Genomic DNA, 72,089 nt, shown 5'->3' on the forward strand with positions numbered 1-72,089 from the left:
TCTGCAAAATTAGGGTAATATTTCACAAAAAGCTCATAATCTACTAATACCCTGAAAAGTCGATAAATTCACTTTCCCGAAAAGTAGATAATCTACTTTCCAGAAAGTAGATAAATCAACTTTCCCGGAAAGTAGATATTTCCCATTTTTTATGATACAAATTTCCTGTTTTCTATGGATAATCACTTGCAAAATTAGTAATATTTCTCAAAAATCGGTCAATCTACTTTCCTGAAAAATCGATAATTCATTTTCCCGAAAAGTAGATAATCTACTTTTTCCGGAAAGTAGATAACCATTCTTCCCGGAAAGTAGAGATTTCATTTTTATGATACAAATTTCTCGTTTTCTATGTTAATCTACTTCGCAAAATTAGTAATATATAAAAAAAAGTCGATAATCTACTTCCCAAAAGTCGATAATCTATTTTCCTGAAAGTAGATAATTCATTTTTCCGAAAGTAGATAACCAACTTTCCCGGAAAGTAGATATTCCCAATTTTCTATGATACAAATTTCCCGTTTTCTATGATAATCTATCGCAAAATTAGGTAATATTTCGCCAAAAGTCGTCTATAATCTACTACCCCGAAAAGTCGATAATTCACTTTCCCTGAAAAGTAGATAATCTACTTTCCAGAAAAGTAGAATCAACTTTCTCCCGGAAAGTAGATATTTCCATTTTTTATGATACAAATTTCCTGCTTCTAAGATAATCTACTTCTGCAAAATTAGGTAATATTTCAAAAAAACGACAATTCATTTTCCCGAAAAATCGATAATCTACTTTCTCCCGAAAAGTAGATAATCTACTTTTCCGAAAGTAGATAACCAACTTTCCCGGAAAGTAGATATTCCCCCATTTTTTATGATACAAATTTCCGTTTTCTATGATAATCTACTTCGCAAAAATTAGGTAATATTTAAAAAAAAAAGTCGATAATCTACCCCCAAAAATCGACAATCTATACTTTTCCTGAAAATCGATAATCTACTTTCTGAAAAGTAGATAATCTACTTTTCCGGAAAGTAGATAACCAACTTTCCTGGAAAGTAGATATTTCCCATTTTTATGATACAAATTTCCTGTTTTCATGATAATCTACTGCAAAATTAGTTAATATTTCCCAAAAATCGACAATCTACTTCCTGAAATGATAATCTATTTCCCGAAAAGTAGCAGTAACTACTTTTTCCGGAAAGTAGATAACCAACTTTCCCGGAAAGTAGATATTCCCAATTTTCATGATACAAATTTCCTGTTTCTATGATAATCTACTGCAAAATTAGGTAATATTTCACAAAAAAAAGTCTATAATTTACTACCCCGAAAAAGCGATGCTGACCCATTTCCGAAAGTAGATAATCTACTTCCAGAAAGTAGATAACCAACTTTCCCCGGAAAGTAGATATTTCATTTTTATGATACAAATTTCCCGTTTATGATAATCTACTTCGCAAAATTAGGTAATATTTAAAAAAAGTCGATAATCTACTTCCCAAAAAAGTCGATAATCTACTTTCCTGAAAGAAAATCTACTTTTTCCGAAAGTAGATAACCAACTTCCGGAAAGTAGATATTCCCAATTTTCTATGATACAAATTTCCTGTTTCTATGATAATCTACTTCGCAAAAATTAGGTAATATTTCAAAAATCGACAATCTACTTTCCAGAAAAATCGATAATCTACTTTCCCGAAAGTAGATAATCTACTTTTCCGGAAAAGAAGATAACCAACTTCCCGGAAAGTAGATATTTACCATTTTTATGATACAAATTTCGTTTCTATGTTAATCTACTCGCAAATTAGGTAATATTTCACAAAGTCTATAATCTATCACTCCCGAAAAGTCGATAATCTACTTTCCAAAAGTAGATAATCTATTTTCCAGAGCAGATAACCAACTTCCCGGAGAGTAGATATTTCCCATTTTTATTTTCCTCTGTTTCTATGATAATCTACTTCGCAAAATTAGGTAATATTTCCAAAAATCTACTTCCTTTATAACTTCCGAAAAGTCGATAATCTACTTTCCTCGAAAAGTAGATAATCTACTTTTTCCGAAAGTAGATAACCAACTTTCCGGAAAGTAGATATATTCCATTTTTATGAGATACAAATTTCTATATTTAAAGTTCATAAATCTTTACTACCCTCTAAAGTCGATAATCTACTTTCCCGAAAAGTAGATAATCTACTTTTTCCAGAAAGTAGATAACCAACTTTCCCGGAAAGTAGATATTCATTTTTATGATACAAATTTCCTGTTTCTATGATAATCTACTTCGCAAAATTAGGTAATATTTCCTCAAAATCGACATCTACTTCCCTGAAAAGTCGATAATCTACTTTCCCGAAAGTAGATAATCTACTTTTCCGGAAAGTAGATAACCAACTTTCCGGAAAGTAGATATTTCCATTTTTATGATACAAATTTCCCGTTTCTATGATAATCTACTTCTGCAAAATTAGGTAATATTTCCCAAAATCGACAATCTACTTTCCTAAAAATCGATAATCTACTTTCCTGAAAAGTAGATAATCTACTTTTCCGGAAAGTAGATAACCAACTTTCCCGGAAAGTAGATATTTCCATTTTTATGATACAAATTTCCCGTTTTCGATAATCTACTTCTGCAAAATTAGGTAATATTTAAAAGTCGATAATCTACTTCCAAAGTCGATAATCTACTTTAGTAGATAATCTACTTTTTCGGGAAAGAATCAACTTTCCCAGAAAGTAGATATCCATTTTCTATAGCAGAAAACTTTCCGTTTCCGTTAACAAAATTTCCTGTTTTCGTCAGAATTTCCCGTTTTCTATGATCTAGCTTTTTCTGAAAAATTATATATATATATATATATATATATATATATATATATATATATATATATATATATATATATATATATATATATATATATATATATATATATATATTACGACCCTTGACCTCTAAGGGTCTAACAAAATCACAAATTCAACTTCTCTTTGTATTACAGGTCCAAGGAATAGATCCCACCAAAATCATAACCTCATTACTATGGGGTATATTGAAATACATGCAGTAGTTTTAATTACAGAATATATTATCAAACAAACAATAAAACAAATATATCAGTATGTACAAAAATAAACAAATACAAATTAAATCTGATCAAATAAATGATTCAACCGAGTGACAAAATAATGAACATAAACGTAAAGACTTATTTAGTCTACCTACCTCAAGGTATTGCCAAGTGAGATCATTCAAATCTTTTCGTGTACTTTATTCAGCATAAATTTCATTGTTTATCAGCTCTAAGTAATATTTCATTAGTTGTATTTATTATTACAATCAGTCCTCACTCCATACCTGGTCAGTGAGTTATTTTTATACAAGGGAATTTGTACAGTTACGGAAAAAAATCCAGGAAACTTTTTGATGGTATTCAGTGTTTGATATCTACGTTCATCAACAGTAAAATATGACCCAGAAGTAGATACCAAGATACTGCCAAATATCGAGGGAATTTTAGCCACAAGTGTATATCACAAAAATATGTACACAGTTCAAATTAACATATACAAACATGGCTGGTACAATAAACATATCAAATAAATGGGTAATATTTGCATTTAAAACTCCACACTAACAAAGAAAGCTGTCGTTACGTCTCAACATCCGTGAAGATTACCCAAGTCAGGTTTTCTCCCAGAATGAACTTGAATCGAGAGGCACAATAACTGACAACGGAACTAGACCTAATGCCTTCTGTCAAACCCTTGAGATCTCCTGCCCGTGCTGTCGACACTAGTACTGTACAGCTAGCCTGGCCCATTGTGTCGCCTAAGTCACTCATACTACATCTGGGTCACTCGTACTATATCTAGGTCACTCATACTGTATCCAGGTCACTCATACTGCACCTGGGACACTCGAACAGCACCTGATACTCTCTCGTACTGCTCCTGACACACTGGTTACTGCACCCGAGACACTCGTACAGCACCTGGGCCACTCGTACAGCACCAGGGACATTCGTACAGCACCTGGGACACTCGTACAGCACCTGGGACACTCGTACAGCACCTGGGACACTCGTACAGCACCTGGGACACTCGTACAGCACCTGGGACACTCGTACAGCACCTGGGACACTCGTACAGCACCTGGGACACCCGTACAGCACCTGGGACACCCGTACAGCACCTGGGACACCTGTACAGCACCTGGGACACCTGCACAGCACCTGGGGACACTGTACAGCACCTGGGAGCCACCTGCACAGCACCTTGGGACACTGTACAGCACCTGGGGACACCCGTGCTGTTAACCTGGGACACCTGCACAGCACCCAGACACCTGTACAGCACCTGGGGACACTCTCTGTACAGCACCTGGGACACTGCGGCCAGCACCTGGGACACTGTGGTGTCGGGTCTTTTGCTGCTCTGTGAGGGGTGACAAGCAGCTGTTAGTATGGTGGTCATATAATACACCTAAGAGAGACACACACACATGTACACAACACCCAGAACATGTACACTACAGACAGCACATGTACACAACACACACAGTCCTTCCCTCACTCCTACACAACACACACACACCCTCACTCCTACACAACACACCCTTACGCCTACACAACAAACACACACCCTCACTCCTACACAACACACACACCACTGCCACACAACACACACAGTCCTTCCCTCACTCCTACACAACACACACACACCACCCCACACAACACACCCTTACTCCTACACAACAAACACACACCCTCACCCTACACAACACACACACCCCCACTCCTACACAACACACCCCTACTCCTACACAACACACACACACACCCCCTCACCCTACACACACACACACACCCCTACCCTACACAACACACACACACACCTCACCCACACAACACACACCTCACCCTACACAACACACACACCACCCTACACAACACACCCATTCCCACACACACACACACACACCCCATTCCTTGCCACACAACACACACACACACCCTTACTTCCCACACAACACACACACACAAATTACCCCACACAACACACACACCCCCTCACCCCTACACAACACACACACCCTCACTCCCTACACAACACACCTTACTCCCACACAACACACACACACACACCCCCCTCACTCCACACAACACACACCCCACTCCTACACAACACACACACACCTCACTCTACACAACACACCCCTACTCCTACACAACACACACACACCTCACTCCTACACAACACACACACACCCCTCACCTCTACACACACCCCTACTCCTACACAACACACACACACCCTCACCCCTACACAACACACACACCCCTCACTCCTACACAACACACACACCTCACTCCACACAACACACACACCTCACTCCTACACAACACACCCTCACCCCTACACAACACACACACACACCCCTCACTCCCACACAACACACACACCCTCACTCCCACACAACACACACACCTCACTCCTACACAACACACACACACCTCACTCCCACACAACACACACACCCCACTCCCTAAGCACAACACACACACCCCCACTCCTTGGCCACAACACCACACACACACCCCCACTCACACAACACACACACCCTCACTCCACACAACACACCCTCACTCCTACACCCTCACTCCTACACAACACACACACTCCCTCACTCCTACACAACACACCCTCACTCCTACACAACACACACACACACACCCCCTTACTCCTACACCTCCTACACAAAACACACACCCTCACTCCTACACAACACACACACACCCCCTTGCTCCTACACAACACACACACACACACCCCCTTGCTCCTACACAACACACACACACACACGCACCCTCACTCCTACACGATCCCAGGTCAGTAGATAAACTTTTGATACACGGTTATAATCTGCTTTAGTATTTACATAACTTACCACTGACCTCTGTACGGCACAATTTCTTCCCGTCACGTCAGGTACACCGATTTATTTATGGCAGCCTCAGCATTCCATTACTCTTAGCTGTTTCTCCTGTGTAATTTGATGACGGTTCTTCATTTGGGACACCAAGTTGTAGTTTTCATCATCTCTTGGCAGGTTCATTCCTCTTGTTACCTATGAAATGAATATTCAATTAGCCCCCCAAAAAATAGTATATCTCTTGGGTATTTTGCAGTGTCAATTGAAATCACCCTTCCTTCATTCACTATCATTCATTAAATACACTTATTACCGGACTATTCTTCTTCTATTATAATGTTTCACTTTAAGTTTTGTATATATTTAGTTTACTCTTGTGGCCTCATACAAGTTATAACACAGAGTCTTTGTGCTGAAAATTACAGTAGTCCTCCGTCCTATCCAATCCTTCACACACACACGGCTGCTTCTGCTTCCTAGATGTTCCTTCCTCCTCATTTTAAGTTCATCCTCAGCGTGTCTTCTTCCTCCTATCACACTTTTTATATCTCGTTTCCCATTGTCTTTATTTGTTTCTTTTACCTGCAGTATCACCACCAAAATCACTTCCCCAGCACCACACCACCACCATAATTACTTCCCCAGCACTACACTACCACCATAATCACTTCCCCAGCACCACCACCACCACCATAATCACTTCCCAGCACCACACCACCACCATAATCACTTCCCCAGCACTACACTACTACCATAATTAATTCCCCAGCACTACACTACCACCATAATCACTTCCCCAGCACCACACCACCACCATATTCACTTCCCCAACACTACACCACCACCACCATAATCCCCCCACACCACCACTACAAGGGCGGGGAACACACTGCCACCATCATAAGGGCGGGGATTCTCTTCTTCTCCCTTATACTCTTATTTCGTACTTCTTTCTTTGTCTTAGTTCCTTCATGTGTTCTGTCTAAATATTTCGTTTCAAAGTTACTTCATACCTCTGACCTTTGATAGCATGGCGAGGGTTAGGGCACATGGATACTGTAATTCTGGTATCAAGTCACTTGGACAAAATAAAGGTGGATGCTGAGTGAAAATGAAACGGGCCTGGCGAATTTGTAAAGTTGATCTGCATAAACGAATTCGAGATTGAGCTTGCCAGGAGAGAGTGGAATAAACGCATTGACAACCGAGTACACCAAATGGACGGGACTTACGGAGAGGGAAAACGCATTCCTTCCTAGGGATAACTCACCAGTTATTCACATGTTTTGCGGGCGTGCAGTATAATAAGAATCATCGGCTTCAAACAGACCATCAGGCATTGTGACTATGACACAGCTCCCCCTTTCCCCAAGATTCTTATTATGCGGCAGCGCTCGCTAAACATGTACAGTAGTTACACGGATTCTTTAAATAACTGTTACCCTTTGTCATAGTTTCACAGTACATACAAACATAACACATCAGGACTATTACAGACATCTGGCACAAAAACGCATACAAAACAAGAACACACTGGTTACATACATGGGATAAACGGTAGTTAAAAAAAAAAATCTATCATCACTGACAACATTGAATAGGGAAACAAAATATAGGTAAATACACCAACATAGGAGAATAATGTACTGATATAGGAAAAGTATAAAGATGGGGTTACATACATAACAAAATTTTTTTTACACAATACACACTCTTGAGATACAGCTTCTCATATCAAGAAAGTTTTCATTGAGGAGATTGATCAAATGCTTACTGGACACCACTGAGATTTAACTTAGACTTCTCAAGCTAGGACATAGATAAGCGGACCCTATGGAGCGGAAGGAATGATTTGTTTGACTTTATTCCAAAAAGTCATGTCCTACTCGCGAGAGGCGGCAACATTCGAGGGATCCCTAGCGAGCGGAGACATTCCCAAGAATACAATGCAAAACGAAACGGTCCTTATGGGAACACAACCAAACCAAGAACTGTCTGTACTTATGGCATTAGCCATGTAGCGGAATCGGCGCCATGCTTCATGCCCGATCCTACTAAAACGTCACGATCACTACTCCTATACACAACAACAAGCCTAGCTAGGACTTAACACACAAAACTTGAGAACTCACAACTGGTATCTTTACTCAAACCAGTAACAGATACCCATCAGATGATTGCATAACTGCCAATTCATCTTCCAATCTCTATGTCTTTACTGCAAATTGACAATCCCTCTCTGGAAAAAAAAAATTCAAAAAAATTTTCAAAAAAAAAATGAAGAAAATAAAATTCACAAATACCTACATACTCACAAACATTCCCATTGCACCACATTTCACAACTCACATGGGCAAACAACATACTCACTTTCCACAACTTATTGATGCAAGGCAACAACACATTCTCTCACTTTCCAGTTGTATATCCAAATTGCAACACAAATATCCAAAACATAACTCTTCACCATGCACATCAACAACCAATGCAGTCCAGTTTAAAGGTCTACAACCCTTTAAAGATATCTCGGCATCACTGATGCCAGTGTCTCACATAACTAGTAAGAGAGGCATTCCTTACTCTTCTTCCCTTCTGGGCCTCCCTGCCCATCAGGCCATTCACCTGATGAAACAACTGGTGGTGAGACTTGGGTGTCATTCCTGAGAATGAATATGTCTCCACCCACATACTTCTCAACTCTACACATCAACTTATCGGACACAGGTTCTGAGCTGGCTGCCCTGAACTGTCATCTTGCGACGGCCATCATGCCTGGAGGTCACCACAACTCACTGCAACTACACAACACGGGCACAGTGCACACCTTCAAATACAATCGGATTACTGCCTAACTGACCTTCTAATACACAAAAACACTTGAAACACTGCTCAAATTATTACTCACCCCCCTAGTGATAATACTGGATATGTGAACTTTTACTTTAGGGCGTCACTGATTAATACACGAGGAAAACCTCGCTGTACTCTTTTCCACTTTTCAAGACACACATTCTGTGCACACTCATAGCAAAGGTACTTGTTATTGACAATCTCTGTATGGTGCAACACTGTATGAACTCTTCCCGAATTACACTGTACTCTAGAAAATCAACCAACTTTAAAGAGAACCATAGACATTTCCATTACTGAGAGTCATGCTCACAAAAATAATTGATACTTCTTTACGAGACTGTCCCCTCGGTACTCAACAAGTATTCACTGTCTTTTCAATTGCATGATTTTAACACTGATCACTTCACAATGTACTCTGTTGTACTCACAATTGGGGGTCCTTGCATGTATTTTCAACAATCCATTTTCAAAGATTGCATTCTTTTATAGATGTCCATATCACCACAGAGTCCTCAACCCATCAATGCAAATGCTGAAATTATACATGTATTAGTTCTCAAGTAATCATAAAATACACTTACTGACAATGCCTGTAAGTCTACACTGCTAGAAACTAATGCCCTTTGCACTAAAATTATAAGCTAATAGAAACAACACAAAAATACATTACACTAGGTAATATAACACTAAACTTGTGTTATACCAATAAATTCACTTATCAAAACTGACGTCAACTGAGAACTCAAACACTTCCAAGTGAAACCACAACAATTTCATCCAATAAATGTCACAATTACAAATAACACTACGTTACATAACCTTAGTACAATTATGGCCTTCCGGTGACACTCAGAACTGAACACTGCCCACAACACTCTTATCACGGCAGATGTTCACCGCTCGCTCATTGTCTGTAAATATCAAAGTATTAACTCAAGTGGTCACAACAGTTGCTATGGTATCAGTGTAGGAAGGCACCCAAAAATGTTACCTTGGTATACAACAAACACTTTCCTGAGATTTCACAAAAAGAACAAAAAAACTATAAGTTAGGTAGGTGACCTTTGTTTTTCAGACACTTCAATACTCTTGAGCATTTCATGTTTCCGCACAACAGCATTACAAGTACTGTACACTTTACTTTAAACAATTTCTATTTTTCTTGAGGCAATTGTACTAACCTAACTTCAAGTAAAGTATTTACCTTGAACTGTTATTTCAATTTCTCCGCAAAACCACCCAAAAAAAAATTTGCACGCTTCCTTGACTCTGTTTCCACTAAACAAAATTAGTACCCAATGAAATAATTAAGTTCCTACTTAATTAGCGCAGAATTACATACCATACTGTACACTGGAAAAAATACAGAACAAAATTATTAGCAATCTGAAATATTCATTAGTTACAGTGAAATGGTTATTAGGTAGTTGTACAGAGAAATGGTTATTACAAATCACCCTAAAAAAAAAATACCCACAGTATCACATTTATTCCTCCCAACCTGATACCGTGTAAATTACATCCCACCGCTGCCACCATTATAAGGACGGGGAACACACTGCCACCATCATAAGGGCGGGGATTCTCTTCTTCTCCCTTATACTCTTATTTCGTACTTCTTTCTTTGTCTTAGTTCCTTCATGTATTCTGTCTAAATATTTCGTTTCAAAGTTACTTCATACCTCTGACCTTTGGTAGCATGGCGAGGGTTAGGGCACATGGATACTGTAATTCTGGTATCAAGTCACTTGGACAAAATAAAGGTGGATACTGAGTGAAAATGATACCCCTAATATACTCTAAGAAATGGTTTATTAATATGAAATTAAATTAGGTAAAAGATGTCATTAACATACAACTACAAGCCTCAACTCCTTGGCTTTACTTATCTGCCATCCCAATCAGATACTCTAGCTTCCCACAACATTACTGGTGGTACATTACATTACATACAGCTACAAGACAAACTTACATATGGTACCTTCACTAGACTGTTGTTAGTACATATGCAGGATGCACTCACAACACAACACAACACGTTAATAATGATACTAACAAATTTTATATGGGTTCACTACCCAACATGGAATAATTATTTCCAATTAATTATCCCCAATCGTATACAACAAACACTGTGGACCAAATAACTGTACGGAGTGTCCCAGGGTAGAACACTGGCGTCTCAACAAATGAAGACCGCTGTTATGGTCGGTTGTAGTCTGACATGTGGCGAGAGTCTGGGGTCCAGCCCCACGATGCAGATTGGAGCAGTCAATCCTGCCGAATCAGCGACATCGTCCACTACAGCTAACTGTTAGGTATCCACCGACCCCGGGCAGCCGGTGGGGTGTTCAAATAACCCACACACTGGATCTGGGATAAATTTGGAAGTCGTCAAAGGAAGAGGTGATGATGATTCAATCACAAACAATCTTTCGTCAAGCAACGACAGACGACATTTACGTTATAGTACTTCCCACACTGGATAAATGACAATTTCACTGTTACAACATGAACACAGATATTCACTAAATTGACTAAGTCAAACTGAATGACTATATCGGCAGGGAACACTGGCTTACATACCTGGGATAAATTGCAGAACGTCAAAGGGAGGGCTGTTCCTCCTTCTCACATAGGTTTATATACACCGTGAGTTGCCAGAGGTGGCTACTCACGCAATGACAGAAATTACATTCAAATCAACTGCTACACATTCAAAGATGACCCTCAGTTGACACGGGCCTGGCGAATTTCTAAAGTTGATCTACCTAAACTAATTCGAGATTGAGCTTGCCAGGAGAGAGTGGAATAAACGCATTGACAACCGAGTACCCAAAATGGGCGGGACTTACGGAGAGGGAAAACGCGTTTCTTTCTAGGGATAACTCACCAGTTATCCACATGTTTCGCGGGTGTGCAGTATAATAAGAATCATCAGCTTCAAACAGACCAGCAGTCATTGTGACTATGACACCACCACCATAATCACTTCCCCCACACCACAATCAGTTCCACCAAATCCTCATTTCCTGATAATAATGAGACCTACAAATCTCTTTCTTTTTTTGTGTAATTCGTACCTATGAAAATTATATAATTTTATATACATCAATTAATTATAATTCAATATATTCAAGCCATTTTTTTTTCAAAAATATATTAAGTCGACTCCATCGTTAGAGCTGGCCCAGTGTGTGACAGGTGCAGGTCTTCTGTCCTGCAACTTGTCCACACATTACCCCGAGTCGTCCAGACACCGTTTGTAACACCTGTTGAATTATTAGTATTAGTTTACAATACCTGTTGAATTATTGCATTATATGGTAATTATTGATGAGATACCCGCCGTGGATTTTTTATATTAGATGATTTTAAAAACAATGCAATTTCACTGTTTTGTAGTGGATAATGCCGTAGTTAGGGCAAATGTGCTAAAAATTGGTTATTTAAAAATTAAATATAACCTAACCTAACCTAACCTAAGTTGATAAGGCAAACAAGTGGCAGATGCTTTGTTAGAAGACCTCACCAACCTAACCAAACTTCCTACCCTTGGGGCTCCACCCCCGGATTCCCCCAGCATATTAAACAGAAAGAACTTACTATAATATGATGTAATTTTTACGTTTTTTTTTTTTGGTGAACATGAGTGCGGCTCAAACATACACCGAGCATAGGACAAAATCGATTTATCGCTGCAGAAGACAAAGTAGTGCCACTAATGCGAGCCGAAGGGCCTAAATATCTACCAAACAAAGCATTTTTCCCAAAATCGAATATCATATCAGAACTCCCCAATGAAAATATAGAAAGAAGAGAAACATCAAAACAAGTAATCCGCAGCCTGGTATCTTACCCAATGAAAATATAGAAAGAAGAGAAACATCAAAACAAATAATGTGCAGCCTGGTATCTTACCCAATATTAACCCAATTTATTCATATACCTGTAAGTTTTATCATGTACAGTCAAGTTATGTATATTCCTCACCACCACCACAATCATTTTCCCAGCTCCACCACAATTGTACTAACCACGGTTATACGTGTTAGTTAATGTAAAATCAGATGATTCATATTGCGCTCAATAGGCCTTAAAACATGTAGCTATAACTTCTGTATCGAGTCCCCCACCCCCCCAGTCGAGTCATCAGTTTTCCCACCGCTTCAGTACGCCTGACACCTCACATGACGTTGGGAGATTTGAATTTGAGAGTGACTGTATACGTGTAACATTAAGTTGGATATGTCTTTTTACTTTACCTAACTTTATAGACGGTGTAATTTTACGTTTTTTGTGAACGTAAGAGCAGGGTACGCTTAGTCTCGTGGTGACTGCAGATTTACGTTAATTTCTTACGTGAATTTAATTTATCGGTTAATATTCATTTTCGACGGAAGTGATATAAGAAAAGGTTGTTCCTATTGACAAAATATAACTCATGGTAAACACAAAATTGCTCTAATCGAGTTGTGTCTCAAACTGTAATAATACCAGACCATACAAATTCCTCATTACGTAATGAATATAAAATTACCTATTTTTGTATACATCAAGTAAGAGTTGGCCCCGAGTCTGACAGGTACAGGTCCACTATATTATAACTTGTCCACACACATTACCCCTAGTCGTCCATACACCGTTAACATTACCCGTTGAATTATTATTATTAGATTACATACCTATATAAATTGTTACGGACGGACAGTCAGGTGAAGTATATTCCTCAGCAGCACCACGTAAACACTTCCCCCAGTACCACAGGGCATTAGCACCACCATCTCTTCCCTAGCACCCCCACAATCACTTCTCCAGCACCACTACTTCTTCCTTAACACCCCCACAATCACTTTCACAGTGGCCTAATCACTTTCCAGCACCACATAATTCCTCAGTGTTATACATCAATCGCTTCCTCAGTAGTGATTACACGTGTTGAGGCGAGACAGAGTAGGTCAGTCCAGTGAGCCTCTGTAGCGACGTGGTCCGGTCCGGTCCCTCAAGATGCAGGATAGTTGTGTTGTTGTGAGCTGGCGAGACCGTATCTGCCTCCAGCGGCTTCATTCTCAAGTTTACTGAAGTTTCGAAGCGCCGCACTTCAACTTTTGAATCATTATCCAGACAGTAACACTCTTGAGCCTGAGCAGTATGTATCAAGACAAAATACGTATTGGTTTACACATTTAAAAGATTCTGACAAACTGGACTCACAGCCCCATGACTCCTGATTCGGAGGTTCATTTATGAAATGATTCGAATCTTTTGTGTTTCATGAGACCTTAAATATGGCGTCATGGGTGGGCGGAGCTTAGAAACAAGGTGTTGGATTATGTATTTGCCGTTGTGTTTGTTTGTGGTAACCATTAACACAATGATAATAATTATCATAAAATACCTAAATCAATTATAGAATTAGGTAATGTGTACATGATCTTCACTTTTAAATATATATTCATTGACATATCCGTATTTATTTACCAGCGGCATTTTATAAGTGTCTAGTGTTGGTGATGGAGGTGGTGGAGATGGTAATGGTGGGGGTGATAGGGTGGGGGTGAGTGTAGGTGGTGGTGGAGGTAGGAGGAGGGAATGTCTTGTTGACTATTATACGTCTTTTAAAATGTTAGAATTAACAGAAATGGGAAGCGTTTTGGGGATCTTGTTATGTGACAATGGATGGGTTAGTAATTATAAGAAAAAGAAGTAAATTAGAATAAAGATGCCAATGAAAGAAAATAATTGACTTTTTTTCTTATTTAATATGATAAAACGTATAACATCTTCTAGGAGAGGAATTTTTAAGCGAATACATCGTGATGAAATTAGTGAGTGAAGTCTCATGACCTAGGTGGCGTACAACAGGAGGCGGGAGGAAGGGCAGAGGGGGTCAATGCCACACTACGATGGGTTCTCTTCCCCTGACGACGATAAATAACGCGTGAATCTTGACATCTTAAAACGATCTAGGAGTAATTGTCTTTGATGAAGTTCGCCAGGACTAAGACGCCCGCCATGGTCTCTTCTCCGGTAGGGATGATCTGGTCTTCAGGAAGCAGGAAGCCAAATTCACCTTTGTCGCGGAGTTCAATGGTGTAGGAGTACTTCGCGTCGACTACAGCCTTGGCCCAGTCAGCAGAGCCACCAGAAGCTGGCCCTGAGGAATATGGTGTCAGGTTATAGTGTAGGTTAGGTGAGTGATACAAGGTAAGCTTAGATTAGTATAGGTTAAGCTGAGTTAGCTGAGGATGGACTATACGGTAGGCTTTCTCGTTTACGTCAGGTTACTTAAGCTTAGGTGAGCTGATGCAATGCTAAGCTTGGTTAGATTGGACCCAGTAAATGTTTCTCATCTTAATCTTAGTTGTCCTTAAAATGTAAAGCCATGACTAACGAGATCTAAAACAAGTCGTCGAAATGTCGAAATTTTGATAATTAATTCTGATTATTAAGTGTCCCATATCAATTAGCATAATTATCAAAACGTTATTATGTAAGGTTTAATGACAATTAATTATCAAAATATCAACATTACGACCACAGATCCTGAACAACTAGAGTAGACAGTTCAGTAAGAAGATGAGACCTTACCGCTGAGGGCACAGGACCCGGTCTCATACACCTCCCCGTGGACAGCGGTGACGGCTTCGACGATGGAGTGAGCGAGATCGTCCTGCCCAGGCGAAAAATCCGCTTAATGTTAGATACTATTACTACTGCGAATAATAATAAATAATAATAATAATAATAATAATAATAAAGGACCCTGGAGGTGCATCAACAAAAGATCTATATCCTGTACATGAAAAACTAACTTAACCCGAAGTTTAAGGGTGTTTTAGATTAGGCCTACACTAGATCTGATTAGTTAATATTGCCACTTCTCTTCCCAACGAATTAAATGTTTATCCTCACCAAATCCGTCCAGTCATCCGGGAGGTCGGTAGTCCAGCACCAGGGAGACGACCACAGCTGGGAGTACGAGTGGAAGCTCAGGTAAGCGTCTATATAGTCACTATACTTGATGATCTCGTCGCGAACATTCCTCATCTCCACCTCAGAGAAGGGCTCACTACCCGCGTATTCCTCCGAGCAAGGGTCGTCTGAAGCGCCAACCTCTGGTGTGGGAAAAAAAGGTACTAACAGACCTGAGCAGACTAAATATAAACACGATATCTTTTAATGCTATTGTAAGATGCTAACTTTTGAATTTTGGCTTTTATTTGTAATTTATATGGAAATAAATGTCTTAATTTATCAACTAACCCATCCAGTGAATGTCCCAATTCCTGTTAGCGTCGACACCGTAGCAGTTCTGTGGAGAGTTGGTCTTGGAGCGAGTCTTACGCCACAAGCGGTCCTGTTGAGGGTAGACGAGGGTTGAATTAGTCTACGGTCAGGTGATGTTAATCTAGTGTAAGGCTAATTAGGTTAGGTTAAAGTTACGGCAGGATATTTAGGTTAAGTTAGAATAGCTTAAGTTTGTTCTGTTCAGCTAGTTAAGATAACTTAGATTAAGGTAGCATTAAGTTAGGTTAGTAAGGTTAGGTAAGCTGAAGATTTTTCCGTGGGTCTGTCTGTCATGTCTCTGGATCATCGAGAGACAACAGTGATGATGATCTACAGTTTCCAATTCCGAGGGAAAAGTATGTTTCAGCTTACAATTTTCGGCGTTTTCGGCCAAAAAAAATAGATTAGGTTGAAAATCTCAGTAAGTGTGTTCCTGAGTGTGCCGATTACGAAAATATGGTACACGGTTCGATTGCGGGATAATTGAGTCTTTCAACGCTAATTATTTGCTAACTATGGGTTTCCCGGGTGCGATTTTGGTGGTTTTGTGTTATTCTGGATGTATTTCAGTAGTTAAGTCCCTTAAAGGTGAGACATGTGCCATGACCAGATATTAGGGCCAGGTGTGAGGGCTAGGTGTGTGCCAGGTGTGAGGAGGTGTGAGGGCTAGGTGTGTGCCAGGTGTGAGGGCTAGGTGTGTGCCAGGTGTGAGGGCTAGGTGTGTGCCAGGTGTGAGGGTCAGGTGGCAGGAACACACAGGTACTCACAGTAGTATAGGTGTAGTAATAACCATCTGGGTTGACGATTGGCATGAAGTAGAAGTTGACGTTTGAGAGGAGGTCATCATAGGTCTCCTTCTTGGTCACCAGCTGGTCTATGATGTAGGTTAGTACCGCAGGGGAGATCCACTCACGGCCCTCCAGACCTGCCGGGGGGAAGGTCACGGTACATTACACACACACACAGTCTCAACTTTATCACAACAATAGGGAGAAAAATTGGGCACTTCTAGAAAACCTTCAATCTTAAGAAATGTAAACAGTTGTCGATTTACGTGAAGATTAGACACCCGAGCTTATTTTACCGAATGATTAAACACCTTATCGCTACCTGGGGGTTAGATTAGGTTAGGTCCAGAGTAAACACAAGATACAATGTTTTCTGTGATCCACGAACACCTCCAGACGAAATTATGGTTTACTGCATTAGTTTGACGACCTGTTTGGCTACTTCAGACTCTTACTACAACACACTGAGCCTACTAGGAACCCAAGAGAGAAGGTTCACTGTGAGTTGATCGAGAGGCCAGGGGTGTTACACTCACCTCCCTCCAGGAAAATTATGGGTTTGTTGACACCTTTCCCAAGTTTGAGGAGCTTCATGTCGTGTTGCTGGTAGCTCTTGCCAACGTTTTCCACCGTGCACACATCCGGGTGATCCTTGGCCACCGTGTCCATCCACCCCATGATCTGTAAACAACACATGGCAGAGGAGTGTCTGCTTCATGTTTCTATCATATTTCTACCTCCATTCTCTCTCTCTCTCTCTCTCTCTCTCTTATTCTGTTCCCAGATAAATGCGGCAGAGGTCAAGTTGAGAAAGAAAACAGATGAAGAAACGAAATTAATAAAATATAGCAACACAAACGTACATGTGATAGAAGCTAACAATAAAAAAGATGAAGAAATAGACGAAGATAACAACACACCTCGTCGTACTCGTGGTAGGAAGTCCAGTCCATAGTTCCCGGGGCACTGGCTCGGGCAGCGTCCCGGGCAGCCTTCTCCTGAGCCACCAGTCCCCCCACGTCACTAATCATGGTAGTAAACTTGAGGCCAACTTGTGTGAGAGTTTTCTTCAACACTGGCAGCTGGAAGGCCGGAGCCATGATGTCGACTGGGGAGCCTGGGGGAGGAGGGATGACGGGGGACAGTGACGTAGTTCCCGCCGTAACTTATAACAGCAGCAGTAAACATCATTACACAGGACAGAGGGTGAAGGGGAGGACTGTAAAGTGGACTCACCGACAACTCGAGGCTCCGTCCAGAAATCGTAGAGATCTTGGAGGTGGAGAGCCTTCAGGTAGTGCACCTGCGCCGCCTCCTCTGGGGCCACCCGCAACACCTGCGCCCTGAACAACAACACCACCACAATGAACTTATCGCCCCTATAACAAATTTCAAGATTCCTGAGAGTGGAATTCTAAAGGGTTGGCCCCCCAGTGGTAGCCTACCATCCCCAAAGGTGGAACTTCCTCAATAAAAAATCTGAATTATTGACATTATTGGTGACGGTTGTTGTTCTACACAAAATATCTTTGAAGTTGTCGATAACTTATATTATAGAGGTCTCTGATGTACAAGTATCACCTCTGCCTTAATGTCTTGTTTGAGTCGAAGTAATTCATTATAGTAATTAAATGAAGATGACGAGTTAATACAACTACTGCTGCGGAGGTTGAACTATCAGGGACGGTTAAGAGACACACACAGCTTACCCGTGCAGGTTGGTGTGCAGGCCAGGGAGGGCGGCGCCCACCACTAACACACATGACAACACCACCAGAGTCCTCATGACGCAGAGCACCTCCCCCTTCCGAGTCTCCTTATATCCCCAGCCTTTACACTCCGGTCACACGCTCCGCCCACCATGCCCCACTGTTGTCAATGCCTTAGAACACAGCTCTCGTGAGACTGGGAGCCACGCCACCTGCCATAGTTGAGAGGTGTGAGGAGGGGAGGGGGGTGCTGCTGTATCTTCCCTTAAACACCTGTAGTCCAATAACAAGTTCTCCTGAATGAATAAAATGCCAAAGACTCAGTGTGTATTGTAAAGTAGGAGGAATGGAGGGAAGTTAATCCCAAGAATATTCGTCGTCTGCCTTCATCCACCTTGTATTAGCAGTGAACACCGAACAGATCACAGTATTTACATAGTTCCCCTTTCTTTCCCTTATAGTTAATGTTTGTCACCCTATAAGTGGTTTCAATGTTTGTGTTCTCTGTCCAGCAACGCCAAGTGTCTTGCCTCCAGCCTGTGAACCAACAGACTGTGTATCCTCCCACATGCTGCAGTCCGAAGGTAGTCTCCTGACTCTCACGTTCGTTTAACTGTCAGTGACTTCAGTATACCTGGCCATTTTGATGTTAGAATTTACTCTCTCATTTTCCTACTTTATGTATCTAATCCTCTCCCTCCTTCCTGCCTGTCTCTTTCATTTTCAGTAGATTTCAGTTTCTTTACTCCTTATATTTCCCGCGTCCGTCTCTACACGTTCGGACCTTAACAAGTTCAAACCTTCCTTACCGAGTCCCCAATAAGTGTGGTAGGTATCTTAGACGAAGAACACTGAACACTAAGCTCTAAATACTGAAAACTCGTGAATAAAAAAACGATTAATTTGTGGGGGGGTTTTCTCTCTTGCTTTCCACCATCACCAAGACCCTCCTTTGGCTTCATGGGATACGTCGTGTGTGTGTGTGTCTGTCGCTAGAGATGTCCTTCATGTATGTCTTAAGAGCCATAGAGAATATAAGAAGGAAACAATTAATTGGTTTCTTGTGCTAGGTTATGGAGTCGATTTGTTGTGTTTGTTTACCTGTGCTTTTGTTTACCTGGTCTGTTGTTTTCCTGTACTGCTGAACTGGTGTGATTATCTCAACCAAACTTAACCAGAAAAACTAAACGCCATTCTCGTCTCTCCTATTTAAGTCCTTTGTTGTCTATTAAAAACAAAAGCACATCAAGAGCAGATTTACTAACAATAAATTTTTTTGTCTTTATAAGATTTATTTTTTCATCTTAAGTACATTCAGAATTAATCAAGTGCATTTAGATTCTTTTTAAGGAGACAAAGGATAAAGTGTTATTAAACTTTATTTGTATTAAAGGTTTATAGCATAATTTATTAATGTTTAAGTCATTTTAGTCATTAATCGTCTCCTAAATAACACAACGACGATAAAGGTGTTAATTACAGATGTGGCTTTAATTACAGGTGTGACTTGAATTTCAGGTGTGGTTTTTTATTGGCTGTAAGTGTCCTTGATGAAGTTTGCAACGACCTTAACAACTTCGAATGACTTCTGTTGGGATGATCTGGCCAGCGGGGAGGAGGAGGAAGCCGTACTCGCCAGTGTCACGGAGCTCGATACAGTACGAATACTTCACCTTAGCGACACCATATGTCCAGTCATCTGAACCTTCTGCTGTAGCGGCTGTAGACGAGAGTTGACTGATAATGATGTGATAACGGTATGGGTGTGTATGTGTTAGTTCTGTCAGCTAGACATGAGACAACACACAACCACTAGATAGTAAAGTAACTGTACTCACAGATCACGTTGGTTGAGAAGCCCACCTCGTACTGCGCCCCGTACATGGCGGTGAAGGTCTGTGTAGCGGTCAGGCCTGTGTAGCGGTCAGGCCTGTGTAGCGGTCAGGGCCAGGTCGTCCAAAAGGGATAGATTGTGTATTTCAACCATGACATCTTCTCTCATTATCTAGGAATGAAATAGATTATACTTTTCATATTTTAGTTGAACTTTCGACTCTCAATTTATCATTAGTTTTAACCAATAAGTATAGTAGTATTGTCATCCTCCTCTGGGTGTTTCTGATGGCTGACCAACACAACAATACCCATGACGAGTTTTATATTGTGGTAGATCATCTAACTTGGCTACATTGAACACATAAATCATTATCTTAGTGTGTGTGTTGTGGCCTCGAGCTGTGAGTAAGTATCAGCTGGCACAAACACAGCAACACGTTTGTCTTCTTATGAACTTGACAAACACATTTGAGGAATCGCACTTCACCTTCTCTTGTTATGGTCTCCACCTGAGGTTCCTTATGAGGGACTCACCAAGTCCTTCGAGTCGTGAGGGAGTTCAGCCCCAGGGATACATCCACATCTGGGAGTACGAGTGGAAGGTCAGGTAAGACTTTATGTTGGCGGCACGACTCTCATCTCCACCTCAGAGCACGGCACCTGGCCAGCATACAGTTCGGAGCAGGGATCGTTTGAGGCGCCCACTTCTGTTAGAGAGGTGAAGAAAATAATATATATACTTACTTAACACTCTAAAAGCCCTTGGAGGATCATTATAAGCACCATCATTGTAGTGTTCACGTAGTTACAGGTAATAAGAAGCGGTTACGAACCATTCCAGTGAAGCTTCAGTTTCTGTTAGGGTCAACACCCCGGCAGCCGAAGAATGAGTTACTGGGGGAGCGAGTCTGGCGCCACAGACGGTCCTGGTGACACTTTACACAACTATTAAGCAGATCAACAACATCCTGCAGTGGTTAGTGAGTTTTTCTGGCCCTCGATGGTGTACTACAATCTCGTCCCAGTTGTCAGTTTACACTAACCTTAGGGGGACCCACCACCAGGGGCACCCACCAATTTCGATTCATTCTCCTGGTAAAAATCAATCAATAGATCCTGATAAACTTGTCAATGACTCGTTAATACGTGTCCCTGTATGTGATAAGACTCAACCACAACTCTCTTAAAGAAATACAAAATAAACTACTGTACCTCCATCCTGTACTGTCATATTACAAACAGTTCTCTTAATGATAAACTAACCAAGTGTTGACTGATTTGATGAAGTATTTACATAAGTCAGGCATCTCAACTAATTTAAGACTGCCAAAGTATTTTCCTGTGGACAGTCATGTGTTAGCGTCGTCTTGCTCGCACAACTCTGGCGTTACTCACATTAGTAAAGGTGTAGGAGTATCCGTCAGGGTTGATGATTGGCATAACGTAGTAGTTAGCGTTAGAGAGAAGGTTGTTGTAGTTGTCACTCTTGGTCACCAGGAAGGTCACCACCGCCGGGGGCACACCTGTTGACACGCCAGTACCTCTCCGCCCTGCACCACCAATTCTGTGCCACTTCTTTGGCGTGAAACAATATGACACAAAGGACGATGGATTTTGACAACCCTACTGTGACAACATGAGTCGTATTGATCATTTCGTTGACTGAAGCTATAAAAATAATATTTGCATTAATTCTCCACACCGTGTTTATCTTACCTCCGTCAATGGAGGTGATAGGCTAGTCGTCACCGCCTCTCACAAGGTTCAGGAGTTTCATGGTGCGGCCCTCGTAGCTCTGACACACGTCCTCCACACGGCACAGCTGAGGGTATTCTTTTGCCAAGGTGTCCAGCCACGCCATGATCTGTACGGATAGATCGACGTAAACAATCAGTCATTTTACCATCCTCCTGTCTGAGGGTTGGCGAGTATGGCCCCCCACTCCAAACGTTTCCGGGACCCACATTTCAATCTCAATCATCCATCCTCGTCTCTACTTTTATCTTGCTCTCCTCCATTTAACTTCAACCGTTAATATCTCTACATATGCAAATTCTCCTTAAGGCCAAGACAGAGTAACTGTCTGTGTGTATGTAGCCTCTCCCCACCACGTTGATAGAAACACTGAACAAGTCAATAAGAGCCTCGGTGATGGTGGACGTTGCCGGGCTAAGAAACAAAGTATCGTACTGTCAATGAATTCCTTTCAACTTATACCTCGTGTGATAACGTGAGTAAACCTCTGTCGTGCTATGGACTTCATTCCTCTTTATGAGTATGATTTCAAACTTGTACCTGAAGATGGATGTTTCATAGTTGCTGAAGAGAAGAGTAATAAAGACTTATACGCCTGGCAACGTCGTGTAGATCTTCTCAGCTGACTCCAGTAGCCAAACACGATGACCAGAAAATTAAACACAAGTCTTACCATAACACACATACAGCCACACCATCCTTAGGCCAAATCTCACTTACTTATCCTCGGTGGCTTGTATATAACATTCATGCTTCAGTCTCGCTGTACCATTCCTACTACACCGTCAAGGTAGGTAGGTAAGACTGTGTTACTAAGACGAAGGAAAAGACGAAAACTGAATAAAGGCAAAACGCTAACTTTATCACTCATGGTAAGAGGTCCAGTCTATGATCAGAGGCCCACTGGCTCGGGCAGCGTCTCGGGCAGCCTTCTCCTGAGCCACCAGTCCCCCCACGTCACTGATCATGGTAATAAACTTGAGGCCAACTTGTGTGAGAGTTTTCTTCAACACTGGCAGCTGGAAGGCCGGAGCCATGATGTCGACTGGGGAGCCTGGGGGAGGAGGGATGACTGGGGACAGTGACGTAGTTCCCGCCGTAACTTATAACAGCAGCAGTAAACATTATTACACAGGACAGAGGGTGAAGGGGAGGACTGTACAGTGGACTCACCGACAACTCGAGGCTCCGTCCAGAAGTCGTAGAGATCCTGGAGGTGGAGAGCCTCCAGGTAGTGCACCTGCGCTGCCTCCTCTGGGACCACCCGTAACACCTGCGCCCTGAACAACAACAACAACACCACAATGAACTTAACACATGAACTCTTTTCTTCTATAACAAATGTCAAGAGTAACGTACAGTATATCTCAACCACAGATAATAATAAATAACACCTAAAACAATATATACCAGCAACTGTAACCAAACTCGTCCATAACTCACCCCCGGAGGTCAGGCCAGGCAGCACCACACACCACCACCACAATCTTCATGTTAGGAAGCATACCTCACTTCTCACTCGTCATCATATATATACTCAAACACCTCATCCTCTACCCCCCCCCCCCCTGTCTCTTGGTGTTATTAAATACTCTCAAAATAAAAAGAGACATAATACTAACTAATGATAACGAGTTTTTTTTTGGGGGGGGGGGGGTTCAAGCATGGGAGTTACCTTCAATCATAACACCTGTGTACGTCTCTTGAGTGTTGGTCGGTGCAGGTAAAATATCTATAAATATTAGTCATGTTATTTACCTCACCTTATAGTTCCGGTCCCGCCCAAACTGACGTGACTGATTCATAGAAACTGAATTAATGTACTTTTATCACCTGCATTACCTGTTGTCGTTTAGATTAAATACAGTACAGGTGTTCATACTATCTACACCTGTCTAGCTTTACCTTTTAATCTGGATGTTACCGACGATAAATTCACATGAGAAGGATGTGTGTGCATGTGTATACGTATGTGTATACGTGTGTGTATACGTATGTGTATGCGTGTGTGTATACGTGTATGTACTGTATGCATGTGTGTGTGTGTGAGATCGACATTATACACCAGATAATGAATCAACAACTCACATTATACTACCATGTTAATATTCACACGTACTGAGCGCCCCCTTATTCTGCTCACATTCACAGACTGGTACACCCCCCCCAAAAAAAATCAAATCAACCCAAGCGAGTTTCTCTTGTTTTTATACACTGTAAGAGGAATCATAAACAAAAATATAGCAATTACTTATATTTATTTTTGCTTACGGAATTTATTACAACCTATTCTAAATACCGGAATTAAATGGGTGTTCGTCTATCATAAATTCTCTAAGAAAACATGAGAGGAAAAGATAACATTGGATGATGGAGGCACTATAACCCACCTCGGGCCACCCACTGCTTGGGCCACCCACACCTAGGGCGGCTTTGGCTTTTCTGAAATAAGATAATTTATTAAGCCACATCACTTAAATTAACAGAATAAGTAATAAAGGTAATTTGAATGACTAAATAAAAGACAAAAATTGGCGTTGAATGTAAATGTGTAAAAAAATATTCGATTATGAAAAATTTATTCATTAACAAATATTCGACAAATTTACAAAAAAAAGGAAAAAAATCGATAAATTAAAATAAACATTCGATTAATTCATCCATGCGTTTATCCACCCATGCGTTACTGCGTCAGTCAATCAGTCCATGCCACACCTATCCCCCCACCCCCTCCCCTGTTGTTGGTGGTAGTTGTGGTAGAAAGTAATGGCTCCCCTTCCCCAGTCTCCCTCACTTACCTGCTGTTAAATTCATCCCGTTTTGTTTTTCTCCTTTTCTTTTACACTTCAAGACCATTAAAATCTTCTTGTCAGGTCAGTTGTAATCAAGCGGAGGCGCCAGACAACACCCTCAAGCTTCAGCACCTACTTCTCCTCTGACGGTCTGAGTCTGACTCAACTCGGCCCATACATCTATAGTTTTCCATTTGTCTTTTGTTTGCTCGTTCATGGTGTCTATACTCACCGATTCATACGAGAACTTGTTTGTCCTGTACTGTTTAATGTGACTTGACTATGCTCTATCAATGGTTTCATTTGTTTGTAATTCATGCAGATTTATTTTCTAGATGTTTTCAGCAGGCATTGTAGTGGAATCGTGATAGCATGCTCCTGGGGGTATGTTGTTGTGTTTATTCTTCCCATTACATAAAGACAAAAAAACAATTGACTGTCAGGACATTTATAACTATGAGTAAAAATATAAGGAAAAAAACAAAAGACTATCGGTACATTTCATTATAAATACAAATATAAGGAGAATAAACATTACTGTCCATTTAGTATCTAATACTTTATAATCTTCATGTGTATGTTTTACAGTAGATATTGATCAAGTATAAATATTCCCAGGAAAAGATCTATTTATATATTATTTACATGCTGCAAGTCATAATATATAAATTAACTGATATATAGAGTTTTAATATATGATTCTGGGTGTAAATATAATTGTGTGACGTGTAGTTGTGTTCCCTTATACACACATACACACACCTACACCTACAAGAATGAAGTGTTTATTTACTATGAACATCAAAGCCTCCAAGTCTTCTTTATCATCAAATTTAACCTTCCATTAAAGTGATAAATTAGCAAATAAAACCTAACTTAATCTAATTCTGTCTCAAGATGCTATTGACTCATGTTCACTATAATCTAACTATAACACCCCTCTAATCCCATATACTAGAGTAATAATTCCTAACGTATAAACCTCCATGCTATAAAGATATAATAGAGCTAACTATGTGATCTAACTATAGTCCCAGCTACTAGCACCATTCACATGCTCAACAGGTCAACTAGATTCTCAAAGATTCTAAAAGATTCTCAAAATATTCTCAAAGATTCTCAAAAGATTCTCAAAGATTCTCAAAAGATTCTCAAAAATTCTCAAAGATTCTCAAAGATTCTCAAAAGATTCTCAAAAGATTCTCAAAGATTCTAAAAAGATTCTCAAAGATTCTAAAAAGATTCTCAAAAGATTCTCAAAGATTCTCAAAAGATTATCAAAAATTCTCAAAGATTCTCAAAGATTCTCAAAGATTCTCAAAAATTCTCAAAAGAATCTAAAAAATTATCATGGAGAAATTTATTCACCTAAAGAGTAGAGAAAGGAGAATGGACTCTACCTGGTTCACTAATCTACAGGTAACTGGAGACTAATATGGAGTAAATATATGCATGGAGACCTACCTGACGAAGATTGGAGAAAGAGTGGGAGATCTGGGAGTGTGGCGGAGTGTTGGGGCCAAATACACATCTCTGGTGGGGTTAGGTTAAGTTAAGTTGGGTTGGGTTAAATTGGGTTAGGTTAAGTTGGGTTGGGTTAAATTGGGTTAGGTTAAGTTGGGTTGGGTTAAATTGGGTTAGGTTAAGTTGGGTTGGGTTAAATTGGGTTAGGTTAAGTTGGGTTGGGTTAGCCATATAGTGATACCTCCATATAACGGATTTTTCTCCCCCCCTCCTTATAATCCGTTAAGTAGGGGTTACATTATCGCCATTGCACCGAGACTCTACCGTTGAGAGGAATAAATGACTCACGTTTCTTTGAGTATGTTATTTATCTCTTAATTGGGTCAAGATAAGAGATATTTAGTCACGGTTGAGTCTCAGTTCAATATCGACGCCATTTATGATTCCTATCTTGTGTGTGTGTGTAGTTAAGAGAGGTTATCTCACTCACTCGCTGGTTCAGGTGGAGAATTTATTAACGTTAGAAGCTTTCAGTGTGTGTGTGTTCTTGAAATATCGGCATACAGTTTATCCTTCATTTTTTTAATTATTTCACAGTAAAGCTTGTTGACTTTTTGGTAAATTACATATATACAAATATAAATTCCTATACTAAAAGGTTCCTGTGTTCAATAAATAACATAATTATATACCCCCGTCAACACTACATGTCTGTCTCCATCCTGAAGGAGGGGTTCTCCATACCCATGAAAGTGATGCGGGTGAGGCACAGGTTCTCAGCCGAGGCCGTGGTGGTCGGGGGCGCCGCGGCTTTCCTCTCCGTGCTGGATGCTGTTGTTGTTGTTGTTGTTGTTGTAGCTGCTGCGGTGGTGGTGGTGAAGATGGTTGATGATGACATGTTGATGGTCGTGTTAGAATACGCAGCTGCCGTATAAGCACCTTCGAGGGCGCTGTGAGCGGGTTTAGCAGTGTTGACGCCGGTGGTGATGTTGGGGCTGCTGTTGGATAGTGTATTGGTAATGAGGTCATCCATCCTCTGTAAGACGCCCTTTGGGATGGCTGGAGTGGACGGACAGATTAGCGGAATTGGATTGTCTTCTGCAGGAGCTTTTGTTGTCGTTCCGAGCTCCTGGTTGGCTCGGCCGTTCATCAGCAGCGGGTTGAGACTCTCCTTATCAGGGTCGTTTTCGTTCCCTCTGAAGGAAGAAGCCAGAGTGTTGACACTCCTGATGGCCATGAACTCCTCGTTGGTCTGAGTAAGGCTCTCAGACCACAGCTCCTGGTGGTGGGTCTCCAAGTTACCTAAACCTCCATTGCCGCTTTTTTTCTTCTTCTTGGGCTTCATCGTGTTGGTGGAGGCCTTGGTGCTGCTCTCCCTGGCGCTCTCGAGGAAGTCTGGGGAGCTGGACGAGCCGTATAGGTCCTGGGAGCTGAGGTCACTGTAACTCTTGTACATGTTGACAGTGTAGGTGTGAGTGTCGGCCAGCCTCAGGGTGTGGTCCATCTCCATCTTGGGACGGAGACTTCGGGGTGACTCTGGCAGGAATTTATCTGCCGCCTCGATATTAAACTTGCCATTCCTCGTCCCAGTACACTGATATATGGCAAAAAATATTCCCGCAAACACTATACATACAAGTGACACGCCAACACCACCCAGAGTCAAGTACAAGATCTTATAACCGTCCTCGTGTACGTCAGGTTTTGTCTCGAAAATTAAAGTTCGTTTCGTTTCATAAGATTCAATATAAAAGGAAGCGTTGTGTAGGTCCAGGCGGAGGTTCTTGTGGGAGAGGAGAGTTCTTATGTCTCCTTCACAGTTTGGGTAAGAAATGGGATCTATAGACATGTTCACCATCATCTTGTTGCTCGAGCAGGACAGAGTGTTGATGACGATGTGTTCCTTATTGTACAGCAACAGCGACGACACCGACGTGATGAAGTCAGAGAAGAGGATGTAGGAGTTGGTGAAGTCGACGAGGGGGCAGTTCCCGCGTAGACCGATCAAGAACCACACCCAGCTGTCGTGTAGGTCTAGGAAGGAGGAGTAGGTGGTGAGGACGCCCGTGGTGACAGACTGTGTAGAAGTCGTCTCTGTGACAGCCTCCGTGTGACTCCCTTCAGTCAGGAGATCAAGACCCGTCACGGTAGTTCCCTCAGACGTCAGCCGAGGGTCCACAGTGACGTCCTCCGCCCTCGTGTCCTCGTCCCCGTCAGCCTCTCGCTCTCTGGACGGACTTGTGGGTGTGGGAGTTCTCTCAGTCGTGCTGGTTTCGCTCCCTGGCGGCTGATCACTTAATAAACGATCAGCTGGAGAAGGATCAGTTAGCAACTGATCGGTTATTAACTGATCACTTGATAAATAATCACTGGAAGACTGATCAGTTTGCGACTGATCAATTAACGACTGGTCACTTGATGAATAATCACTCGGTGGCTGATCAGTTAGTGAATGATCAGCTGGAGAAGGATCAGTCAGCGACTCATCACTTGATAAATAATAATCACTGTTTGGCTGATCAGTTAACGGCTGATCACTTGACGAACGATCAACTGACGAATCATCAATAAGCGTAAAGAAGGTGTCCAGAGGCGGGGAGAAGAGGAGGCCGCTGGTGTACCTGGTGGTCTCCTCTGAGTCCAGGTGAGGAGGTAAGTCGCCGCGGGTAGGAGGCCGGTCGTCAGGTGGCGCGGCGCTGGTGGTGGCGTCCGACCACAGTGTCTCAGAGCTGCCGGACTCACGGCCCAGGGCGGGAAAGCTGAGAGGAACACCTGTCAAGACCACCGCTACAGAAGGTGTTGCTATCGTATGAGGAACCCCTGTCGAAGATATCGTACGAGGATCTTGAGTCGATATCGTACGTGGATCCTCTGCTATTATCGTACGTGGATCTTCTATTAATATCGTACGTGAATCCTGTGTTAATATCGTACGTGGATCCTCTATTAATATCGTAAGTGGATCTTCTGTTGCTATCGTACGTGAATCCAGTGTTGATAACGTACGTGGATCCAGTGTTGATATAGTACGAGAAATCCCCGGCATCGAGGACTTGATAGACACAAGGGGTGAGGGCGAGGAGGGCGAGGGAGCGTAGGTGATTGTCGTAGTGCCAAGGTCCAACAACTGTGTGTGTGTGACTCCCTCTGGGGTTCGAATCTGTAAAGAAACAAAAGTACGTTCTATAGTTAACGAATCCAACACCTTCTATTACATATTTTTTTAAGCTACTACTACTACTACTACTACTACTACTGATACGAGTCCACTATATAACAAAATAGTTGGTTTACTCACAGGAGTTAAACTCACAATCTGGACTACAAAATTAACTTACTCACCAAGGGCGTAGCACTCCAGGACTCAGCCGCAAGCTCAGTCTCATGGTTACCTTCGTGAACGCCTCTTTCAGCGTCTGGGTCAAGAGGCTCTTCGTCTGCACCACCCAATTGACTCATGGCAAACTCAGACGCTAGACAGAGATTATGATAATTAGACATATAACTTTGTGACAGTGACAGCTGGAGTATAATGCAGCTCTACTTGTCTGTCTGTTTAGCCGTCCGTCAGTCTGTCAGTCCGTCAGTCAGCCTGTCAGTCCGTCAGTCAGTTAGTCTTGGTGTTTACTAGTGTTTACAATGCACATGTTATTATAAAACTACTAGTATCAAAACATAAAATAGATAGATAGATAGATGACCAGCATTCTCTAGACGCACTTTCTGTAACTCCAAAGTGTTCCTCGCTCAGAAATCTAAGACGTAGAACAGAGGACCTACCTGTAGTAAGCAGAAGCAGCAGGTGTATGACAGGTACCATGATGAAGGGTGAAGGTGGTGAGGTACTCCTGCTGGGGGATTCCTGTAACGTGTGAGTGGTTAAGGAGTCGTCGAGGTACTGCTTAATAACATGGGTTTGTTTACATGGAGGGTAAAGTCATATCTAGTTGAGGATTTCACCACCAGAGGGGATTCAGGTAGACAAGATGGCGGGAGGAAGACCTTAGTGTAAAGTTGTCATAACAGTACGTGTTTTATTAGGCCAATGTGGTTGTAATGGATGTGTATATATTGTCTCTCTTTTCCAGTATATAAACGAGATGGAGATTACACACACACGCACACACACACAGACACAAAGTTCACCAATACTAAACGAGGTAGAGATTCTCTTAACATAGTCTAAAGCCAAACAAACAAGTACAATGTATATCCACCCTTCATTACCTCTCACTTATGACCTATTATTGTATCTAAAGTGAAGGACATATTCGCCTCCCTTCCATAACAATCCTATATGTTGTTATATAAAAAAGTAAAGTCTTATATCATTCACTTCCTTTCATTAAATTATTCTATAACAAAATGAGAAACGATTATCACACATACCTTAATGGTCTCTGGTCTCTAATTGTCTCGTTAACTGTCCTCGATAACGACAATGATCCTCTTGATAATCGTCACAACACAGTTCACGGTGTTTCCAGTCGGATATCACAAGCGGTTCATGACCTGATTTTCGATTATTTTTTCACTCGAGAGATAGAGAAAGAGAGATGGTAGGGGTGGGCACTTGTTTAATGGTAGTGAAGATAAGGTGAAGGAAGGAAGGAAGGATGAAGGAAGGATGAAGGAAGGAGTAACACTTATGTTTCGCCACCGTGAGTAACACACCAAAAGACTCACCCTGAACACTACCTCACAACTCGACCCCCTTGACTGGCCCAACCTGTAGCATAGAGTTGAGCGCCGCTGGTCGGATCGTGGGGGTAACGCAACCCAATCTCTCCACCACCAGGCACCAACAAGTCACTGATACCCGCATCGTGGTATGTGGTGGGTAGGGGGTAGGGGAGAAGGGGATAGGGGGTAAGGGAGAGAGGAGAGGGTGAGGGAGACGAGGAGGGGTACCCGTATTGGTCACCCCGGAGATTTGGATTACGCTAAGCCGTGGACATGTACCCTGGGGCATGTGGCAGAGGTGATAATAGCTATAGGATGTATCAGCTCCTCGTGGTGGTGTATGAGAGGGAGGGGTTGATGGTCCTAGCAGCCGCCAGACACCTCGTCCACTCCCGTAAAAACACTCTGGTAGACAGACGTGTTGTAATCGTCACGACAAACAATTACATCTGTTGTCTGGATTAAGGTTGATTCTGTCAGCGTACTGTCTGCCCCCACCTCCCAAAGAACTGTATACTGTAACAACAAAGAGCTTTTAGTAAACAAATGGAGAGAGAGAGAGAGAGAGAGAGAGAGAGAGAGCCGGGGGGAGAGGGAGGTACAGGTGTGACCCAACACTAAACTAGACACCAATATCCTCCTGTTACTCAATACCATGCACACACACACAGACACACGTTCACGCACATATGATACACACATACAGTCACGTCACTAAAAATAATACTATTAATATATCTTCAGTAAACTCATCATACAGGTTTACAATTGGTTTGGTATGTATATAGACAATGCAGGTATACGGTATACATAGACCGTAGAGGTATCCAGTTTCCAATGCCGTTTATCCATCAGTAACACCTATTTTCCCTTTACCTTTTTATTTGTGAAGTTGGTTAGTGTTATATGACTTCAGGTCGACGTTTGGTGCGTTACGTCACGTTCTTGTTAATCTGCTTTCCTCTGTCCCAGGTAAAGCTTGTCTGCTAATGGCTTTGATTTGTTGTACTCACAGTCGTTCACAGGTGTATTGATTTCATTAGTTAAAATCAGGGACTGTGGGAGAGAGGGGAAGAGGAGGGGGAGGAAGAAGGAGGAGGAGGACGAAGAAAGAGGAGGAGGAGGAAGAAAGAGGAGGAGAAGGAAGAAGGAGGAGGAGGAGGAGGAAGAAAGAGGAAAATGAGGCGGGTGCAGGGATAGGAAGGTGGTGGACGGGATGTGGATTTCGGTGATAGAGCCTGTGATTAGGAGAGGTAAGGTGGATGGATGGAACTAGGTAGGGTTGTTGGTGATGGTAGGTACGACAGGTGGAAGTGGTATTGGGTGGGACTGGTAGGGTGGGAGTTGAGACAGGTTAAACAAGCAGGTGAGTGAGAGCAGGTAACTCAACACTTCAGGATAACTCACTAATCTTCCGAAAGTGTGCTGGATCCACTGTATCTTTATTTACATTCCGAGTGACTGAACACCAAATACACTACGGACCTAAACTAAATGTATAAATGACGTAAATTAATCTTTAACTGATAACTCATATTAGACCAGGGGTTCTCAACCAGGGGGGAATTCCCCCCAGGGGGGGAATTCAGGTTTTCAGGGGGGGGGGGAACTGATTCGGGAGCAAGAGATATGTTCGATGAGAAATCAATCACAGAATTTTGGCCCTTGATGTGCGATTCCTACCCAAAAGTGGCAGAAAGAGCTATCCGTGCATTGCTTCCGTTTGTGTCGACATATCTTTGTGAGTCAGGCTTTTCAACTCTGTTGCAAATTAAAACGAAGCAACGTAGTAGATTAGAGGTAGAAAATGACCTGCGTTGTGCCCTTTCAAGCACTCCTCCGCGTATCCCAGAATTGGCGAAGAAAAAACAATCACAGGTTTCTCATTGACTGTAATCTTCATCTGAATAAAATTAATTACAAATTTACAATATCCTGGTATTCTATTGAACTTTTTGTTTATTGCATTATGCTTCAGTTTGGTCTGTTAAGTAATTCATTATAAAAAAAAAAAAACTATTTTACTTTTATTCAAGTTTTATAAATCCATCAACATTTTCAATTGGCATTTAATTTGTAAAACTCCACTATAAAAATAATCCATGTAAAATTGTAAATGTATATGTACTAATATGGAGAAAATAAAGGATTTTCAGTATTATATGCATATTATTTGGAATGCACTTTTTGAGGCAGACAATCTTGGAAAGGAGGGGGGAATGACATTCTGACATATGGTGAAAGGGGTGCATGGGGCAAACAAGGTTGAGAACCACTGTATTAGAGGATATTAAAGAAGGAATATATTAATGTATATAACTCAATAACACATTATATTCAGACACGTATGTTAGCCTATGTGGTGAGGAACAGTTACATAATGTTTAGGGAGTACATCTCTCTTTTCGTACAGTAATCTACATATAGTTACATTTTAAGTACAGGTATGGTAATTATGATATATGTACAATAACAACAAAAGTGTCAATGTAATTATAGGTTACGACTTAAAATTATAGTTACAGTAAGAGTGAAAACAGTATTTTGTTTTGTCGTCTGTTATAGTGTCAGTCTGTATGTCACCTCCTCTTGTTCCTCTTCCTCTCCTCATCTCTTATTACCTCAAGATATACCATTAACACAAATAAAATCCAGGTGCATTAAAAAAACACTACTACACTTTATAATAACGTTGATTTACATAATAAACCTAAAATGGGACTCTCACTATCATCACAATTTCTTATGTATGTCTGCAGGTAGTGCCGTGGGAGCGCAAGGGGAAACTTAGGGAAGAGAGAATTCTATCAGTGAGTCAGTGAGTCAGGCAGTCAGGCAGTCAGGCAGCCAACAAGAAAATATCGTTCATAAAGCTAAAAATTATCGTATCTGCGGTTGGTTATGTTCTGTAGGAGATCCACCACAGAAGGCAAATTGTCTGGTCGGTACTGATAGAGAATCGCGGTGTAGGTGAGGGCAGTGTTGACGAGAGATACCAGGAGCTGTTTACCGAGTACGCCCACGCCCAAGACGGTGATGTGGGCAGGTCGCGCGTTGAGACGTGTGATAAGGGCAGTCAGGAGTGGATAGTGTTGATGGGTGGTGCCTAGGTGTTGGTGAAGCGACCATACGGCGTCCTCCAGGGCCAGGTGCTGTGGGGAGGAGGAACATTTTAAGGATAGGGAATTATCTCTCTCTCTCTCTCTCTCTCTCTCTCTCTCTCTCTCTTACGTGGAATTTTAATCCCAGGATTGTGGGTGTGGGGGCGGGTGGGGGAGAGGTGTCACGAAGGATTTTTGTTCCAGCTGACATCAGAAAACACACACACACACACACACTACATCACTCACCGCCTGACGGAGAGAATCGGCCAGGTGACAGAGGAGGCAGAAGCGGAGGACCTCACTGAAGGTGTACCAGGTGATGGGGACGATGTTTCTTGTAAAGTGTAAACTGAGACACAAGAGGTAGCCCGAACAGAGCAGGGAGGCCAGGAACAACCCGCAGCGGGGTGTTAACGTGGAGGAGAACACCTGTCGTGGTAAACAATATATGAAGAACACCTGTCGTGGTAAACAAGATATGAAGAACATCTGTCGTGGTAAACAATATATGAAGAACACCTGTCGTGGTAAACAATATATGAAGAACACCTGTCGTGGTAAACAATATATGAAGAACACCTGTCGTGGTAAACAATATATGAAGAACACCTGTCGTGGTAAACAATATATGAAGAACATCTGTCGTGGTAAACAATATATGAAGAACACCTGTAGTGATAACCAAGATATGAAGAAGAACACCTGCCTATTACCACTAACTACTAAATATTTCACACACATAACAACAACAAAAAGCTAAACTAACCTAACCTAACCTAACCTGGCCACGAATATACCAACCTCCTCTCTGAATTTACCTGTTGATTACCTTATTGTCAGGTATTACAACGGGACAATATCTCGACTAAATTATCCTTCCCCCCCCCCCCCAGATGAAGAAAGTGTACATCTCTATAGTAATCGACCAGCTTTATGCAACACCTCATTATACAGGTCTGTTGTTTAAATGGGATCAATGATTTTGTTTAGTTTTTGTTTTCACGATTCATACTTCTTTTCTTTCATTCTCGAAGGCACGTAGGTAAAGGTGAGTACAGATCTACCTAAATGATGGTCATGTGGAAACAGTAATGTAATATTTACTTGATTGAACAATGATGTGACGTGTACGAGGCTATCACAGAGCTTCACCACCTCTCTCACATCACCTCCGCCGTCTCCTTCACCACCACCACCACGAGTGTTCTGGGGAGTGACAGAAATATATCTACTGTAATATTATGTGTGTGTGTGTTGGTCAGAAGAATGAACATACCTTGGTAGTAATTGCATCACTTACCTGTAACACGTTAATTACCAAACAGTAGTAAAGAGTATAATTTTTAAGTGTTCGGGCTGTGTTAAGTAGCCACGCCTTGACTCTCCGGTTCATCGTGGCTTCTAAAGTGACATAATATGGACTAGTTCTGTGAAAGTCTTCAACAAGATGCTCTGAAAGTTACATAGGTGCCTGTGGCATATGCTCCGTCATGACGTCATTCAGACACTACTGTAAACTTGAGATCAGATAAAGGAGTCATTATACAGTCAGTAAGTCAGGTGATGTAGCGCACCTGTGAATGGCTGTGCAGGCGCGAGACTTCCCTCCTCACCCGGCTGGCAGCGCTGCTGTAAGCCCTCCTCACTCCCTGTATTAAAGACGCCATATAAAAGTCCGCGATGCTTATCAAAATTGTCTTTATAGACTCAGCTGCGTTAGCCAAGATCACTGTGAGTGTCAACGAGACCGAGATCAAATAAACACGACGACCGAACTCACACACGCACAATACTAACAATAAAACTATCGTCTTGAAGGTGGTGTGCGGGTCAGACCTGATGATATGACGTGTCAAGGAGGACATGAACTCGCAATTCAAATTTCTCTTTTGAACAGAATGAATGAAAGAGTTCATGAGGTAGATGACAGGAATCGTACTCATGAAGAAAAACAATATTATGTCGTAGGAGTCGGTCAGGTGCCAGGTGAGGCTGGCGATGAAGAACACGAGGAGGAGTGTGATACAGGCGAGGGGCAGCAGCCGCCACCAGGCCACTTGGTAGTGACCGCCAGGGTGAGGACGTGCCAGACTGATGCCAAGAACTCCTGCTAGGTCCTGCAGCAGTGGCCACGTCCTATCTGCTCCTCCTGTGTCCCCCTTCTCACACTCCCCATCCTGCGAGGAACCTGGACGACACCATGACTGTTTCTCCTCGTGCTGTGAGACGCCCCGCGGTGTAGGATCTCTGAGCTGTGCGTCGACCAGGAACTTGTGAGACGTGTAAGCCATGGTGTACCACCTCCTCTGGCTGCTTCCTCCGACACACTGAAGACGGCGCCTTCCATGTTACACCTGCTGCAGCATTCCTAGGAAAATGTTAATCAATCCCTTGCTGCTTCCGGTAAACGTAAACACATTTCTGGTCCTTCATGGAGGCACACAGTTGAAACTAGTGGTCTTGAACCTCACAAAAGACCACATATAATAAACTATCACCCTCATTAGTTCCTGTCATGGGGAGGATCGTTACGATCGTTACGAGGAGTGATGGATGATACAATTGTTGCTGCGGTGTATCATGCTTCTGACACACCGATGTTTATACGTGTTTCTCACTTTATTTTCCTGCTCAGGGAGGAGGGGGAGGAGGAGGGCAGGTCGAAACTAGCAGGAGGAGGAATGCAGATCGAGGTTGAGGAAGAATGCTGAGGTATGAGTGAGGTAGATTAGGTTTGGTTAGGTTAGATCCAGTCCAGTTACATTCCCTTTTGTTCACTAATGTTCAAGGAATGTATTTAATTTCTCGGTTTTAACATAAATTTTTCTCAGAAACAAACCAAAAAAAATAAGAGTTTAGGAAAAACAAATAAAATTCTCTTATTTATGATTTTATTGTGAGCACCAACAACAGAGAGAGAGAGAGAGAGAGAGAGAGAGAGAGAGAGAGAGGTGATCCTCCAGTAGAGTCAGTGATTCAGTCAAAATAATAACACACAAGTAAATAATTGTCACATTATCAAAATCACCTGAAGATTAGGCACCCTATTATATTTTTTACCTGATGATTAAACACCTGGACGATATCTTTAGGTTAAATGAAATGTAGTGAGGTAAGAGCCTAATCTTCAGGGGTTTCTACCCTTATCAAACTGCAGATAACAAGTGACAAACGTTTAAGTTCTACATCCCTTCTTCTTCTTCTTCTTCTTCTTCTCCTTCTTCTTCTTCATCTCCTTCTTCTCCTCCGCCTTCTTCTTCTTCTTCTTCTTCTTCTCCTTCTCCTTCTCCTTCTTCTCCTTCATCTCCTTCTTCTTCTCCTCCGCCTTCTCCTCCTGCCTCTACACCCGTGTCTACAGAACCTACGGTGTCGTTTTCATTGCCTCTCACCACTGCTCCGCCACCAGTTGTGTCTGTTTCGTTTTCGGAGTTGTAGTCACCGTACAATTCTTCATACTCTCTGTCGTCTGTAGGTGAAGATAAAACACGATTACATACATACATGCATTGTCACATTGATAAATATTCAATAAAATTACATTAAAGTTCAAGAAAATATAAAGTAAGTTACACATCATCTACCCGACACACCTGAAATTTTGTAATTGTTTATTCAGGGATAATGTTCGTGATTGTTATTCATACAGGAATCCTATAAATGTCTTCTTTTGTACATACACACACATATAACAACACACACACACACAAACACTTACAGGGATCTTTGCGTACACAGCACCAACACTTGTCATCTTTACAGGCTCCTGGAACCTCGATATGAAACTTTGAGTTGCACCGTTTGCTCCTACAAGTTCCTTTGCAGTGAGGACTTTTCTCACATTCTGTTGGTGGAAATACACATGTCTTACGTTTCTTATATGACAAGTGTAAAGGAAATTTCATCACATGGAAGGATTAATTTAGTTACCGTAAAAATATCTTCAAAGAAAACGGTAACGGATTAATTCTGTTACTTTGACTAGATATTCAAAGAAACAGTTTTAATATCCATTTAGAAAGTGTCATTTGGTTACTTTTTTTATGTTTTCCTTTTAACCTCTTCAGCATTGATCACCTGGTGTATGTGGGTGTAGAAAGACAGTATTATTACTTACTCCTACAGCACTTGCAGTCTCTCGTCTCACAGCCATAAGGGACCTCGATCTTATTCCTCGGACACGGGCCAGAAAGTTTCGTACATTTACCTTTAACTTTCTTGCACGTATCAGTTTTCTTACACTCTGTTGGTGAAAACATACGTGGTGACAAATCAACACATAGAATAAATAACAGACAGATAGATAACACGACATACAAACAATAAAGACACAAACACACAGACAATAAAAGACAAACAAACACACACACATAGTAAACACTCACTTTTTGGAATGCAGCATCGACAACCCGACCCGTGACATCCATGAGCCGCCTCCTCCTCGTCCCAGGCACACGTTTTTCTACACCACCCATTCTTCTCCTTGTAATGTACTGTCACGGTACACTCCTTGGTTTTGCATTCAGGTGTATTAGTTGCATACATTCTGGTATCATTACTCTTTGGTCCTGCTTGACCTAGAATAGTATGGTTGTATTAGTTTGGTTGAAATAGTATGATAGGTTGTGTTATTTTGGTTGAAATAGTATGATAGGTAGTGTTAGTTGGGTTAATCCCTTGAGTGGCAGGGGATTCTCAGTGCTGAATAGAATCGCCTGACGTTGTCCATGATAAAATACCTACGAGCAACACTACACACTTTGAATGGTTATCGAAACTTATGATCCACCAGAGATGAGACTGATGATGTTATTAATCTCTCTTACTTACCTCCTGAAAGCAGTTCCCTTCTCGACTCCTCTGTTGATACTGTTTACCGAGTTCTCCACATGAGCTATGTTGTGACTGTGTTCCCGTGCTGCAGTAGTTAAATGGCCCACAGCACAACACACCATGTCATAAGAACATAATAATGGAGGAAACTGCAGCGGGCCTATTGGCCCATACTGGGCAGTCCCATTTACACCCTATCCCTATCGCTCATATATCCATCCAACCTATGTTTGAAGCTATCCAGCGTATTCGAGTTAATGATGATATTTGGTAACTTGTTCCATTCATCCACTAATCTATTTCCAAACCAGTGTTTACCTATTTCACGCCTAAATCTAAATTTGTCTAATTTAAAACCATTGTTACGAGTTCGCTCCTGGTTGGATAGTTTGAGTACCTTTGTAATGTCCCCTTTGTTTAGCCCTGACTTCCATTTATACACCTCTATCATATCGCTCCTCACTCTACGTCTCTCGAGGAAGTGCAGATTAAGATGCTTTAACCTGTCTCTGTACTCAAGGTTCTTAATGGCTGGGATTAGTCTTGCTATTCTCCACTGAATTTTTTTCTAGGGATTCTATATCCATTCTGTAATACGGTGACCAGAATTTAACTGCATAATCCAAGTGAGGTCTCACAAGCGCAAGATATAATTTTAGGATGCGCTAGTCTTGTAACTAACACTCCTTTGTATGAACCCAAGTACTTTATTAGCCTTGTTTCGAGCAAATACATATTGTCTACTTGGCTTAAGATTCCTATTTATTACACCTAAATCTTGGTCATCCCCCCCCACCTACCACCATGCACCACCACCTCCGGCATCTGTGGAAGAGAGACGAATAAGTTACAAACAATATTGGATCAGTTTATTTGTAGAATACTTGTTACACTAAGCAATAATAATTATTTTAATTATCTCCATTGCCTTTCAAGATACAAGGACTCTCCGGTGTTGGTCTTAGTGTGTTTAGTGTGGTGCCAAATTTCCTGGTTCATTTGATACACGAGTCCACGACTGTTTTAAAATGGCTTTGTGTTTCTGGCGGGCAAGACGGGACAATAGCCCCCCACCCCAACACCATCAGTGGCACGTACCTCACCCTCGTTGTCCTCGGGAGCAACTGTGCCCCGGGGACCACCTGGGCCCGAGGGACCTTCCTGCACGGCGTCGTTCCTGCCAGTCAGCAAGACGACAGAGACACAGACGACAACCATCAGATTCATCGTCTTCATGGTGGCAGCAGTGACCTAAGAGCTGTGTGAGTTTCTTGATACACTTGCTGGCAGTTCGGATTTGTCGCTGTTGAATTTTTTTCTCAGTCGCAGTAGCTCTCAGGTGACTCTTCCTTCCAGCCCCACGGAGACTTGTTGCTTCTGTTGTAGTCGACGAACTTTTACAAGAAATGGCGTCTACAGCTGACTCATCTGCTTTATATCTGCTCAAAACTCAAACGTACCCCCCCCCCCTTTCCCTCAAACACCTGGTCTAGAGACCAGGTGTTGGCGGCCGACAAAAGGTAGATAAGGTTCGACGACTCTGTCATGTCGTAAATAAAGCGAGTTATTTTCAACATAGGTCATAAGGGCACAACACCAGCAGGCATCGACCTCCACCACCCAGTCAGGAGAGACGCCTCACAGCCTCATAGAATAAAAGAACCATTAATCTCTTCATCTTAATATACTGACAGAAACTTTAGAGCAGAACCACAGAGAAATAACATCAACATTATCTAACTACCTTTTCCACACAAGTACAGCACAACCAAACTCAGTCAATATCATGTCTCTCGGTCTCTCTTCCTCTTATTAGATGTTAAACAACATAACATTGTAGACAAATGAATAAATAAAAATGTAATGTACTTTCTTGACAGAATTTCCCAGAGTGAATTTTACCCATAAGAAAAAAAAATCCTCTTTACTCGATGAAAAATGGAAAATTGAATTAGTGTCTCGATAACTAAGTCATTATAGTTCAAAATATTCTTCAAATTAGAGTTCAGACTGTTATCACTCTTCTTCGTTCAACCTCTAACACACTAGTACGGTACTTCTCACTAGCATCAAACTTTACATACTACTTGAGTAAAGATGATCGGTGGGGGGTCCAATGGTTTTGTTTACCGACACAAGACACAAGGCATTCGGAAGGAAGGGTGATGGTCCATTGGTGCCACAACAAAGTCCAATGGTGTCATAAACGAATCCAGGGATGCCATAACAGAGTCCAATGGTGTCATAAAAGAGTCCAAGAATGCCACAACTGATTCCAAAGGTGTCACAACAAAGTCCAGGGGTGTCACAACAGAGTTCAAATGTGCCACAACAGAGTCCAGGAGTCCAGGGGTGTCAAACTCTGCACTAATAATGACATAAAATACTTATTATCAACACTTCTCGTTAGATATTATGGCTAAAATGTATTGTTATTAATTCTTCTTGTAGTGATGGTGTGTGTGTGTGTGTGTGTGTGTGTGTGTAACAGGTGTTTACTTCGTTGTCATGTGTATCATTGTTAACTGTCAAGCCACCTGCCCTTAACTCATCCTCCTGCACCTCCACAAAAGCCACCAACACACATTACATCCCATCAATATATATATATATATATATATATATATATATATATATATATATATATATACACACAGTATATGTGTTTTTTTTTTGTTTTTTTTTACGGGATTAGCCCACCCGGCCACAGGTCACTGACCCACATCGGGGTCTGGGGCGAAAATGTAATAATAATAATAAAAATTATAATAATAATAAGTTCAAAGTAAATATAATTTATAATGAGAAATGCAAAATTAAAAATAAAATAGTAATAACAATAATAATAACAACAACACTGATAATAATAATAATAATAGTAATAATAAAGAACCATAAAGAAATACAAAATGAAAAAAAGATCAAGAGTGAGAAATGATTCATGTATGTTGTCATGTGAAGGGTATAAGAAACAATTGAGACCCTGCATTTGAGTGTAAATGAGGCAGACAGTCAGATCAGCAACCTGGGACTTGGTCACAATTTTCGTGATGCCATATGGCAGCAGGGTCTACCATTAGACAACACATTATGCTTCCAATATCTTCCCAGGCGGTAGTACCTCCCTGATTGATAGCTGCCTACTACCTGTAACCTTCTCCCCCCACCTTGCTATTATACGTCAAGGGGTGACCAGACTGCGGCTCGCTCCTTTTGCATCATAATCAATATAAAAGGTACCGGTAAATAAGAAAAATTTTCGATCTTTATATTTATAAACTGAGAGGCAACTGGAATGAACATAAGTTAAATATTCAAGAATTATAATCTTAATTTTAATGCTTGAATTTAGTCAGGAGTCGTTCATCACTGGTGAGTCAGGTCAGTACGTTAGGTAAGGTTAGGTTATACAGCCCTTGAATACAGATCATGAAAGAGTGCATGAAACAGGTGTCGTTGACCCCAACAGGTGATGACAACAGGTGCTAAAACCAGAAACTCTTTATTATAACAAACACGTATGGCAATATTGTGTTCCGCTCATTATTATTATTGAAATTATTATTATTATTAGTAGTAGTAGTAGTAGTAGTAGTAGTAGTAGCCCATGTAGACATCAGTGTTCGCGTATTCTGGACGCGTGGGCAATGAGTCTTCTTTGACCCCATGGCTGCATGTCACCGTCACCAGTCTCTCGAGGCTGCACACAGGAGGAACGAGAACGACAAGAACAGAGCGTAATTAAGAGAATTCAGAACGTGGGTCAAGGCAGCTTCACTCCTCTGGTGTTCACAATATTTCTACGCCAGACTCGCGGAGGTGTTATCTGAGCAGAAGCAACAGCCCAGCAGCTACGTTGCAGCCTGGTTGAGATGTCTACTGTCTTTCTCTACGCTTAGGTCTGGTTTGCTTTGTATCAAGAGAACAAGATCATGGCCCGCTAAGCTAACAACAGTCTCAGACATGAACTATGAGGCAACAGTCACTGAATGCGGCAAAGATCAGCGACTGAACTAACACAGCTAAGGTAGTTGCTTTTGTATTAGGGTAGTTAGGTAATAAAATGGTGGTGAAGGTGTGGCTAAAAAGGGCAGTTGAAAGCCATAAAAGAAGTAGTGTAGTGAGGGAGGCGACACCTAACTGAGAGTGTTCCTGGTGAATTAATGTGACTCTGTGTTAGTCATTTATCTCGTGCTGTCACAGGTGTACAACAAGTGTTCTGTGTGCTTGTGTGGTCTAGTCTGTATACAATGGGGATATACAGGTACACGTGGATATGGTGTTGCATAATATAGTGAATCATATCACAGGTCAAAAACCCACAGGTTAGGTTAGGTTAAGTTAGCGTTGGATTAGGTTAGAACTGGATTACATACGAACATAAGAATGGAAAAAAAACTGAAGCCCATACTGGGCAGTCCCGGTTACACCCAACCTCTATCGCCCAACCTATATTTGAAGCTACCCAGCGTATTTGAGTTAATGATGATGTTTCGTAAGTTGTTCCACTTATCCACTACTCTATTAGATTAGGTTAGATTAGCATCAGGTTAGGTGCGGTTAAGTTAAGGGAGTTATTATCCTACCTCCGTTATACTCGCCTCAAGAACTGAAAGCAACAACATTAAATAATGAATAAACAACACTAATCCCATTGGACGTAAGAGAATTGAATTTCAATTTTGCCGCGGACAACAGCTAGTTTATTGTGCACCCCATAGTCATCGTGTGAGCGGTAGCGGAAAAAGGATTACAGAGTAGAGGCCACAAAGGGTGTTTATCAGACCCCAGTGATCAGAATATTATGGCACTGAATGTTACAGAGTATTTTCAGTACATTGTTTGTTTAAGTTGGTACATAGAATTTTGAATAGGTGTTAGATGCGAAGTGTGGATACAGCCTTAATATATCAGCTATCTTGTCATCAGAGATAAAGTGCTGTGTCATTGCATACACAGTGTGTTTGGATCTATCTCTATAAGGTTCTATCTTCACACATTCTAAGACGTAGTGTTGGAGTGTGTGGCCATCAGTGCCGTATTTAGACCTGTGGAGGCCCATGGGCAGCCTCTTTGTGGAGGCCCCCCTCATTATAACTACCCAAGAGGGTGGGGTGGCGAGTGAAGCGAGCCTAAACATCTGGGAGTTCCGGGGGGCGCTGTAAGCCCCCCGGGAAAATTTAGAAATTTGAACACTTCTTTGGAGAATTTTGAAGCCATATGCAGTTATACTGAGGAAATTAGAACATTGATAAAATTTCAATTAACTGTATATTTATTGATAGTGTACAAATTCCCAACACACACACACACACACAAAAGTGAGACATGACTGGAGTCATTCATGTGGTTTCAAGTCGACCAGCCCTGGTATAGCTACTACCGCACATGTCAAAAATTTTCAAGAGACTTCACAGTAAAGAATATATTATTAGTTATTACAGAGAGATGATTCTTTGCATTATTCATGAATTTCAAGGAGTAGCTAGCCTAATTTCTATCACGCTTCTTGCTGAACATAGTTTTACGTGATGGAATAGATATTCATGAATTTTAAAGAATGAAAATAAAAATAATCCAAATGAATAAACAAATAAATAAAATATTGTAATACGTGGAGGCCCCCAGATTGTGGAGGCCCCTGGGCAGCTCCCCACTTTGCCCACTCCTGAATCAGGCCCTGGTGGCCATATGACTGGCCACACATTTTACATTTAGTCCTGTTTACATCTGCTTAAGGAACATACTGCCAGAGGTACTTATATCCTAACCTTAATCTAGCGGTTACAACCTCTTGTAATCTAGTGATCTTGTTACTTGCTCCACATACATGTTTTATTTGATACATCTCATCCTGGTAAACATGGATTGGCTAGGGCCTGTCTGCACTTGTCTACTGGCTTCAAATTCACCAGAAAGCTCTTTTCTGATTACAGTTTTAAGGTTCTGTTTGACAGTCCCAGATTGTACTCAACATTGGCGTTGTTAGACGCGAGTTTGACTTAGGCATCAACTCTATCAAATTCACTAATGCCTAAGTGAGAGAGGATCCACAGCAGCTTGATCCTGATACCCCGTCAACAAGACACATATGCTTGTGTCTGGCTTCAGTGACAATCATAGTTTTGGGTATCAAGAGTAAGTAGTGAGGATAAGGAGTCAGTGATGATGAGACTGCCAGTGGCAGTGTCTTCAACAAGTTTCAGGGCTGTGAGTCTGGCAAATAGTTCAGTTTGTAGAGTGGATGACCAGTTACTAATTCAAGCACCTTTCTCTATTACATTACCGTTAGGCTGAGCCACAATGGCAGCACTTCCAGCCCTCCCACAGACAGTGTTAAGAGAGCCGTCAGTGTAGATGGTCTGTGTGTGTTATTATCAGTCTGCAGGTTATGTATGTGGTCAAGAGCTTTCACTTTGGCAGTGTGTTGGAGATAAGGATTATGTGTGGTCAGTCGTTTAGGGGGGTACGTGTGTGTTGTGATATCGAAGGGGACTGTCCGCCAGGGTGGCAGGAAGCGCTGTTGTGTCTCAGCTTTGTACAGATGGTCTAGTCCAAACATCTTCATGTACTTCGCTGTAGTTTGGATCCATTTAGATTCACTAGTTTCATGACTCATATATTCTAGCAGTTTCTTAGAAGCAATGTTATCAGGACCACCACGCAAAAGCCTCAGGGCTATCATGAGGTTGACTTCTGTTACCACAAGCAGTAATGAGTAGGATAACACATAAACAAACATTATGTTAGGCTGTAAGTCATGTCATGTTTATTGGGTGTGCCTGCCCGTATACAGTGTGTAGAGTATTGACATGGTGGAAGATGAGAGACCCAGAGGAGGTTGGAGTGTGTAAGGGGAGTTTTGTTTATGTATAATTATAATCACCTGACTCAGCCTTTGCCCACCGGGAGAGGGTTGGGGAGGCGACAGCAGGGTATCGGCATTGTAGTTATTCACACCACAGAGGCAACACCTAACCTGGTTCCTCTGTAGTTATTCACACCACAGAGGCAACACCTAACCTGGTTCCTCTGTAGTTATTCAGACCACAGAGGCAACACCTAACCTGGTTCCTCTGTAGTTATTCACACCACAGAGGCAACACCTAACCTGGTTCCACTGTAGTTATTCACACCACAGAGGCAACACCTAACCTGGTTCCTCTGTAGTTATTCAGACCACAGAGGCAACACCTAACCTGGTTCCTCTGTAGTTATTCAGACCACAGAGGCAACACCTAACCTGGTTCCTCTGTAGTTATTCACACCACAGAGGCAACACCTAACCTGGTTCCTCTGTAGCACACCACTAACCTGGTTCCTCTGTATTATTCACCACAGAGGCAGCTTCCTAACTGTAGTTATTCAGACCACAGAGGCAACACCTAACCTGGTTCCTCTGTAGTTATTCAGACCACAGAGGCAACACCTAACCTGGTTCCTCTGTAGTTATTCACACCACCTAGAGGGAGGCAACACCTAACCTGGTTCCTCTGTAGTTATTCAGACCACAGAGGCAACACCTAACCTGGTTCCTCTGTAGTTATTCAGACCACAGAGGCAACACCTAACCTGGTTCCTCTGTAGTTATTCAGACCACAGAGGCAACACCTAACCTGGTTCCTCTGTAGTTATTCAGACCACAGAGGCAACACCTAACCTGGTTCCTCTGTAGTTATTCACAACACAGAGGCAACACCTAACCTGGTTCCTCTTGAGACTTTCAACACGTAAGTTTAACTTGTACTGATTGTGTACACAGGTAGACTGTGTCCATTGCTTCGTTTATCATTGTGACGACATAAAAATATGGAAAATTAAGTACTCATTGTAAGTGTTAAGATTAGACTGATTACATAGCTATGATTGTTATGTAAATATATATTGGATTAGACAATTATGTGATTGCCGATGTATGATTTATATGAAATACTAAAATGAATTGTATCCAACAGGTTTGACCGAATTATAATGTTAGAGTTCAACGTCACGAGTCTGAATATTCCTTTAACCGCCTGATTGGCTGTTACAACTTCAACTATTCCATCCCTGACACTGGGTATACCTAGTTCTGTCCACATATTAAGTACTTTAGTGCTCATGGGACAGCCTAAAATAATTCTAAGGGCTTTATTTTGCTTTTTTTCGAGCTTGTCAATGCCTTTCCCGTCACAAAGGACCAAGGCTGGTGCGTGGTAATCTATCAGAGATCTTATATAGCCTAGGTACATTGTTTTGACAATTCTGATATTGGCGCCATAATGTGGGGAGTATTGTGTGTATAGAGGGTCGATAATAAATACCTTCTCCGTGTTATGTGTCCTCCTTTAAGCAGCTTATGCCCCACACCATCACCTTCTGTTCACCATTATTAAAGAAAATCATTTGTTTTCTCATTTTTAAGGGAAATCTTTTAAGTTTTCTAGCAAGAGGAGAGAGTGCTTCAGAGAATGGATTGCCACGCCATCTATTGGGGAATTTGTCAACTCTAAAGACGTTCAGCCAATGGAATATAACTTTGTGTAGTGAGTCAGGATAGGCGGTGTTTTTATTGACTTTCGAAATATGACGTCACCAGTGGGCGGAGATTTTAAACAGGTAGATGAGTTGTTGTTGCTTATGACAATCTTGGACACGGGACCGAGATGCTCCTTATTGGCTAAATATTCCAGCGCTGTTTTCTCATTGGTTGATTTACTGGAAATATAATAGATTGGCCAACCATAGTCTTCTTACATCATCATCATCATCATCATCATTATCATCATTATTACCTTCATTATCTTCACTAAAACAATAAAACAAACATAAAAGAAAATAATAGGTTCAGAAACAATAATAATCTCTTGTTTACAATTATGTTTTTATTGTGAACACATCAAAGCTAAGAGAGAGAGAGAGAGAGAGAGAGAGAGAGAGAGAGAGAGAGAGAGTATATACCAATATCCCACCACGTTAAATAATGGCTTGGTTAGGTTAAGGTGCCTAACCATAAGGTGAAATATACTTGGGTGCCTAATCTTCAGGTGATCTCTACACCAAACTGCAGACAACAGTGACAAACGTTCAAGTTTTTATTCCTTTTCCTATTTTTCTCCTTCTCCCTTTCCTTCATCTTTATCTACTCCTTTGTCTTCTTTTTCTCCTTCTTTTTCTCCTTCTTTTTCGCCTGCTTCCTTTCCTCCTTCTTCTTCATGGTTTCCTTCTTCTTCTTCTTCTTCTTCTTCTTCTTCTTCTTCTTCTACACCTCTCTGTTCTCCTTCTCCTCCTTTTGTTTCTTCTCCTCCTTCATTTTCCTCTTCTTCTTCTTCTTCATCGTTTCCTTCTTCTTCTACACCTCTCTGTTCTTCTTCTCCTCCTTTTGTTTCATCTCCTCCTTCATCTCCTTCTTCTTCTCCTCCTTTTGTTTCATCTCCTCCTTCATCTCCTTCTTCTTCTCCTCCGCCTTCTCCTCCTGCCTCTACACCCGTGTCTACAGAACCTATGGTGTGGTTTTCATTGCCTCTCACCACTGGTTCATCGTCGCCAGTTGTGTCTGTTTCGTTATCATATTCGTCGTATTCGTCATCAATGTTGTATTCGTCTTCATACTCTCTTACCTCTGTAGGTGAAGATGAAACACAATTACATACATACATACATACATACATACATACATACATACATACATACATACAAAATGAGATTACACCCAAATGCCTTATTTCAATCTCCTGATTTTTTGGTAAAGCTTCAATTTGGCATAAACCACTCACACTCACACACATCACACACACGCACACACACACACGCGTCGTGAAAGTAATTTGACCTCAAAACCTTGTAGGCGTTTAATTAAATAAAACCCAACAATAAGTGAGAGTTAACACAGAGTCGTCATACTTACTGTTAGCGTCGAGAACACAGCAATAACACTTCTTGTCTCTGCACGCATTAGGAACCTCGGAATGATAGTATGGATTACATGGCTTGCCCCTACACTTGCCCTGACACTTTGAACTCTTCTTACACCCTGTTGGTGGGAATATATGTATAATGCTTCTTAAATAACAGATCTAATGGATAATTTTGTTACTTTGAGGGAATGATTTAGTTATCGTCATCATATATCTAAAGGAAATGGTTGTAAGTCAATATATATTTAAAGAAAATGATAGTATATTCAGGGTAAACTCGTACATTTAGAAAATGTATTGAGGAGGTTAGTGTCATCAATACTTACTCTTACAGCATTTGCAGCTTCTCGTGGTACAGCCTCCAATTACCTCAAATTCGTTCTTCCTACAGGAGCCAATCTTCTTGCACGTACCATCAACATTCTTGCATTTCTTTTTCTTCTCACACTCTGTTAGTGGATATGAAATTGTATCTGCGTTATTCTCCTTAAGTAAACGTGGTGATATAGACATTAAGATTAGTTACACACACACACAGACACACACACACACACACACACACACACATACTTACGCTTAGGAACACAGCACCGACAGTCCTTAGAGCAGCCTGAGTAATGATGCTCTGTCTCCGACGTTTTACAAGTCTTCTTACACCATCCTCGCTTCACCTTCCCCCTGGCAGTGACTGAGCATTCTCCTTTACAACTCGGAGGCTCATAATGATTCCTGTCTTTGTTATCACCTGGTTGAAATAATATGGTAGAGTTAGTTTGGTTGAAATAATATGGTAGAGTTAGTTTGGTTGAAATAATATGGTAGAGTTAGTTTGGTTGAAATAACATAAGACCAATCAGAGTCCAGTGCTGTTATTAATTGTTGTGTCATTCATATGTGTTGTGTTACCATGTGTGCTCTTCTACATATATACTGCCCTGTTTCGGTGCCCACGATACCATACTACAGCAGTTAAATGGCCCGCAGCAGGATATGTGCCCCCCATTCACTCCCTGCCTCACCCACTACTACCACCACCATCACTAGTACTACCATATTTAGTGCCACTACCATTACCACTACCATTACCACTGCCATTACCACGAACAAATAGTAAAATTATCTCCATTACCATCAATAAAATTACTACCACCACGACCACTACTACCACTACCAACACCGTTATCACCACCACCACCATTACTACTATTACAATTACCACCACTACTACCATTATCACCAACACCACCATCACCGTTATCTGTGGAAAAGAGAAAGAGAGAATTAATTGATAATAATAATAATAATAATAATAATAATAATAATAATAATAATAATAATAATAATAATAATAATAATAATAATAATAATAATAATAATAATAATAATAATAATAATAATAATAATAATAATGGTCGCCCATCGTGTAACGAGGATAGCCGGCCCAAGGGCCACCCAGACCTGAATTTGTTTTAGGTGTAGAAGCTGTCGCCAACACAACAACCACACTCTAAGTTAACGAGCTGCATGACCTAGTGTCAAGGAATAGTCCGAGAAGACCGGACAACTCGCCAACTGCACTGGCTAATGATAAGACTAACAACACACACACACACACACACACACACACACACATGTTCTAGCAACTTTCTACACCTGTCCACACCTGTAATTTGGAGGATGGACACCAAGGGGGGGCATTAATGTACGTCTCAAAAAATATAGTTTCATTTTTAACTGACTTACATCAATAAATAATTCATGTACGTTTTTGTGTCTGTGTTTATTTTGTGTACGTCAATGACTGTGTGTATGTGTGTGATTGGATCCAGGATTATTTGTGGGTTTTTTTCTAATTAAAGAGAATGAAAGAGACAGAGAGATATACAGGTAGATAGTGAGAGAGAGAGAGAGACAGGCAGACAGGCAGACAGACAGACAGACAGACAGACAGACAGACAGACAGACAGAGAGACAGACAGACAGCCAGATAGACAGATAGATAGACAAACAGACAGCCAGACAGACAGATAGATAGACAAACAGACAGATAGACAGACCGACAGACAGACAGAAATTTTTGAGAATCTCCTCGTTTTCATTATTTCTGTCACCCTCTCTACATCCTCTGTCTATATCCTGTCTAAAATAGGATCTTCTCTGTCTCCCGTCAAATAAGTAATTCTCTCTGTCTCGCCCTTTGTCAATTTGTCTGTGTCCCGTCTGATGCTACGTCGTCTATATAAGAACATAAGAAAATAAGGAGTCTGCAATAGGCCGGTTGGCCTGTGCATGGCAGCTCCTGTCGAGAGTTTCTACCACTCTCTATCATCCATGAATCTATCCAGCCTCCTTTTAAAACTTTCCAGAGTTCCCGCACTTACTACATAGTTGCTAAGCTTGTTCCACTCGTTCACCACCCTATTTGTGAACCAGTTCCTTCCTATCTCCCTCCTAAACCTAAACTTATCCAACTTAAATCCGTTGCTCCGAGTCCTATCCTGCTCGGATATTATAAGAACTTTATCTATATCCCCTTTATTGATTCCTTTCATCCACTTAAATACTTCTATCATATCTCCCCGCACTCTTCGTCTTTCTAGGGAATGCAAGTTTAGTTTCTTTAACCTATCCTGATATGGAAAGCTTCTAAGTCCCTGAATCATTTTCGTCATTCTTCGCTGCACCGACTGTAGTGAATTGATATCCATTCTATAATAAGGGTACCAGAACTGAACCGCATAATGGAGGTGCGGCATGACTAGCGAAAGATATAGTTGCAATAAAACCTCTGCACTCTTGTTACTTACACTTCTAGATACAAAACCTAATACTCTGTTTGCCTTATTTCGAACATTAACGCACTGTTTTCTAGGCCGTAGGTCCGGGCTTAAAAGTACCCCTAGGTCTCTTTCACAAGTCGACTTCTCTATGTTGATGTTGTTAAGGCTGTATACATTGTCAGTATTTGTTCTTCCAATATTAAGTACGCTGCACTTGCTGGTGTTGAATTTCATTTGCCATTTTTCAGACCACCCCTGCAGTTTATTTAGATCCTCCTGTAATGCATTTGCATCCTGCCCTGAATTAATCTGCCGCCCTATTTTGGTGTCATCCTGTCTAACGCTACTTTGTCTGTGTTTCTGTCCAATGTTACTTTTCCTTGTCATCTCTACTCGTTGTAAAAGTTCCCTTCAGTCGTCGTTCATCACCACTCTCCTCCTACCCTCCTCACCCTCTGATTGCTCCCGAATGTTTACTGTCATGTCAACAAGAACAAAAAAGACGCGTATCCCTCACCTCCGTCGTTCTGGGCTCCGGCGGGGTCCAGCATGGGGGCATCTGGGACCTGGGGAACCTCTGGGACCTGGGGAACGTCTGAGACCTGGGGAACGTCTGAGACCTGGGATACCTCTGGGACCTGAGTTGTAGGTTCCTCTTCCTGGAGCATGGCGTCGTTCCTGCCAGTCAGCAAGACGACAGAGAGACAGACGACAACCATCAGATTCATCGTCTTCATGGTGGCAGCAGTGACCTAAGAGCTGTGTGAGTTTCTTGATACACTTGCTGGCAGTTCGGATTTGTCGCTGTTGAATTTTTTTCTCAGTCGCAGTAGCTCTCAGGTGACTCTTCCTTCCAGCCCCACGGAGACTTGTTGCTTCTGTTGTAGTCGACGAACTTTGACAAGAAATGGCGTCTACAGCTGACTCACCTGCTTTATATCTTACCATATAGTTGCTATGGATAACAGGTGTTAGTGACGGCAAACACCATATAAGGCACAGTGCTCTCGTTGTGTCGTCAGAAAAAATATATATAATATATAATATATAATTATTGTAGGCACGTTACCACCCACAAACAGTCATCGACCTCCATCAGCCAGCGAGGCAGAGTTCATCGAGGTTATTTGCTCACTCATACACCCCGCCACCACCCCAGGACGAGCTAACATGCTGAGTGAGACTGGGTTTAGCAGTACAAAGGGTTGACTTCAAAGCTGCAGCTCAAGATTCGGGAACTGGGGATCGATGTAAAGTTATCAAATATAATAAAGAGTCAAGTCTCATGTAAATAAGTAGAAGTAATTGACATGAAAACTTCCTTTGTGTGGTTGAGTTAGAGCTGGGAATTCTTATGCTCTTCTTAGGTAACATTGAATTAGTTCCTTTCCTTTGAATTCTTATTGTTATGATGACTCCTCGTCTGATCATCTCACGGCAGATCAACACCAGCAGGTTAGGTTAGGATAGGTTGGAAAGGTAGACCCATATTTTCTGTTGTAGAATTACACCTTTTCACATACCCGTTGAGACATTGTTACATAACTATTTGACAAATTTCATAACGGAATGACAGAACACATATCGAATGACAATCTGAAATAACTGTTGGTGGTATGTCACTCTCCAATTGTTACATTCTCAAACTATATGTAGACCGTCGGTTTATTGTTCACGTCTGTCAACTTCATAACTCATGTCAGTCTCTTCCGTTAGCATGAACCAACAGTTATTTTAGATTGTCATTCGATATGTGTTCTGTCATTCGGTTATGAAATTTGTCAAATAGTTATGTAACAATGTCTCAACGGTTATGTGAAAAGGTGTATTAACACTATCAAGCAGTTTAACCTGTAACCAAATTATGTAACCAATGTCTAAGTTTGGTTTTAAACGTTTTATTATTTTAAGTTCACTAACAAAGTATTACCTAGCCTAACCTAACCTAACCTAACACTAACCTAATACTAACCTAACCTAACCTAACCTAACACTAATCTAATACTAACCTAACCTAACCTAACCTAACCTTATTCTGAAAAAGGAAAAGAAAATGAAACAACTGGAAATGTATTTTATATTACAAGAAAGAAACTCATTTACATACAACACATATGTTTGGTGGTGTGTCGCGTTGGAACTGGACACACACACACACACACACACACACACACACACGTTATTTACCCAAGGAAGTAAACAAACACAAATGCCATTGTCCTGTAACTAGTAAGTGCGTCCTAGATAGAAAAAAACCCTCCCCCCCTCCTTCCCTCCCTCCTTCCTCCCCTCCTTCCCCTCCCCTCCCTCCCCTCCCCTCCTTCCCCTCCCCCCCTCCCCACTCCCTGGTGTCTAGTGTAGTGAGGGAGGCGACACCTAACTGAGAGTGTTCCTGAAGAATTAATGTGACTGTGTTAGTCATTTATCTCGTGCTGTCACAGGTGTACAACAAGTGTTCTGTGTATCTGTGTACAGTATTTGGTATCGTCTGCATACAACAGGGGTACACGATACACGTGGATAGTGTGTATAGAATTAGTAATGTTACCTTTTTTTTTTCATATATATACAGCGCATTGCTCTCCACACAAGTACAAGTTTTCCTACTGTAATAACTAACTGTTCTTCCTTCGTCTCATAATACAGTCAGATACAAAACCCCATTCGCCTCTCTTCCTGAACCCGGAGATTCAGATTCACGAACCCGAAGCCGTAAACAAATCCATTTTTCTCTCAAATGCTTCGGATTCGTGTGTCTCAATATCCGGGTTCGTGGTTCAGGAGGGAGAGAAGCGAACACACTTTAGTTTACTTAATCTTACATTATAACTAATTCATTGTATACCTATATGTTTTATAAGTCTCATATGGGAATAGATTCGTTGATATATGACCTATGTATGTATGTATGTATGTATGTATGTATGTATGTATGTATGTATGTGAGAGTACAGGTAAAAAGACATCAGCCCAGGTAGACCAACAAAATAATAACTTAATTAACAGGTGTAAAAATAATACTCACCTGTGATTTATTATTTAGATTAATTATTATAAGTATTGATATTTTTTTTACGGATAATTGGGAAAAAATAATTATGGTGTTCATTAGGAGATTAGTATGAATAGGTATACGTAGGATAATTACATACATACATACATACATACATACATACATACATGCATACATACATACATACATACATACATACCAGAGAAAAACACGAGAGACAGAGACAGAGAGAGGGGGGTGGGTGGCAAGCTTTTATATGAATGTGTACAACATAACTTATAGGTAATGTACAGGAAAATGACCAGACACATACTGTACACATGGCAGAGTGAACGTTCGTTATGTGGTACAGTGAAGAAATTGAACAGGGGCAATTACACGCACACACACACACACACACACACACACACACACACACACACCTACATACACACACACACACACACACACACACACACACACACACACACACACACACACACGTCATCATACCTCCCAACTTCTTTTATAAATCCTTAAATTCACACCACAAGAAGAGTACAAATATGACGTCATCAACATCGTCATCAACATCATTTGCTTGGGATCAGCTTCTATCAATGACGTCACGGTTGCATCACACATCTCAGAGAGTGACGTCATGGTTGTCATTATTTAAACCCTCTTGAATGTTCGAGTACACTTAGTTCCTGTTGGTCTGTGGGTGATGTGCTGTATGATAAACAAAAACAGAAACAAAATGAGTCAAATGAATCAAATCTTAAATATATTTATATGTTTAAAATATAACTTTAGCTCTTCTACGCAATCTGTATCTACAGTAAATGGAGGTAGCTATATACTGTTTACATATTTGATATTATTTTCCAAGATTTAATGTATTTCTTTAATATTATCCTGTGAAATATTCATTTAAAAGATTTGTATGCTTTTAAGGATATTTTTCTGTATTCTGTCAAAAAATATCTGTAATCTGTCAAAATTACTGTACCTGTAGGTTTAATTAACCCCTGTAACCTCGTGTCCTTATGAAATAATTGTATCTTACACACACCTGTCCTCGAGTCACCTCACCTGTATGATGCCGTAATCAGTAAACTCTCTCACAAAGTCCAGCTGAGCCTCGTTACCGCCATTATTGTGCCGTATAAGCTTGTCGCCCTCCAAGGTGAAGCTGGCCTAGGAAGACACGGATAATAATAATAATAATAATAATAATAATAATAATAATAATAATAATAATAATAATAATAATAATAATAATAATAATAATAACAATAATAATAATGACAACAACAACAATAATAATAATAACAATAATATAAAACACAATATTAACAATAATAAAAAACAATAATAATAACAATAACAACAACGTACTGTATAATCAACTCACCTTAAATTTGTTGCCATCGAGGGAGGTAAATTCTTTCTCTTCACCTAATGAGAACTTCCAGGTAACAGTCCGACGTAAACCGTGTGTAATGATGGTCCACGTATCGTCATCGTCCACCTTCACCTCCACCTTCGGTTTAGTCATCAACGCTATTTTCCTCATGATCATTCCCACCTCTGTCACCACACAAGATAAGAAGTAGAATGAGTTACAGGCATTGATAGTAAACGTGTATTCCTCCGCGTCATTCTCCCTGTATGTATTCCTCCGCGTCATTCTCCCTGTATGTATTCCTCCGCGTCATTCTCCTTGTATGTATTCTTCCGCGTCATTCTTCTTGTTCTTATTTCCAGGTTGAGAAGTGTTAGGTGTGATGGACTAGTGTAAACAACAGCGTTTTTCTGTCTTAATTGTCTATGGTTTAATCTCTATAAGGTATTCTCAGTCCATCGAATTATTAAATGGGTAGCTAACTTCACAGATGGGGAAATGAAGAAGGTCGAGTGCAGTGTAGGGTGACTTTTGTGTATTGAAGATTTAATTATATAAACAATGTGTTGTATCTACGTCACGCCTATATGTGTATCAGACATCCTACTTTACACACCCTGATGCTTTTAAGCCCTGATTTTGGTTAAATTAGGTTAGGTTGGGTTAGGTCAAGTAAGGTTAGGTTATGATTAGTTACTTACCCATTACTTCTAACAGAGCCTCCAAATTTTCATTCTTCTCCATCTTGTAAGTACCGTTGAACTGTACCATCCTGGAGTCTGATCGTTTACCTGTCTGAGGAAACACAACAGCTGATTGGTAAGCCTATTAAAAACTTAATATTATCACCATCCAACATACAAATACAGTACAGTCACTCAAAAAAACACTATCAATACGAAATTGGGTTGGAAAAATATGACACAACGGACGAAGGATTTTGGCAACTTTACCGAGACAACAGGAGTGACAATGACAATTTGTTTTGATTATAATCAAAACAAATTGTCATTGGATATTAAACCAACCAAATGATAACACCTATAGTTCGATATTATAAAAAGTATTAAAAATAAAAAATCAACAAAGAACATAAAATAATAATTGCCAAGCACAAAAATATAACAAATTAAAAATAAAAACAATACCGAACGACTTACTGAACTAACAGATGAGTAGAGAAGGGATCAGAGATGTAAACAGACGTGTGAACGGCGCTCGAGTGACGACAGACGCATCAGGGGAGCGCGCGCCAAGGAACAAACAATGTAATCAATAATAAAGATAAGATAGTGGTGCCTGCGAGTACAATAGGCTAGAGAGGTTATTGTAATCGACCCGTGTGTGAGAGAGAGACCGTAGACGATTCCAACTCTATCTCTCCTACCCCTGAACCTATGCACTTTCCTATAATCTCCACTCATAGGGTTGCCGGTGTGTTATCCAGGTTGGGTGTGAGTAAGGCGCCTGGACCGGACGGAATACCCTCTCGTGTTCTGAGGGAGTGTGCTGAAGTTCTGGCCCCTGTGCTTGCTAACCTCTTTTGCCTTTGCCTCAAAACCCAAACTTTTCCTTCTTCTTGGAAGCATGCCTTGGTTCAGCCCGAAGAAGGGTGACCATTCTAATCCCTCTAACTATCGCCCCATTGCCCTAACTTCATCCCACTCTAAGATTGAAACTATCTTGAACTCCCATTTTCTCCGTCACCTTGAAAGCCATTCTCTTTTGTCGGATCACCAGTATGGCTTTCGCCGTGCGAGATCTACTGGTGATCTGCTCTCCTACTGCACCCATCTTTGGTCATCCTCTCTTAGGGATTATGGGGAAACTTTCGTCGTGGCCCTCGACATCTCCAAGGCATTTGACAGGGTATGGCACAAGTCTTTGCTATCTAAACTTCCCTCTTATGGTTTCTCTCCCCCACTTTATTCTCTAATCTCTAGCTTCCTTGAGAACCGATCCATAGCAGTTGTTGTCGAGGATCTCTCTCTCTCTCTCTCTCTCTCTCTCTCTACCAATAGTGGCGTCCCACAGGGTTCTGTTCTTTCACCTACTCTTTTCCTTCTTTTTATCAATGATTTACTCCACACTACAACTAATTCTATCCATTCTTACACTGATGATTCTACTCTTCACTCTTCTTCACATTTTCCCCTTCCTAACTCTCAAACTAGATCTGTTTCTAGAACTGATATCATTACTTCTATCAATGCGGATCTGTGCAGCAGCTCTGAATGAGGCGGTACCAACCTGGTTAAGTTCAATAGTAATAAAACAGTATTTATCAATTACTCTTTCCAAATTAGATGATCTCCCACCAATCACATTTCAGGACGCCATCATTCTGCCAAATTTTGAAATAGTTATGTTAGGCCTCACCATTTCCTCTAATATGTCCTGGAAGCCACACATCCTCACCATTGCTAAAGCTGCCTCCCGAAAGTTGGGAATGCTGTACAGGTGCCGTAGCTACTTCACTCCTGAGCAGTTGTTTCAAGTATATAAGGGATTCATTCGTCCTAACTTGGAGTACTGCTCTCATATCTGGGGTGGCTCTTCCTCTGTCCAACTATTAGATATGGTGGAATCAAAGGCATTTCGTCTTATTAACTCTCCTCCTTTAGTCGACAATCTCTCTCCCCTTTCTCTTCGCCTCAGTGTTGCTTCACTCTCTCTCTTTTACAGGTACTTTAACGGGCAATGTTCAGTGGATTTGGCATCCTGTGTACCGCCGGCAAGGCCGTGGGTTCGTAACACACGTTTTGCCCGCGGTGCCCACCATTTCTCTGTGGATGTCGGTCACACGATAATAACCCGTTATAGTACCTCCTTCTTTCCTCACACAGCCAAACTGTGGAATGCTCTGCCTTCTTCTGTGTTTCCATACTCATACAATCTCTCTCACTTCAAAAAGTTGGTTTTCCGACATCTTCGCAATGTAGATTAATATAACCTTTTCCTTTTCTACTTTTAATATATTTTTATTTTTCATTGTTTCGCCCCCAGGCCCCGTGTGGGTTGATGACCTGTGGCCGGGTGGGCTGTTCCCTGTAAAAAAAAAAAAAAAGTTTACTCACGCAGACATCGAGATAAACATAGATATGCATATACTGTACATGTGTACATAATACATTGAGAGATAAGAGACAGTGGAACATTTTGACATACCGCACATTACACAGATAGACAGATGAACAGTCATGGCTTTACTGCAATGTGGGGGGTGGGGGTAGAGGAGGGGGCGTTAGCATTGTGGCCTCAGCATTCTTGTGGCGTTGTAGAGATTTATGAAGGCATTTATGAATCACCCTGTATACAGAACCGTGTGTGTATGTATGTACAGTATGTTCGTTATCCCCGGCTTAATATAATCTTATGAATGTTACCAAACGTCTAAATTATTATTATTATTATTAATAGTAGTAGTAGTAGTAGTATTGTTATTATTATTATTATTAGTGGTAGTAGTAGTAGTAGTAGTAGTAGTAGTAGTAGTATTGTTATTATTATTATTATTATTATTATTATTATTATTAATAGTAGTAGTAGTAGTAGTATTGTTATTATTATTATTATTAGTGGTAGTAGTAGTAGTAGTAGTAGTAGTAGTAGTAGTATTGTTATTATTATTATTATTATTATTATTATTATTATTATAAATGAGAGAATAAGAAACATTTTAAGATTCCATAAGGATAAGATCAAATAAAACACATATATATACTGCATGTTTTATTGCACATTCAACATGGTAACTTGGTAATGTAACGACCGGAGCCATACAAAAATAATGTTTTCTGCAACAATAATGTGACCAAACATAATATACTTATGATTATGGCGATAGAGACACACAAAAAACGTGTCTTAATAACTTTTTGGAAGTAGTTTTGAAGTCAAGAAAACTTTTGGATTAAATTAATGAAATATTGTATGAAAAACACTGTTAAATTTGTAAGTCGACTGGTTGGGTACAGCATTTTGAGAAAAGGAATCGAATTAATTTTTTTATTTTTTTTTTTTACATTTTTAATTAGACATGATCGGTTGTAACGCATGAACCTTAATTTTAGATTATGAAAGGTACAAAAATAAAAAAAGAGTGAGTGAGTGAGTGTGTTTACAAGTGAGGGCGTAGAGGTGAGTGAGACTATCCTCCCACCTCGCACCCTCTACTACCCTGATACACCTCTATCCAGCCTAACACTCTTGGGTCTTTATATACACACATATATACATTTGTCTGTTTATATATATGTCATGAAAGAAGAGGCAAGCTGGATGACACAACATTTGCAACAATGTCAGTTACATAAGGGAAACTTTTCTTGCATAATCAGTTGACTCTTAAACATTCGTTGATATCAGATACCCCTGGGTAAAGAAAAAAACTGACAAGTGGAAGAAAATTCATAAGAAATATATACTAGAATGATGAGAAAGGAAAATCACACACACACACGCACACACACCGACGCACACAGCCACAACATTGGTAACAGTTGAGTGTCTCCCTGTCTATTATTGTCTACAGTACTAAACTATCTATGGAAGCCGGGAGGAACCATAAAGTCGATTGACACTCTATATCAATGATTCATTAATTTTTTTCTATTATATATTTAGTTGTATGTGAATGACTTGATAGTGTTAATATGTTTTGGGAAATATTTTAAGTTCATAGTCATTTGGTTGATGATGAGACAAGGGTGAAGCAATGAGTGTACTTTTTCCCTTATTTTGTCCTGCCTCTCCTTGTGATGACAACCTCAAATAAACATCCATCCAGTTGATTAATTCGAATTGTCTTGGATAAAACGGTGTATAATTATCATAGCTTAAGGGAGAAAACCATAGTAATGCGTCTATTTATATTTTCTTATCAATAATCTATTATCATTTGTGAATTTATCGGTTTTTATTACATTTATCAATTAATTTACTTCTTTACTTATTCATTTATTATTTTGTCTGTGTGCAAGTTATACCTTACATACTATTTATCAGACTTGTTGAACCAATTATCAAGGAAATTTCTGATATCCTTAACATTTTATTACCTAGAAATCATTAGAGTTTACTAAAGAAATATATAAATCTGGGGTATTGATATAGAGACAATGTTTAGCAAGAAATAAATAATTGAAAAATAGCATCGTCGTGTGATAATGAGGAATTGGTCGCGGGCGGTCCACTAGGCTTCCATCATCACATCTTCCCGCCTGTAATATAATGACTTACAAGTAGGGAAGACCACAGATACTTGAAATTAAAGATGAGGATACTACTGAGAAATCGTTAGAGAGCATTTGATTAATTCATAAAAAAAAGCTTAAAGCCTAAATAAGACTCCTCAGTAGCGATGAAAACAAGGAAGGGAATTTTAAGAGTTAAGGAATCGTGTGTATATTAACGTTCACACATAAGAGTACCATTTATTATATTCGAGGGTAAGAGAGCCGATATTTTATTTTCTAACGTACGCTTTTTCATTATAGTTCTTTAAGGTTTAACATAGGCCTAATTTAAAGACTAATTAATGCCACGTGCACACTGTTAAATAACCCGCTTGTTTGTTCTTTCCTCTGCCAGGCGTTTGATGAATTCTCTCTAATTACTTATATCCGTTATATACAATACTATAATATCAACTAATTTGTTTAATATTAATCACGAAGTGAAGAATTATATTGAGAAATGTTCACAAATATAAATTCCGCATGATATTAATAATGCATCATCAGGCAGTAGGTTGACTTGATCTGTGACCGTGACATCCAAAGTGGTATGGACTTTTAAAATACTACAGACAACACGGGAACTATAAGTGATAATTTGATTTTGAAACACCATCTACAGCGGGCAACTAATATTACGTTCAGTGCACAATGTAAAGAATATGAATGAGATGTTATTGATAATTAAATTCGTTTAACTATAGAACAGTCGTCGTTCCTCCCTCACCAGACATATAAGGTAAATTGTAAGTTTATTTTAATTTAGTTGTAATGATTTTATGGATGAGGGAGGAGCAATGTAAAGAAAGCGGCGGGTGGCTAATTCAAATGTCTATTTAATATTACTCATACTATGGAAGACAGAGAGCGGGCGAACTCCGTATGTATGTCACGCACTGTTAACTTATTGTACAACTGCTTTTATCACGGTATAAGGGAAATAATTAAAACCGATTTGTTGTTTTAGTTGTACATGATAATTATTGCAGCGGCTGATACGTACTTTGGTAATATTGGGTATGATTTTTACAACAGAACTACAGTGTATTTGTTAAACTCTCCTTTTTATACTGATTCTAAGTTCTGTACGTAGGAACGTGAACGATGAACATGGGTTAACATTTTGTACTAGTGACCGTGCATGATGAACAATTATTCAAGTGTTTATAAATGTTTATTACTGAAATATAACGACTTAATTAAATTTTCGAATAGTATTACGTATAGTGATTGACGACGCTGCATCTCGTTATCTTTGCTGGACATATTATAATGTTTTGTTACAGGTAAACACTTATGGGGTCTCTTAAGTGTCACTGATTCTTCTGTGTAACATGTAAGCTTAGTCTTAGTGAGTCTTATAGAAATAATAATAATAATAATAACAATAATAATAATAATAATATCATCGGGTGGATAACTCCGCCTCCATAGCGCGGAATTAAATACTGGTCAAGTAGTTCTCCCTGTGTCCTAGCTGAAGGGAAACAAAATATAATCTTAATCGTCACAGTCAGGTGTTGAGGTGTCGGGCGAGGGCGTGGTGGTGGTTGTGGTAACTGGTCGGGGTATCAGAGGTCTTCCAGTGCTGTCTGAAGGACCTTTACTGTTGGTGGTGTCCTTCTGGTATGAGAGGCTTCGACCGAACCATGCAGGTCTTCCTCGGGAGATGTTGAACTGACGTATGAGGTCTCGTTGTGTCTGGGGTTCAGGGCGCGTCACTCGTGGTGGGGAGCGTATCACCGGCAGGATGCTGGCCACGCTCGTGTGTCTGACGGCGGAGGAATACATCGAGGATATTAGAATCATCTCAGAGGACATTTGAAAGAGAAAGCCAGACGGAACATAAGATTGGGAAATAAGAAAAGAGCGTCAAAGTAGGTAGAATAGGTAGGCGAGAAGAGGAACATGGGAGGGGTACCATGAAGGAGATTCTTGGTGAGGAAGAGGGTAGGTGAGGGGAAGGAGTTTTAACAGTACTTATGGGGGACTGATCTGTTAGCCCAAGTTCTAGCCACCAAGGGGACCTGTGTGACCCCCGGGGCTAGACACAAGGGACACTGACTCACCTGTTGGGTCGAGTGTTGTGTGGGAAGTAGGGCGTGGGGTCGAAGACAGGTCGACACCCTCCAACCAGGTCCTCCATGAAGCCCTGTCGACAGCTCACCCGGATTATCGATGGATCTGCGGCAAGACGAACACATTTACAACACGTACATAAGCAGCGTACAGGGGTTCGAGCCCAGGTATGGGAGGAGAGAGGAGATAGTCACGTCACAAGGTTACTAGGTGTCACCGCTTCACGTATTTCAACACGTCACATAAAGTTACGTCATATCACAAGGCAAACATCACAACAACATTAAAAACATCACAAGCGAACACAAGAAAGTCAGTGCAGATCAGTGTCAAAACAGGAAGATAGAAAATGTAAGAAAAATAGTTACAAAGAAAATGTAAAATTTAGTAAGGGTAACTATAAAAACCCTAAACAGCCTATCCCCTGGCCACGATACATTGAATGCCTTGACACTGTATACTTTACACTGTCTAAACTGAGTCTGTGAGTCTGTAGTGACTATTTAACCTGTAATTTCACTCACCATGCATTTCACCCTTGATAAAAAAAGATATGTTTTACTGTTCCATAATCACTTGGTGCGTCCATAAGAGAAGACAAAATGCTTTACCTCGTACCAACAACAATTAGAAAGGTTACCAAAATGCACTTCAGAGCGTTTTGTTATTTTATTTAAACTTAAAGATAGAAAAATGTTTAGTACGGTTATGAGAAAGAGCTCAGTGATCGGTGCGACAATAACAAGAAGTTCAAAAGTAATCAAACAGCTGAAGTTATAATCCACATAATATGATTCACTTCTCACCTCATAACTTACATCACCTTTATTTATTTTTTGTTAAGTGTTATTATTGATGTTGATAATGATGATGATTTTTCTAAGTAAATGTTCACTTATAAATATTGATACCTGTAGATAGATTAATTCAAGGTGTGTGTGTGTGTGTGTGTGTGTGTGTCGATAGACTTTAAAAAACACAAAACATGCTCATAAAAACATCAACTGTGAGCCCTGATATGACCTTAAAACAACCACACACCACCACCGACACCACACACCACCACCACCGACACCACACACCACCACCACCACCAAACACCACCACCGACACCACACACCACCACCACACACCACCACCACCGGCACACACCACCGACACACACCTCTGACACCTGACACACACCACCACAACACACACCACCCTGACACACACACCACCACCATTTTACCGACACACCACACACCACCACCACCGACACCACACACCACCACCACCACCAAACACCACCACCGACACCACACACCACCACCACACACCACCACCGACACCACACACCACACACCACCACCACCGACACCACACACCACCACACACCACACACCACACACACACACACCACCACCGACACACACCACACCACCGACACACACCACCACCGCACCACCACCACACACCACCACACACACCACCACACCACACCACACACACCACACACCACACACACCACCACCGACACCACACACCACCACCGACAACTCTTCCTTTCCCCCCTGTGTGCGGTACCTGCCCTTAGGCCCCGTCAGTGGCAGTATTGTTAAGAACCGGAATTAAAGGGAGACCAAGGTCACTCCCGACGGCGTGTGTGGAACCCCATCTATAGTACCTTCTACGGGCCTCAGCCTCGTGGTGGAGGAGAGGCAGAAGACTGTACCACGGAAATAGAGAGATCGTTTGGTGCCTCATATGTCTGTGTGTGTTGAGAGACTTTGTAGTTGTTGAAACACTGTGTTGGTTGGTCACTTTTAGGCCATTGTGGAATAACTCTGCCAACTGAAGCACCTCACTCTAGCTACAACAACAACAACGACACCACCACCAACAAAAACAACAACAACAACGACACCACCACCAACAACAACAACAACGACACCACCACCAACAAAAACAACAACACCAACGACACCACCACCAACAACAACAACAACACCAACGACACCACCACCAACAACAACAACAACGACACCACCACCAACAAAACAACAACACCAACGACACCACCACCAACAAAACCAACAACAACAACGACACCACCACCAACAAAAACAACAACAAGTGATAATAAACGTTATAATCATTATACTTTAATTTTTCTAGAATAGGTTTGTTGATTAACGAAGAGGTAACGAACGATGCTCATTAACCCCGGTGTATTTGAAACACATATTATCAAAAATCATCACCAACGGAGTCTCAAAGGTCAGGTTAGGTCAGGTTAGTTTAGGTCTCAGTGCAATTAGGACACCATTATTGGCCTGCCAGAACACCTCATTGGGGTCATTAACTAGCACGTCACACAACTACACAACTACATTATACATCGATATCAAACACAGACTAACACAGGTACAGTACAAAGAAAGGGGAGGGGTCGTAACACAGCACGTCACACAGCAAGGCGTCACAGTATATAAACAGCAGGGCGTCACAGCTGGTCAGAGTATAGCAACAAGGTTATATTCGTCACAGTATATTGAATAGTGGAGTTTGACACGCTTGTTGGTATTATATTACATCACACACACACACACACACACACACACACACACACACACACACACACCCACACACACACACACACACACACACACACACACACACACACACACACCCACACACACACACACACCCACACACACCTTACCTCTAGTTGAGACAGAGGCAGCCATCTCAGCCATGATAACAGGAAGGTAGTAGTTAACAAGGTCATCCCCAGTCGTCCCTCCTCGTCTTCCTCCTCCTCCTGAAACAACAACTACCATGCAAATGATTACCCACCTGTTCCCCCACACATCCTAAAGTGTCTGTCTATCTGTCTGCTTATCTATATCTATCTGTCTATATCTATCTATCATTGATATATAATACCTGTCAAATAATAATAATAATAATAATAATAATAATAATAATAATAATAATAATAATAATAATTTCAACATTTCGTCAACATTTCATTAATATTCTAACCTGAAAATTAAACCAGATAAAGAACTCCAGTATTCCAGTGAGTTAATAAGTAAAAGTTCATCAGATTAGCAGTGACCTAGTTTAACAGCCAGTGAACTGTGGGGAGTTAGTGTGGGGGGTGAGGTGGTGGGGATGGAAAAAGGAGGTGTTGTGATTGATGTGGGAGGGAAGGAGGAGGGTCTATATTGATGTGGAGAGGGTCCCATATAGTGATGTGGGAGAGGAGGAGGGTCCTATGATTGATGTGGGAGGAGGAGGGTCCTATAATTGATGTGGGAGAAAGGAGGAGGGGTCCTATAATTGATGTGGGGAGAGGAGGGAGGGGTCTATGAGTGATGTGGGAGAAGGAAGGAAGGGTCCTATAATTGATGTGGGAGAAGGAAGGAGGGGTCCTATAGTGATGTGGGGAGGGGGGAGGGGGTTCATAGTGATATGTGGAGGGAGGGAGGGTCCTATAATTGATGTGGGGAGAGGGAGGGAGGATCCTATATTGATGTGGGGAGAGGGAGGGTCCTATAATTGATGTGGGGAGAAGGGAGGGAGGGTCCTATGATTGATTTGGGAGAAGGGAGGGAGGTCCTATTGATGTGGGAGAAGGGAGAGGGGTCCTATATTGATGTGGGAGAAGAAGGGAGGGGTCCTATAATTGATGTGGGAGAAGGAAGGGAGGTCCTATAATTGATGTGGGAGGGAAGGGTGGGAGGGTCCTATAATTGATGTGGGAGGGAGGAGGGTCCTATTGATGTGGGAGGGAGAGGAGAGGGGTCCTACAATTGATGTGGGAGAAAGGTGGGGAGGGTCTATAATTGATGTGGGGGAGAAGGGAGGAGGGTCTATAATTGATGTGGGAGGAAGGGAGGAGGGGTCTATAATTGATGTGGGAGGAGGGTGGGAGGGTCCTATAATTGATGTGGGAGAAAGATAGGAGGTCCTATAATTGATGTGGGAGGGGAAGGGGAGGGGTCCTATAATTGATGTGGGAGAAGGGTGGGAGGGTCCTATAATTGATGTGTGGGAGAAGGGAGGAGGGTTCTATAATTGATGTGGAGAAGGAAGGAGGGGTCTATAATTGATGTGGGAGGAAGGGAGGAGGGTCCTATAATTGATGTGGGAGGGTGGGAGGGGTCCTATAATTGATGTGGGAGGGAAGGGAGGGTCCTATAATTGATGTGGGGGGAGGAGGGTCCTAATTGATGTGGGGAGGAAGGAGGGTCCTATAATTGATGTGGGAGAAAGGGAGGAGGGGTCCTATAATTGATGTGGGAGAAAGGAAGGAGGGTCCTATAATTGATGTGGGAGGAGGGAAGGAGGGGTCTATAATTGATGTGGGAGAAGGGTGGAGGGTCTATAATTGATGTGGGAGGGAAGGGAGGGTCCTATAATTGATGTGGGAGGGAAGGAGGAGGGGTCCTATAATTGATGTGGGAGGGAAGGAGGAGGGAGGTCCTATAATTGATGTGGGAGAAAGGGTGGGAGGGTCCTATAATTGATGTGGGAGGGAAGGGAGGAGGGTCCTATAATTGATGTGTGGGAGAATTGGGGAGGGTCCTATAATTGATATGGGGAGGAAGGAGGTCCTATAATTGATGTGGGAGGGGTGGGAGGGTCCTATAATTGATGTGGGAGGAAGGAGGGGTCTATAATGATGATGTGGGAGAAAGAGGAGGTCCTATAATTGATGTGGGGAGGAAGGGAGGGGTCCTATAATTGATGTGGGAGAATGGAGGAGGGTCCTATAATTGATGTGGGGAGAAGGAAGGGAGGGTCCTATAATTGATGTGGGAGGGAGGGAGGGGTCCTATAATTGATGTGTGGGAGAAGGGAGAGGTCCTATGATTGATGTGGAAGAAGGGAGGAGGTCCTTGATTGATGTGGAAGAAGGAGGGAGGGTCCTATTGATGTTAGAAAGGAGGGAATTGTGGGAGGAGAGGAGAGACACTGCTGAAATCAAGAGAGAAACTTGCTGTAGTAGGCATGAAGGTCTTTAGTGAGTCAGTGAGTGGAGTCAGTGAGTGAGTCAGTGAGTGAGTCAGTGAGTGAGTCAATGAGTGAGTCAGTGAGTGAGTCAATGAGTATTTTAGTGAGTCAGTTCATACACTTCACAAGTAGATGATATCATGAATTAAGGAAAAAAATATAATTCTTAGGTATGTCCAGTGAAGGTTGTTGTTGTTGTTGTTATTGTTTGTTGTTGTTTAATGTTGTTGTTGTTTATTGTTGTTGTTGTAATTGTTTATTGTTATTGTTGTTGTTTGTTGTTGTTGTGTTGGTTATTGTTGTTGTTGGTTATTGTTGTTGTTGTTATTGTTGTTGTTGTTTATTGTTGTTGTTGTTGTGTAGTAGTTGTGTATGGCAGGTGTTTTTGTAGGGTGTGCAATACTCGGGTGTTATAGGGTGTATTAGGGTATTTCAGGGTGTATTAGAGGCTATACTAAGGTGTACTAGGGTGTGGCAGGGTGTGGCAGGGTGTACTAGGGTGTGGCAGGGTGTACTAGGGTGTGGCTGGGTGTACTAGGGTGTGCTGAGTGTACTAGGGTGTGGCAGGGTGTACTAGGGTGTGGCAGGGTGTATAGGGTGTGGCAGTGTACTAGGGTGTGGCAGGGTGTACTAGGGTGTAGCAGGTGTACTAGGATTGTGGCAGGGTGTACTAGGTGTGTCAGGGTGTACTAGGATTGTGGCAGGGTGTACTAGGGTGTGGCAAGGGTGTACTAGGGTGTGGCTGGGTGTACTAGGATTGTGGCAAGGTGTACTAGGGTGTGGCTGGGTGTACTAGGGTGTGGCAGTGTGTACTAGGTTGTGGCAGGGGTGTACTAGGGTGTGGCTGGGTGTACTAGGGTGTGGCTGGGTGTACTAGGGTGTGGCAGTGTGTACTAGGATTGTGGCAGGGTGTACTAGGTTGTGGCAGGGTGTACTAGGGTGTGGCAGGCAGGGAGTGTAAAGAGAGGAAGGGAATGTAAGCTGTATCTTTAACGCTCAGTTGACTAACAGGATCGTGAGAGTGTTTGCCAAGGTAGGCTGGTGAGGTTGACCATTGTGGACCACTTTTTTGGGAGATGGTCCAGGTAGTAAAATGGTGGTGTGGCCTACTGGTCCGTTCCCCTCCTCCCTTAGTGGTCCTCCCAGTGGCCCTAGTCTGTTGGTATCTGTAGTTGGGTGGTTAAGGTGATAGTGAGGTAGTTAAAGGTGATTGTTGGGGGTAGTTATGGTGTTAGTTGGGTTGTTATTTAGGTGATTCAATGTAATGGTTGTTTGGTGTATTATTGTTAGTGGTTGGTGTGCAGTTCAGTTAATGTTTGGTGATGAAATGGTAGTTAGCGTATTGTTGTGGTAGTTGAATGATGGTTAGATGTGAGGTTATGGTTGTTAGGGGAGTGGATGGTTCGTATATGGTAACAATGAATGGTGAAGAGGCTCACCTATGCTGGGAAGCTGGGAGGCCCTGGGAGTGATGACCAACATCTCCAAGGTATTATCCCCGGTGGGCGTGTCGCTATCGAGAATCTGGCTGTGGGCGTGGTAAACAGGTGGCTAAGCCCGCCCATAGTAGTGCCAGAACCAGCTGTGCTCACCCCCCGTCTCCAAGTGGCGTAGCTTCTCTCCATCTGCCGGGGTGGAGAGAGAAGGGGGAGGGTGTAGAATCAGTGCCAATCTGTTTATGACGCTTTAGAATGTAAAGTTTGAGTGGTGGTGACGTAGTTGGTGACCTGTCGTGGTGACGTAGTTAGTGACCTGTACACGGCGACAGGTCTTGTAGTGACGTAGTGTGTGTATGCTAACTAGGGCGTCAGTCCCCACGAAGACACACGCCACCTTATCGAGTTCGTCTCCTTCAACAATAACGACTAAACTAACTACATTATTGAAGGTTTAATGTTGTTACGTAATGTTGGCTAAACTAGGTCATGTTAGAGTGTCACCTACCTACCTACTACCCCTACCTAACCTACCCTCCCTACCCTACCTAACCTACCTACCTAACACCTCCTAACTACACCCCTATCCAAAACTAGAACTTATACCGATGTTTTGAAATAAGTTTTCTTTTAATCTCAACCTAATTAGCATTTAGTCACGTGGGAAATAAACATACTGAAGGGATATTACACCAGGGAGGAGTGAATGTTTGTAAATAGTGGGAAGAGAGACTGTCAGGTAGAGGTGAGAGTGTGTGAAGGAGGGCTAGAAAGAAAGTTATGGATGTGGCGGCGTACTTGTATAAAAATATATACGCTTCCATATACACACAACTACGCCATTATACGCACCCCTACATTAAACCACCACTATGAAGATATTTCGACAGAGCCCAAGATAGTATTGTGGGTACTGGGACGCATTCTAGGTTATATACTTGTCTAGTGAGAAGAATATTGTATTTTTATTAGTGTAGATGTCGTTGTTGTTGTGTTTTGCTATCGTGTTTGTATGATCGGTCTTGTGGATTAAATATTTTATAGAAGGTTAGAGTAAGTGGGTGGCTTAGTAGATATGATACTCTATTCTTAAATCAAGGTCGCTGGTTCGAGTTATCTGGGGCGGGTCTTTTAGCTCATTTGGGGAGTCGATACTGCTTCACTTTGGGAGGTGTTGAACTATTTTACCCCCTACCCTCCCCCACCCCCTACCCTCCCAACCCCCCTACCCCCCCTATTTCCTCAGTGTGACAACTTTAGTATTTAGTATTTTGATTTTTATTATTATTATTGATTGTGGTGAGAATGTCGAGTGGGTCATTCTTGCAGTGATTGGAATATTGCCCCAAATTATAGTACTGGTGAAGGTAACAGGCACTAAAACTGCCCTCAATTAGTCACTTACACAACCTGTACTTAGAGAACATTCCGCCTCCTCCTACGTGTCCGGCCTACCAACACCTCTGATTTGCATGGTAATACTCCCTTAGGTGGTAACGCTGCCACTGACGTCACCTGCTCTCCCTGATGTCATCGTCCCATTGGTTGTCCCCTACAGTGGCGGACACAGGCAAACCACCACTCTAATTGCTGATTGGTGCACCTAGGGCCATCGTGCAGTGTTGCCAGAATCTTACGTTGATTTTTTTTTTCATTTTTCCTTAGGTGGTGATCTGGTTATAGTCTCAGCGTAGTTTGGATTCCATTTTGGCGGCCATTATTTGTGTCATAGTGCATTATATCCCTAAACTATGGTGATGTTGTACCTTTGATGATGATAATAACAATAACACCAATAATAAACAACAACAATATAACAACAACAATACTACAACCACTAAGAAGAAGGTACACACAGCTAACCATTACCACACACACACACACACACACACACTACACCTGTCTCTAGTTAATAAGCCAATATGATAAGTGAAACCATTAGATCGATTTGAGCTCTTTCTTTCTTTCTTCTTTCTTCTTCTTCTTCTCCCTCCGTCAGAGTAAGGTCAGATTGTCAATATAAAAAAAATATAACATGAAGAAAGTTGCATGGTTCTCCTTGTGACCCGTTATGGCTATTGTTACTGTGTGTGTGTGTGTGTGTGTGACAAAAGGTGAAGGTGATTGTGTTATAGTGTACCTGTGGTGGTGGGTGACGATGACCACGAGTATAAAATTAGTGAGAAGTTCAGGTGTGTTGACCCAGTTCAGGTAA

General features: G+C 41.5%; 4 protein-coding genes, 1 long non-coding RNA gene and 1 pseudogene across 9 annotated transcripts in view; all 6 read right to left on the reverse strand.

The window, feature by feature from the left end:
* Window positions 1-14,533: 14,533 nt before the first annotated feature.
* Window positions 14,534-18,693, reverse strand: LOC121858694 (carboxypeptidase B-like). 2 transcript variants are annotated; one of them, XM_042355274.1, is made up of 9 exons: window positions 18,579-18,693; window positions 18,106-18,212; window positions 17,790-17,986; window positions 17,406-17,550; window positions 16,849-17,006; window positions 16,058-16,151; window positions 15,707-15,909; window positions 15,383-15,464; window positions 14,534-14,948 (listed from the first exon to the last, which is right to left on the reverse strand). In XM_042355274.1, the coding sequence occupies exons 1-9, from the start codon at window positions 18,653-18,655 to the stop codon at window positions 14,758-14,760; spliced, it is 1,254 nt and encodes a 417-aa protein (XP_042211208.1). In that variant the 5' UTR covers window positions 18,656-18,693; the 3' UTR covers window positions 14,534-14,757. The 2 variants fall into 2 exon arrangements, with proteins under 2 accessions (XP_042211208.1, XP_042211209.1); XM_042355275.1 differs by lacking the exon at window positions 18,106-18,212 and having other exon boundaries at window positions 18,579-18,642.
* Window positions 18,694-19,987: 1,294 nt separating this feature from the next.
* LOC121858571 lies at window positions 19,988-23,631 on the reverse strand (annotated as a pseudogene).
* Window positions 23,632-24,441: 810 nt separating this feature from the next.
* Window positions 24,442-31,175, reverse strand: LOC121858695 (mucin-5AC-like). Of its 3 annotated transcripts, none has more exons than XM_042355277.1 (6): window positions 30,815-31,175; window positions 30,206-30,287; window positions 29,768-29,898; window positions 27,170-29,585; window positions 26,426-26,494; window positions 24,442-24,611 (listed from the first exon to the last, which is right to left on the reverse strand). In XM_042355277.1, exons 2-6 carry the CDS (start codon window positions 30,243-30,245, stop codon window positions 24,592-24,594), a joined length of 2,676 nt encoding a protein of 891 aa, XP_042211211.1. In that variant the 5' UTR covers window positions 30,246-30,287; window positions 30,815-31,175; the 3' UTR covers window positions 24,442-24,591. The 3 variants fall into 3 exon arrangements, with proteins under 3 accessions (XP_042211211.1, XP_042211212.1, XP_042211210.1); XM_042355278.1 differs by lacking the exon at window positions 24,442-24,611 and adding an exon at window positions 24,746-25,364; XM_042355276.1 differs by lacking the exon at window positions 24,442-24,611 and having other exon boundaries at window positions 26,266-26,494.
* A 2,253-nt stretch (window positions 31,176-33,428) lies between these two features.
* On the reverse strand, window positions 33,429-34,627 carry LOC121858751. Its single transcript, XR_006087505.1, has 2 exons — window positions 34,459-34,627; window positions 33,429-34,260 (listed from the first exon to the last, which is right to left on the reverse strand). It is a non-coding gene; the product is annotated as an uncharacterized LOC121858751 (long non-coding RNA).
* Window positions 34,628-55,140: 20,513 nt separating this feature from the next.
* On the reverse strand, window positions 55,141-57,377 carry LOC121858752 (sodium/calcium exchanger regulatory protein 1-like). Its single transcript, XM_042355385.1, has 5 exons — window positions 57,279-57,377; window positions 56,820-56,913; window positions 56,128-56,303; window positions 55,806-55,910; window positions 55,141-55,442 (listed from the first exon to the last, which is right to left on the reverse strand). Exons 2-5 carry the CDS (start codon window positions 56,887-56,889, stop codon window positions 55,386-55,388), a joined length of 408 nt encoding a protein of 135 aa, XP_042211319.1. The 5' UTR covers window positions 56,890-56,913; window positions 57,279-57,377; the 3' UTR covers window positions 55,141-55,385.
* Window positions 57,378-59,837: 2,460 nt separating this feature from the next.
* LOC121858697 overlaps window positions 59,838-72,089 on the reverse strand; it is a 27,056-nt gene continuing 14,804 nt past the window's right edge. Inside the window, exons 2-5 of one of the 2 annotated variants that reach the window (XM_042355280.1) lie at window positions 69,878-70,063; window positions 66,139-66,237; window positions 63,425-63,539; window positions 59,838-63,126 (exon numbers count right to left, since the gene is read on the reverse strand). In XM_042355280.1, coding sequence (XP_042211214.1) covers window positions 62,856-63,126; window positions 63,425-63,539; window positions 66,139-66,237; window positions 69,878-69,920 — 528 coding nt within the window. In that variant the 5' untranslated portion in view covers window positions 69,921-70,063 and the 3' untranslated portion in view covers window positions 59,838-62,855. Of the gene's footprint in view, window positions 63,127-63,424; window positions 63,540-66,138; window positions 66,250-69,877; window positions 70,064-72,089 lie in introns of both variants that reach the window. The other variant, XM_042355279.1, reaches the window with a different exon arrangement.

Source organism: Homarus americanus, unplaced genomic scaffold (genome assembly GCF_018991925.1).
Source record: "Homarus americanus isolate GMGI-L3 unplaced genomic scaffold, GMGI_Hamer_2.0 scaffold74, whole genome shotgun sequence".
In the NCBI taxonomy this organism is placed as follows: Eukaryota; Metazoa; Arthropoda; class Malacostraca; order Decapoda; family Nephropidae; genus Homarus; species Homarus americanus.

Coding starts and splice junctions, on each gene's coding strand:
- LOC121858694 (XM_042355274.1), bottom strand. CDS start 18,655: ATGAGGACTCTGGTGGTGTTGTCATGTGTGTTAGTGGTGGGCGCCGCC. Junction 17,551..17,789: donor CCTACCACGAGTACGACGAG/GTGTGTTGTTAT, acceptor TGTTGTTTACAG/ATCATGGGGTGGATGGACAC. Junction 17,007..17,405: donor CATAATTTTCCTGGAGGGAG/GTGAGTGTAACA, acceptor TCCCCCCGGCAG/GTCTGGAGGGCCGTGAGTGG.
- LOC121858695 (XM_042355276.1), bottom strand. CDS start 30,245: ATGGTACCTGTCATACACCTGCTGCTTCTGCTTACTACAG. Junction 29,899..30,205: donor GCTGCTTCTGCTTACTACAG/GTAGGTCCTCTG, acceptor ATCTCTGTCTAG/CGTCTGAGTTTGCCATGAGT. Junction 26,495..27,169: donor CACCCGCATCACTTTCATGG/GTATGGAGAACC, acceptor TAACCCCACCAG/AGATGTGTATTTGGCCCCAA.
- LOC121858752 (XM_042355385.1), bottom strand. CDS start 56,889: ATGGTACAGTTCAACGGTACTTACAAGATGGAGAAGAATGAAAATTTG. Junction 56,304..56,819: donor GGCTCTGTTAGAAGTAATGG/GTAAGTAACTAA, acceptor GTGTGGTGACAG/AGGTGGGAATGATCATGAGG. Junction 55,911..56,127: donor TCGATGGCAACAAATTTAAG/GTGAGTTGATTA, acceptor GTGTCTTCCTAG/GCCAGCTTCACCTTGGAGGG.